The 68,050-nt window shown below is 43.4% G+C and overlaps 1 protein-coding gene, 1 long non-coding RNA gene and 1 pseudogene across 2 annotated transcripts; 1 reads left to right on the top strand and 2 right to left on the bottom strand.

Moving 5' to 3' along the window:
• The first annotated feature begins 17,256 nt into the window (after positions 1-17,256).
• On the top strand, positions 17,257-18,998 carry LOC121323996 (annotated as a pseudogene).
• A 4,550-nt stretch (positions 18,999-23,548) lies between these two features.
• On the bottom strand, positions 23,549-25,229 carry LOC121299267 (interleukin-8-like). The gene is made up of 4 exons (XM_041226973.1): positions 25,056-25,229; positions 24,709-24,835; positions 24,501-24,587; positions 23,549-24,225 (listed from the first exon to the last, which is right to left on the bottom strand). Exons 1-4 carry the CDS (start codon positions 25,117-25,119, stop codon positions 24,207-24,209), a joined length of 297 nt encoding a protein of 98 aa, XP_041082907.1. The 5' UTR covers positions 25,120-25,229; the 3' UTR covers positions 23,549-24,206.
• An 8,816-nt stretch (positions 25,230-34,045) lies between these two features.
• Positions 34,046-34,776, bottom strand: LOC121299214. Its single transcript, XR_005947377.1, has 3 exons — positions 34,654-34,776; positions 34,263-34,389; positions 34,046-34,132 (listed from the first exon to the last, which is right to left on the bottom strand). It is a non-coding gene; the product is annotated as an uncharacterized LOC121299214 (long non-coding RNA).
• Positions 34,777-68,050: the final 33,274 nt, after the last annotated feature.

The raw sequence follows: 68,050 nt of genomic DNA, 5'->3' as shown, positions 1-68,050 counted from the left end.
AATGTGATGATATGTGATCATTTAATAATGAAAAAAGATTTATCTTTGTCATTTTACAATAGATAGATAGATAGGTAGATAGATAGATAGATAGTGCCACCTTTTTGTAGTGTGGCTAGGCTGCTTCCACACAGTCACATGATTTCCAGGGTTTCCAGGTTGTAGGCAGACTGGATCTTTAAATGGAAACAAAAACACTACAAAATTCAAACAAAATCTAGCCCTCTCCGAGTTCTACCTTAACTTGGGTTATTTCGCCCGTTTACTCCCAGACTAAACACGGAGAGGGTTAATTCCTGCTCCCCCTTTTTTTGGCTATTTTTTGTTTTACCTTTGTAAGTCCCTCTACTCACTGGTGTTCCTTTAGCAGTGTCTGCATGCACACCCCTCAGGGTGCACAATATATTAAGGAGTACTAGCTTACTATTGCAAAATTCCTGTAAAGGTTAAGTATTTCAAATAATTAATAAGCCCTACAGAAACACTGCCCACGTCACTGAAACAACCACATCCTGGAGTCCTCCAGAATTAGGAAGGCTCTGAGTCTGCTGCCAAGGTTTTGCTCTGCACTCAAGTGAGAAGCAGACCTGTACCATTTTGAATCCGTTAAAAAAAAAAATAATAGATGTTGCTCAAGAGATAGCACTTTTATTCTTCCCAGTGACATAGAACTTATCCATTTCTATGACGGAAATGACGACAGATACAATATAGGGGTATGTGGAGGTGCCTGTCTTTTTCTCTATTGTATGTTACACTTACATTTGTACAGTGCTTATTCAATTGGGAAGAAACTTGGTTTGAATATTATTTAGCAGAAGTTATTGAGTCAATGTATAGCTCCTTGTTCCTTGAAACAGATATGTCTTATCCAGTGTTGAAGGTTTACAGCATGTAATTTGTATCACTAAAGTTGCTTCTGGTCACAATAAGTTGGACAAGTTTTTTTTGGTTGGTTTTTCTGCAAAATGTTCTTAATTCAGGAACAGGCTGGAGTTTTCCAAGCAGTGATATTTCTTTGTTTAAGCTTCATCGTTTTCTTTTCCTCATTATGCACATTGATGAGTTTTTTAGCTAAAGAGCACAGCACCTAAGTTTCTTGGAACAGTAAGCAATTAATATTCCTTGAAATGTGTTAATAGGTTTAATGCCTGTTTCCAAGTATTCACTTCTGGCTGCAAACATACTGAAGACATAAATCAAGTAAAAAGTAAAGTAATTTACATACGCTTTCTATAAACCAACTAAAGAAATGGTAATAAGGGAGCAATAGTGGTCAATATTTGAAATAAAATACAGAATAATTTCAAATCAGACACTGCATTTATTCAGTAATATTGTATAAGAATCTCAAAGAATGCTAATTACCTAAAAATATTGTAACAATCTCAACTCTTAATGCAAAAGCCAATATTGATTACCCTATTGACCTTAAATAATTACCCGCCAAACATTTCTCATCTAATAAGGGAAGGAGTGTTGAGTAACAGATCCAAAAAATGTTGTTTAAGTCAGCAAGTAATTATAATATTTCAGTACTTTCCCAAGAAGAGTTTGTCCAAACATAGATACATGACAAAACCCCTTTACAAAAAACACATGTCCATGAAACATAAATACAATATAAATTCACATTTCTAATAAATCCCATCTATTGCATCAGTTAATTCAGCCATAAATACAACATAAATGTGCATGAATAATACAACCCCCTATATTGGATTAGTTCATTCAGATAGTAAATACAGTGTCCATACATTAATATTTAGATTGAGTTCTGTATGCACCGTGCTGCAGCCTGATTAAAAGTACATGTTCAAACTTTAGTACAGAGAGAAATGCCACATTGAACAGAGCTCAGAATTCAATCACAAACAGATAATGTCAGGGCACACACCTAACACCACCCCAAATACAAAAGGACAGGAAAAATTAACCTTCTATAGCAAGGTGCACGTTCAACCCCGCTAAAAATCCAATTGATCCTTGTATCGAGGTGCTCGTTTAACCCCGCTAAAAAAAAACAATTGATCCTTGTATCGAGGTTCTTGTTTAACCCCGCTATCTTTCACATCATATAACTGGAAACTTGAGACATACTCTTCACTTAAACCTGACTTCTTTTACAAATAAACACGTGACAACTGTGAAGCAGACAGCAACCAGCTAAGACACCCAAAACACACAGAAAAGAACATATTTAAAAAGAGTGGATCCCTTCCCTTAAACAAGACACAACTTAACACCAATTTAGATAATAGCTTAACACCATTAGTGTTTCAACAAAACTCTGTTTCCTTATTTATTTAACAGGATTAACATTAGGGACAACTTAATCTGTTCAACTAGCAACTTCAGAGAACCAATGCAGAGATACTCATCACATGCATATTGAACAAATAAACATCACTTATTACAGTGCATGGTAAGAAAGTTTACAAACGAGAGGAGGCCGTTCAGCCTATCTTGCTCATTTGGTTGTTAGTAGCTTATTGATCCCAGAATCTCATCAAGCAGCTTTTAAAGGATGCCGGGGTGTCAGCTTCAACAATATTACTGGGGAGTTGGTTCCAGGCTCGCACAATTTTCTCTGTGTAAAAGAGTGCCTCCTATTTTCTGTTCTGAATGCCCCTTTGTCTAATCTCCATTTGTGACCCCTGGTCCTTGTTTCTTTTTTCAGGTCGAAAAAGTCCCTTGGGTCGACATTGTCAATACCTTTTAGAAGGGAACCAGGCTTACGGTAGGTAAACTAACGTTCCCTTTCAATTCGAAGATGGCCACCAAAAACATCATTATGGGAAAACGAGTACCAGAGCCATTGCGAGGGAGAGAAGAACAGCAGCACACAAGGGACGCCTTAGCCCTGCCTGACCAATGGTCAGCGATTCGAGCGTGCGACCTCAAGGACCCTTGTGCCCATTGAAGGCAATGAGGAATCTATCACATTTAGGCGATAGAACCTGGAAAAAGTATGTGGGGCAGCCCAGCTAGCCACATCACAAATCTCAGCCATTGAGGCACCTCGAAAGAGGGCCCAAGACGTAGCCACACCTCTCGTGAAATGTGTGGCTACCTGCAAAGGCGGGGGTAAGCCAGCACCATCATATGCAGTGGAGACTGTGTCGACAATCCAATGCAACAGTCGCTGCTTTGAACGGGGCTGTTCCAGGGTCCGTGTTCCATGGCAGACGAAGAGATGGTCAGACTGACACAGCACTCTCGTCCTATCCACATAACATCTCAATGCCCAAACTGGGCAGAGGAAGTGAAATTTCTTATCCTCCTCCGAAGTAAACGGTGGAGGATGAAAGGACTCCAGTTCCACAAATTGATTCATGTGGAAGGCTATAACCACCCTGGGGAGGAACACAGGATTTGCACGCAGAGACACTCTGCTACCATCGTCCCAAATACGCATGCAAGAGCTATGCACAGACAGCGCTTGCAGCTCACTAACCCACTTTGCGGAGGTGATATCCAAGAGAAAGGCTGTCTTCATGGACAGATACTTCAACTTCAGTGGAATATATAGGCTCAAACAGGGTCTGCATGAATGCCTCCAGTACAACCTCAAGGCTCCATTCAGGGAGAGTAGCCCTCCTAGGAGGGCGCAACCGCTGTGCGCCTCGGAGAAACAGGATAGCCAGAAAATGCGTGCCCGGAGACACTGAGTCAATGGGGGCATGGCAAGCAAAAATACCCGCTAGGTATACCTTCAGTGTGGAAAGTGATCTACCAGCCTCAAACAGATCGTGCAGAAACTGCAAGATGACAGGCATGGGACAAAAGATTGGATCATGACCGTGAGTACAGCAGCAATCTTGGAAATATTTCCACTTATAGGCGTACAGCGACCTAGTGGAATGTGGATAGTGCAGTGTACCCACAACCGGGTCTGACAGCCCTAAGGCTGACCAGCGGTTCCTTTTAGGGGCCAGATCCATAACTGGAGCCTAACCGGCTCTGGGTGCCAAAGCTTGCCTCTCGTCTGACTGAGGAGATCCCAGCGAAGCGGGATCTCCCAGGGTGGGCTGTTCAATAGTTGGCACAGGGTTGAGAAACAGATTCTCCTGGGCCACCTGGGGGCCACTAGGAGAACTGATGCCTTCTCTGACTGGACTTTTTTGAGAAAGGCTGGGAGTAATGGCAGAGGTGGGAACGTGTAAAGGAGCGCTCTGGGCCATACGTGGGCTAGGACGTTGACACCGAGTGGACCGCTTAAGTGGTGGAGGGAATAGCAAGTAGGGAGTGCACCATGTGCACTACGTGCACGAGTGCCGTGCAGCACCGGTATAACGTGCACCAAGTGCACCGAGTACCGCGTGCACCGAGCACAAAGCGTACCACTTGTACCAAGAGCTGGGCTATTATTGCTTGCACCGAGCACCGCGTGCACACCTGCACCGAGTAAAGTGCAGCGCCGGGCACCGTGCGCACCACGTGCACCGAGTACCATGCAGCGTCGGCGCACTGCCTGTATCGGGTACTGTGAGTCAGTAAGCACCATGCACACATTGGTAACGAAGTAGCACGAGCCAAGCACGCACGCGGTATTAGAAAACACCCGGGGCAGCTATGCAACGGTGCCTATCCTGACCGCATGGTCACACACCTGAGCAGCACGTAGTGTACAACGGGGACAGGGCCGAAGCCACTGCGGGCGACTGACTTTGGCAAACAGAGTACAATAATACAAAAATGCTATAACAATAATAATACAGCAGAACAGATGGGGGAGAGCACACTGTCTGTCGGATTGTAAGGCCCACACATGTGGTGATAGACCAATGCAGCCTGAGTATATCTCAACTCAACAACGGGGAAGGATACATAATATATTTCTTAATTTTTTCTTAAAAAAGCCAGTTTGTGTAATTATTAAAAAAAAAAAAAAACATTTTATAAGCGAAATAACCCACTCCAGGGTGTGCAGCAAGACAATTCTTACTGCACTTCCTGGGTGGTTGAAGGGACTCGGCTTGCGGCCTCGTGCCTCACAACACACCCAGGGTGTGAGGTAACAATTGTCTTACCGCACACCCTGTCATGTTTTATTTCTTACAGAACGCCTTTATCTATCTAGCTAATTATTGAGAACCAAAGATTGCCTGGCCAGGCAGCTGCCACGCAATTAAGTGCGGCAGACAGCACCCTTGTACTGCAGTGTGTAGCAAATGCTACAATATGTAACTTGATTGTATAGGAAAAAATCAAGTGTGCCCGCTCTGCAAGTGGACAATGATCATGAAGACTGTGATTCAATCCTAAATCAAAGTCACTTGCACTAGAAAGTGTTTTTGATGATAGTTGAAAGCTAAGGCAACCAACAGCATTTCTTATGGGCTTGTGAGTAGGTGTTTAATGTTTTTTTTAGAAATGTGAAGAGTGTATTTTCTTTACATGCAAACATTGCGCCAATTACAGTTATTAGAGACGTCAGCACATAGTTGTTGTCAGAACAGTAAACAAACAGAGGACTGTCTTGCCTGTTGTAATTGCCTTTGTCTGTTAGAATACTCTGGTTATTAGGAACTTCTGGTTTCACAAATCTTAATTAGAATGAATCTTGGACCACCTGTGTTAACTCAGGTAAGGCATTCCAAGATTAGTGCTAATCGGGTTATGTGAATGAAGTAAAAAGATGCAACCATACAGGAAAGCATCCTTAAATTAAATTGGGCTGGTGTCTGTATTGAGTATAGCTTTCTGTTCTTTTACTTTCAATAGTGTATAATTATTGTCTTCTTCCCTGCATGGTTGGAAATAGGGCATGCATAAGTGCGTGGTTGTGCTCAGGACATTCCTATATATGATTTTATGAACAGTGATTACCAGCAGTTACACAAAGATATTTAGAATCCAGTGATATTAAAAATATTCAATGTATTGTTCATCCATCCATTGTTTTATAAACAGTCAATCAAAAGATGTATAAATTATTAAAAAGAAACTTATGTAAACAGTTTATAATCTCACGTCTCATACACATCATCCTCCCATGGCACTGTTAACTCTACCAGGTGAACAAGGTCTGCTGATCCAGACACAAGACAATATATGGTCGAAGGCTAGTGGTGGCAATCTAAGGTGGAAAAATAAGCCGTTGACCAACATCTGCCAGCATTTTCCAGTCTCTAGTAGCCTCCAGTTGTCCTGAGCGAGGCTTGTTTTTAACACCTTTTCTTGGTGGTTGCTCTCCTGGAGGGAGGAATGTTTTCTTTTGTGTGTAATGCTTTGGTGGAACTGGTGGCAACTTATTGGTCATGTTGCACTTGTCTTCCAGTGCTAAGGCCAAACATGGCAGCACCTGGTCATGGCGCCAAGTTAACTGTAATTGGCTAAGACCCACCTTACATCCTGTCAAAATGTGCCTTAATCTTGCAGGTGATGAACACAAAGGACATGAGGGATCCTCATCCACCTAGAGGTTTAGGTTCTGTGGTGATGGGAGAACATCATATGTTGATCTGATGAGGAAACTGATCCTGCTCTGTTCTATTGTCCATAGGTCTTGCCAGCCGATCTTGCGTTGTTCCACACTCTCCCATCTCATCCATTCTCCCTGCTTGGCCTGGGAAATGACCTTTACACACCTGATCCTCTCTTCCTGCTTTCAAAATGTGCCTTAATGTTGCAGGTGGCAAGAACAGGAAATCAAATAAATGACATGAGTGAATCATAAGTAATGACTAGTGAAATATTGAACTCTTTTTTCGTTGTATGGCTTGTAAAATTCTTAGTTTTAACCACATTATCACAGACGGCACAATTACGACACGGAAAAAAATCCAGTGGATTTGTCCAGTATACCTGGATCTCTCGAATATTTAAATGAGTCCACCCTGACCAGGTTGTCCCATAAATTTCTTCTTCTGTAGTAGGTAAATAATGGTAATTTATTAAAAATCCTATTATCAATAGTGTCAGCAGACAAAACATGCCAATGTTTTTTGATGATATCATTCACCACAGAACTATGGGTGGTATAGGTTTTGAGACAAATACTATAATAGTCTTAATTTTTATTTTTCTTATCAGGATTGGAGACTTCATTATTTATCTTACATCTAACCTGAGGGAGCACTCTATCTAACCAGGCTCTTGGGTAATTCCTAGGCACAAATTGATTGCACATTTTTTTGTGCCTCTAGTTCAAAATCTTCCATTTTTGAGCAGGTTTGTTTTAATTTCAAAAACTGACAATACAGAAATCCCCTTTTAATGGGTGTAAAATGGAAACTAGCCATGCAAAAGTCTGTTTTTATCAGTCGGTTTTGTATACAAAGTGATGTATAGATTACCCTCATTATGGCAAACCATGTTGTCTAAAAAATGTTTGATTGATATCATACTCTAAATTGAATTTAATAGAAGGAATCAAACCATTCAGGTAATTTGTATTTGCTAATAAGTGATTTCATTTCAACTTCCAGTGATTGTAGATGATCCGTCCGCGACATATCTTGTATTTTTGTGTTTAGCTTTAAAAGTTTCTTCCTGGGTACTGATTAGTTCTTTATTGACAAACTCAATTGCCAGAACAGTCAAATCGAGGGACACATTATTCAAAATTGCATACTGTAATGCTAAAAAGAAACAGGATTACAATCACATCAATAGGCCAGCGCTAGAGCTATGGCTAGCAGTAGATAAATCGTTTATAGTTGTTTGTTGCTGTTTTTAATGTGGATTTAAGTTTATTACACTTGGATACATGTTAGGACTCAAAGCTTGTATAGATGTCAAACTTTTTGGAATGCATAAAACCAAAATATATATTTGTAATATATAAACTTGCATTGTTTTAGAAATTTTATAAGTATGTATATCATTCCAGCAAGGCATTGAACCAACAAAATGTGCCTCAAGAAATTAATGGCGAGGAAAGGGTGATGTTTCTTGCTGATGGATGAGTTCACTCAACAGCTCACAGTATGTATATGTTTGATGTATCTAAATGGACCACTGAAAATTTCACCCTCAGACAAATGCTTAATGAATTAGCATCTTTTGCAATAAGCTTTTTTGACTTCATCGTCATATTAGGATGTGATGGGGAAATGGAAAATATATCTGTGGTGATTCATTTGGTGATTCCTGTGTGAACTGATGTCCAGTCATCAAGAAAACAATTTTTAAAATCTTTTGCAACACTACAGTAACACAAGTATACTTAGTATGCAGTCACTGAATAGATCATTAAAAACAAAACAAAAAAAAGCAGTAAGAGCTATTATTATAATAATAATAAAAAATAATAATAATAATAATAATAATAATAATAATAATAATAATAATAATAATAATAATAATAATAATAAAACAAAAAGTGGAAGGGAATTACTTTATAAATGCATCAAATAACTGCTTTAAAAATTATTCCATTGGTCATGTTAAGCTTTGTGTGTAAGAGGAAGTAAACCACACATACCAGGAAATAAAGTTAACATGCAAAACAGTGCACAGTGTAAATAATGGTATAAGCAGAACAGAAGACAAGCTTACCATAAATGTTTTCTTTTCACATTAATAATGCACTTATTTGACAGTCACGTGTACTGAACAGGCTTTTTTTTTTTTTGCATACTCCTGTATAATTGAAATACGTTGCTTTCGCATTTGCCTCCGTGCTGTCTGTTTAAGTTTCAGCAGTTGTGCTACTATATGGCTCTACATTATTTGCATCGATAGCATTTGACTACCTAAAGTTTGATCGCTGTTTACCTGTAATCAGCAGCTAATGAGTTTATTACCTTAGCGTCTCCTTAGCGTTTCTTAAACCAAAAAGGGGGTTGCTAGTCTTGTACATCTGAGTTTTAGAAACACACTGAAGTTATTTTTGTTTCCAAATAAGAATTTCTGTTTAAACATGATTTCTGTGAAAGCTTTTCACTGGGATTATTTTTTTTTTTAAATCAGGCCTACTACAGACTGTGGCAGGCTGGCGAGTGGATAAAACCCAGAGACAGTCTGCAGTTCAAAAAAATAACAATTTTATTATAAATAAACAAAAATAAAGTGCACAAGGGCAAAATAACAGATACTCAAACACAAATAAAGCAAAAACAAAACTCACAAAAATAAAGTTTCCAGGCTGGGCAATGCCTTCACTGGATTTAGAAAATTCAAAAAAACCACAAAACAAACACCAACCTGCTTCCTCAGCTCCCTTCTCCCAAATGAGAAGCAGAGGCCTCCTTTTATATCAGGTGGCTGGGCGCTGATTGATCGTTAATCAACCTAATCAACTAATCAACCCCAGCCACCTGAACATAATAAACCCAGGCAGGCAGGGGAAGTTAACCCCATCCCTGCCAATTTAAAAGGGCAGAGCTTTGCTCTGCCACACACCTCCCCCCATGTACAACGTACACCGGCCGCAATCGGCCAACTCCCCCCTTCCCCCCACCCCCCCCACCCCCCCCCCCAAGAGTCCAATTATGTCCCTTGGGTGGGCTGTTATGGTGGGTGGTGGTGGGCGGGGTTGATGTCGGAGCCCCCAAGCCTTCTTTGGTTGAGGGGGCCCCGAATCTCCAAGGTAGCACGGCGACGGCGGCCCGGCTCCCTCTGGTGGCGGAGGCGGCGGCCCGGCTCCCTCTGGTGGCGGAGGCGGCGGCGGCGGCCCGGCTCCGGTGGCTCGGCCCGGCTCCCGGCTCTGGGAGCGGCGGCGGCGGCTCCCCCTCTCTGGCTCTGAGAGCGACGGCAGATCCTCCTCCCTCTCTGGCTCTGGGAGCGACGGCGGCTCCTCACCCCTCTCTGGCTCTGGGAGCGACGGCGGCTCCTCACTCCTCTCTGGCTCTGGGAGCGACGGAGGCTCCTCCTCCCTCTCTGGCTCTGGGAGCGACGGCAGATCCTCCTCCCTCTCTGGCTCTGGGAGCGACGGCAGATCCTCCTCCCTCTCTGGCTCTGGGAGCGACGGCAGATCCTCCTCCCTCTCTGGCTCTGGGAGCGACGGCAGATCCTCCTCCCTCTCTGGCTCTGGGAGCGACGGCAGATCCTCCTCCCTCTCTGGCTCTGGGAGCGACGGCAGATCCTCCTCCCTCTCTGGCTCTGGGAGCGACGGCAGATCCTCCTCCCTCTCTGGCTCTGGGAGCGACGGCAGATCCTCCTCCCTCTCTGGCTCTGGGAGCGACGGCAGATCCTCCTCCCTCTCTGGCTCTGGGAGCGACGGCAGATCCTCCTCCCTCTCTGGCTCTGGGAGCGACGGCAGATCCTCACCCCTCTCTGGCTCTGGGGACGACGGCAGCTCCTCACCCCTCTCTGGCTCTGGGGACGACGGCAGCTCCTCACCCCTCTCTGGCTCTGGGGACGACGGCACACCCCTCTTTATTGGAGTGACCGGTGGATCTCCCATGTCTACCGCCAGGTAATTAACCACCATGAGGGCAACCTCTGGGAAGGAGGCCGGGTGGTGCTGTTCCTCCCACTGTTCCCACCTCTCCCCATCTCGACGCCACAGTGTGTTGATAACTATGGGGAGATCGTGGACGAGGTCTGCCTCAGGGTGCATCAACCAGTCCCAGATCTCCTGGGACGGTGGTGAAGGTGGTGGTGCTGGAGGTAGTGGGGTGGCCCCTGATGCCCGGGGTGAACACGGCACCTCTTCCTGGGCCTGGTTGTAGGGGCATCCTGCCCAGTTGTGGCCGTCCTCCTCACACCGGCCACACCAGTTTGCCGGTGGCACGTCTGGGCAGGACCGCCAACGATGGTCCTCCTTCCCACACCAGGAACACCAGGGGAAGAGGCTGGCCGGGTCCTCCAGCGGTGGCTGCAGCAGCTTACATTTCTTCAGCTGCTGCTTGTCCTGCCTTTTCCACTGTCTGCTCTTCTTTCCCATTTTTTTTTCAAAAAAATAAATAAATAAATAAATAAATAAATAAATAAATAAATACTACTCTGAGCCTCTAGGTGGCGCTATCCCACTTCTGACACCAAATGTGGCAGGCTGGCGAGTGGATAGAGGCCCAGAGACAGTCTGCAGTTCAAAAAAATAACAATTTTATTATAAATAAACAAAAATAAAGTGCACAAGGGCAAAATAACAGATACTCAAACACAAATAAAGCAAAAACAAAACTCACAAAAATAAAGTTTCCAGGCTGGGCAATGCCTTCACTGGATTTAGAAAATTCAAAAAACCACAAAACAAACACCAACCTGCTTCCTCAGCTCCCTTCTCCAAATGAGAAGCAGAGGCCTCCTTTTATATCAGGTGGCTGGGCGCTGATTGATCGTTAATCAACCTAATCAACTAATCAACCCCAGCCACCTGAACATAATAAACCCAGGCAGGCAGGGGAAGTTAACCCCATCCCTGCCAATTTAAAAGGGCAGAGCTTTGCTCTGCCACACAGACACACACGTAATATTATTATTGGAGAGTGCACACGTGTATAGCAAATAACTTGCTCAGTACAGTAATCTGGGACCCACGTTTATAGCCTACAGTGTCCATTTTCTTAAATTATTATTATAATATATATATTGGTAATATTATTACCTCATTCATGATAGGAAGCAAAATGCTACAGTATAGGGACGAGACCCTTAACCCACATAGCATATTTTGTGTGTGTGTCTTCTTTCTTCAAAATGTTGTTTTTTAATTATAATGATGTTCATAATTTTGGTCATGAGCAAGAATTGGTGTATTTATACAGGATGCAAATAAGGTCGTTTAATTTATGGAGACAAAGTACAGAACTCGTTAATTCCTGTTGAATTATTATTATTATTTATTTCATACCACAAGCCCTTACCCAGTGAGACTTACTTTTACTCTTATAGTTGTCACAAAAAAAAAAAAGTTTCAAGAATCACAGAATGCCAGCATTGTGCTCAACTTTAAGTTGGAATTGTAACTGTAGGAAATTATACCCAGGATTTAATTTTGAACAGTCTCCGATGCATCGTTAATTAATGAAAAATTTTATTTAACCCCAAATAAATTCTACCATCCCATGCAACAACAGTTCAACCTTTTTTTCATTGCCATCTTGTCAAATAATGCAGTAAGTTTAACAACTTTACTTTTTAGACCAAATCCCCCTAGCAAAAGCGTGCCTCATGTGTATAAAGCACCGCAGTTAGATGCCCTCGTTAGACTGGGGCATACCTTTGATCCTGCAGTGGCTGAGATGTGCAGTGCTCTCACCATGTACAGGAATTTACAAAGGAGCGCAAACTACCAGAAACTGGTGCCCAATGGCCCAGCAGCCATCTAGACCGGCACAGCCGGCTGCATCTACAGCCAGAGGGGGTTTTCATAACTGGCCCGCAGCTGCGCACTGTGGCAACTTTAATCCCTATAAGACCTAGGCATAGGAGGTACCTGCGGTTTCAAGAAACAGCGTACAAGTTCTGTGTACTGCCATTTGACCTCTCTGTAGATCCCATGCCTTTTCAAAGTGCATGGAAGCTATTCTGGCCTCACTGAGACTCAGATGCATCTGAGTACTCAGTTACCTGGATGACTGGCTCATTTGTGCTCAGTTTCCAGAGCAGGCAGAGGCCAAACCAGAACTCTTCACTGGCCACCTTCATCGGCTGGCCCTGTTAGTGAATCGTGCAAAGAGCCAGCTCACACCTTCACAGCCAGCCTCTTATCTGAACGTGCAGTCCACTCTGTTGAATGACAAAGTGCAGAGAATAGCCACCTGTGATGCTTTTTCAGCTCAACCGAGCGCTTACAGTAGTGATGTTCCAGAGACTTCTGGGCTTGATAGTAGCAGCTTGCCAGACCCTTCCTTTGGATCTCCTGCGCATGCGCCCTCCAAGCCTGGTTCAACAGCAAGGTTTATCAGCCTGCTTTGAGCTGTGGCCACCTAGTGACAGTGTCTCGCCACAGTCTAAGGGAGCGCTCTTGCTGGACACAGCCTGCCCACCTATGCTTAGGTGCAGCACTGAGTAGCATCACCAGAAGGGAGATCATCACCACAGCACTTTGTGGAATGGCAGGGGGAAAGGGGGGTATGGAACCCCCTTGGCAGGGTCGCCACATACATATTTTGGAGCTGCAGGCAGTTCATCTGGCCTTGCAGAATTTTTTGCAGGAGGTTTAAGGGAGACACGTCCTTGTCAGGGCAGACAATACTACCGTGGTGGTTACGATCACGTCCTCTCACTGCGGGCAGTACACGTGCCCGGGGTGACAAACTGAGCAGCGGACCTGCTGTCAAGTGGAGTTCTCAGAGCTTCAGAATGGAGGCAGCACCCCAAGGTGGTGAGCCTCATTTAGGAGTGGTTGGGGAGGGCAGACATATATCTTTTTGCCTCCCAGGTATCAACCCACTGTCCCCTCCATAACAGGAGCCAGGGACCCGCTGACACATGAGTGGCTGAGGCAACTGTTATATGCCTTCCCATCACTCACCATGCTGTGTCTGGAACAAATCAGGCAGGACAGGGCCAGGGAGCTACAAGTAGCCCCTTACTGGCACAGGAGACTGGTTTTCAGCTCTGATGCAGCTCCTGAGTGGCCAGCAGTGCAGCTTGCCAAAACACAGTGACCACAGTGAGCCGCGTCCATGCATTCCCAGTACAGGTACAAGTTGGGCGTCTTTCAGACGTGGTGCCTGCCATTGGGTTTTGACCTCATGACCATGGCAGTTATACTGCAATTTTTGCCAAACCTGTTTGACGAGGGGAAGTCCCCCTCTACATTAAAGGTCTATCTTTAATGAAGAGGTTGTCATAAAACTTATCATAAAACTTGGTATTAACATGTGACAGAGAGAGAATGAATCAATGCTGTAAGTCTCCCTCCCGTCCTCTGATGGCGCTGTGTAAGGATGGTCCAGCTCGCACAAAATGGTTGACTAGACCGTTTTACTTTGTGCTGTTTTATTTTGTGCAACCTTAATTTACAACCTGGTCTTAGCCATTGCTTCTTTGAGTTCCCGCGGAATAATAAAGTACCTGTGACATAATTTTGCATGCTACCACTTGCCTTCCCATGACATAACACTATTTAGCAAAACAGTTAATTAATCAGTGAACATACAGGTACATAAGCAATGTGTTCCAATGTATTGCAAAGCATATCATATCATCTCTTTTCACAATATAACCACTTGATTTTAAATAACGCTCTTTCTTTCCAAACAGAAGAGCTTCAAGCAGAGAACAAGATATTTTTTGAGGCAACTCAAAGTACAGTAGTAGCTACCGGCATATATAATGATTTACCAAACCAATGTAGCAGTAAAAGACTACATTCCAATCTGTACATAATAAAACTTGAAGCCAGTAAAATACTTTTGACTGTGGCTGTGACTGCAGTTCCAGTCCACTTCCATAAAATTGTAACAAAAGCTTTTTGTATGGTACTTACAATATTTTCTACAGAGCAACATAATCTCATAAACATGATAAATACAAATTATAATATTTCTAGCATGGCTGAACTTACTTTCTGAAACTGCAGCACAAATGGCAATACATAACAGAAAAGCAATCATTTTATTCATTGTGGTAATAGTTCAGTTTTGCTGCCTAATGCTTCTGTCTGCTACAGTTTAGGCTTGTGCTGCTATTCTCAGAAAAGTTGCCTCTTACATGCGACTACTGGCTGAATGATGTTAAACAGTTAGTCAGCAGAAAACACTCAAAAATGAATGTCCCTGAGAAAGAAGGGCACTGTAAAATAGTTAATGTTTTAAAACAGAATCTATTTGAATTTCCATGAATGTTAGCTTTTCCCAAGGAAGTTTCAACTGCAGGGGGGGGGGATAAAATTTCATCCCACCTGAAACATGTTTGATAATCACTTTGTAAGACAAATACAGCTGGCATGCTCCTTGTTGCAGCAATAAGACGTTATACTTGAAAATTATTTTAATAGGCCTCTGCGCGAGCTGCCGTGTAAGCCCCTGGGAGCTTATCTATACGCAGCGCGCAGAGACTCTCTTCCTCTTTTGTCTTCAGCATTGGTAGCGGTGGGTACTTGAGCTCGTGACTGATTGTACTCACAAAGCTTAGGCTTGAGAAACTGGTTTTTGCCCCTTCTCCGAGTTTATTTCAGTTACGTTATTATTGGTATTGGTTATATAATTGTGTATATATATTTTATATATTACTTATATATCCTTTCATGCTTTGCTTCGGCACTGCATTTTTGTTTAACCTCGTGGTCTTCGTCTTATTGTTTATAATATTATTATAAATATTATTATTTATTGTGTGTTTTTGGGTTGTATATATTATATTTCAGATATATATATATTTCTTAGGACGCGCGTCGTTGGCTTTGGCCATGCACGTATTGCAGCCTCGGTCTTGCCTGGCTAGACCGTGTGTGTGTGGAGTCTGCTCTGCAGCCCGCTATAATCTTACACTGCTGTGTGTTCCCCACCGCATGGTAGCTGTACGGTTTGCCCTACAGTCCCTCTATAGTACACCAAGCACTTGCTGCAGCGTCCCAAAAAAAAAAATCCCTTTTTTCACCATAAGAAGACGACCACCAAGCACATTTCCCTTAGCACCAAGGTAAGTATATAACACCAGATAAGACACGCACTACCAGCAGTACCAGCACTAGTGTCTCCACTCTACGGGTCAGCTGATGCTTAGGCGTCTTGTGCTAGCGTCTCGATGCTCGGTACTCGCTCTGCGTGGTGTCAGCGCTTCAGCGCTTGGTGTAGTTCTTCCGTGCTTGGTGCAGCGCTTTTGCGCTTGGGACTTGGTGCTCGACCCAGGTGCGTCATTGCTCGACGCTTGACGCTTCGACGCTCGACGCACGGACCTCGAAGCTCGGCGTTCCAATGCTCCATACTCGGCGCTTCGACACTCGGTGCTTGGCGCTTCAATGCTCGGTGCTCGGCGCTTCAACACTCGACGATTGGCGCTTCGACGCCATCTGCTCGACGCTTGCCGCTTCGACGCCACCTGCTCAACACTCGCCGCCTCGACACTACGCGCTCAGAGCTTCGATGCTCGACGCTCGGCGTGTCGACGCTCGACGCTTGGCTCTTCAACGCTAGGCACCTTGACGCTATACGCTTGAAGCATCGACGCTCTGCCACTCGACGCTCGACGTTTTCGACGCTCGACGCTTGCCGTTCGGTCGATGTTTAGTGCCATGCTCGGCCAAGATGTCAGGCTTTCATTGGTGCACATCCTGCCAGGCAAAGCTGCCTGCCAGTGACCTTCATGAGGAGTGCGTGGAATGTCTCGGGACAGGGGCACGCCGCATCCGCGCTGGTGGATAGGGCTTTTTGCCATCTTTGTGCTGGGTTTCAGGCACGCGATCTCTTTTTGGGTCGCCTTCGGCCCACTCTCATCAGTCCAGGATGCTCCCGGCTTTCCTGGACTTTGTTAAAGAGGTGCAGTCTACCCGGGGGGCTCCGGCCTCTGCTCTTGCGACGTCTCGCAAGGCTTCAGCCTTTACTATGCAGGGGGCCAGTGAGGCTGGCCTAGCGTCCTTTCCACCGGTGGACGCTGCGTTTGCCGCATTGGTTAAAACGCAGACACTGTCTGGGCTTACAAAGGACCCAGCGTGTCCTAATAAGCAGTGCAGGACCACAGAGATACACCTCAAAAAAGGGTACTCTGCGGCCACGGAGGCAGTCAGACTGTCTAATGTAACCAGTCTACTGACAGTTTACCAGGCGGCACTAATTCGGGACCTACCTGAGTGCCCTTCTGTGGCCCTCAGAAGCGAGCGAGGCACGGTCAGCCAGCTGCTGGTGAAGTTAGCCCAGCTCAATGCACGGGTTCAGGGCAGGAGCATTGCTTCTGTGGTGGTGGCCAGAAGACAGCTCTGGCTCTCGCAGGCGAGAGTGCAGGAGCCTGACAAGGCCCTCTTGCTGGACGCTCCAATTACACCTGGACACACGTTTGGTCCGGCAATGGAGGAGATGCTGCAAAGCTCCGTCAAGGCATGGGAGGCGTCGCAGCAAATGGCCAAGATGAGGCCAAGTAAGCAGTTCCAGCCGAAGCGGCCTCAGGAACAGCCTTGGCGTAAGACACCGCCACAGCAGCAGGCGCAACCACGGGGTAGTAAGACCCCCCCCCCCCCCCCCCCCGTAGGTCGACCAGTACGTGGCCAGCTTGGGTTTACAAAACCGCGGCGCGTAGAATGGCTCCCTAGAGGAGGTGGCAGGTCACGTCCTCATGGCATTGGCCAGGCCCCTTGTGAGCGAGCACAGCCAAAGCAGCCCAGAGACACCCAGGCAGCTATTAGCCCACCCTTATACTGTTCCACAGCTCCAGTTCTGGCAACAGTGCGCCAACGACATCTGGGTGCACAAGACCATTTCCACCGGGTACACCCTTCAGTTCCAGTTAAAGCCTCCCCCCTTCAGGGGGGTGGTCGTAACTGCAGTGAAGGACTCGGTTCAGACCTTGGCTCTGAATGCGGAGATACAGGCACTGCTCAGGAAGCGTGCCATTCAACAAGTAGACCCTGCTCTGATCGACCAGGGGTTCTATTCCAAATACTTTCTAGTGCCCAAAAAGGATGGCGGGTTCCGCCCTATTTTAGATCTACGGCGGTTATTGTTCAGGATGCTTATGCACAGGCACATCATTCAGTCAGTCCGACATGGCGACTGGTTTGCCACCGTGGACCTGACAGATGCGTAGTTTCACATTCCCATCTGCCCGGGTCACAGGAAGTATCTCCATTTCGCATTCCAGAGCAGGGTGTACGAGTTTTGTGTTCTCCCATTTGGTCTGTCACTAGCTCCTCGAACCTTTTCCAAATATATGGATGCCATTTTAGCTCCTTTGCGGGCTCAAGGTGTCTGACTGCTGAACTATCTGGATGACTGGCTCATCTGCGCGCAGTCGAAGGAGCAGCTGGCACAGCACACAGTGATGGTTATAGACCATCTTCAGCGGCTGGGTCTGAAGGTCAATTCAGAGAAGAACCACCCCGTGCCAAGCCAACAGACCGAATTCGTGAGTCTGCATCTGGACTCAGTGTCCATGGAAGCGACCTTGTCAACACAAAGAGTTGCCTCACTGGAACAGTGTCTCTCCTTGTTCAGGTTGAGAGAAACAATCAGCATGGAGCTGTGCCAGCACATGCTGGGGCTGATAGCTGCCGTCTCACAAGCCCTTCCCTTGGGCTTATTACACCAGAGACCTCTACAGGCCTGGTTCAATGCCTTAGCTTTACATCCGCAGAGAGACAAACACCACAGGTTGACGGTATCCCGAACCTGCTGGGAAGCACTATGCTGGTAGAAAGTTCCATCAAACATCCGCCAGGGCGTTCGCCTGGGTCCCATCTTCCGGAGGGAAGTGGTTACGACCGACGGTTCCAACCAAGGTTGGGGAGCAGTCTGGAATGGCTCAGGGACCCGCGGAGTGTGGTCAGGACCCTGGAGGTCAGCCCACATCAGTGTTCTGGAACTCAGAGCAGTGGACCTCGCCCTCCGGCACTTCTTGCCAGTGCTTCTAGACAAGCACGTGTTGGTGCGGTCGGACAACACCATGGTTATGGCGTATATCAACCGCCAGGGCAGCCTACGGTCCCCCCGCCTTCACCAGATGGTGAGAGGTTTGACCTCTCTGCGCACGGTTCACCTGCCGGGCAGAGCCAATTACGCAGCGGACCTCCTATCAGAGGAGGCCCTCTTGCAGGGAAATGGCGTCTCCACCCTCAGGTGGTAGAGCGCATCTGGGAATGGTTCGGCATAGCGCAAGTGGATCTCTTCGCTTCGCTAGAGACCACACACTGCCCCCTATGGTTCTCGGTGAGGGACCCCGACAGTGCCCTAGGAGTCGACGCACTGGCTCACGAATGGCTGCCAGTCCTCCTATATGCGTTTCCACCGATTCCAATGCTCCCCACCCTCTTAGAGAAGGTCAGGGTAGAGCGAGCGACAGTGATTCTAATCGCTCCTCAGTGGCCTCGGAGAATATGGTTCCCGAGCTTGGTGCAGTTACTGCACAGTCAACCGCGGGAGCTTCCCCTGCGAGCAGTCCTATTGTCCCAGGCTGAAGGACGGCTTTGGCACCCGATCCCCAAGCTCATGCAGCTATGGGTTTGGCCCCTGAACGGCAACGCCTGTCAGCCTTAGGGCTTTCGACAGCGGTAATTTCGACCATTCAGAGCGCTAGAGCGACACCAGGTCGCAGTGTACATACAAATGGCAGTTGTTCCAAGATTGGTGTCTGGCGGGGGGCTATGACCCAATCTCTTGTCCTATGGCAGTGATATTACAGTTTCTTCAAAAACTGTTGGATGAAGGGAAGTCTCCCTCTACACTTAAAGTGCATTTAGCTGCCATATCAGCTTGCCATGTACGAATTGACGGATTATCACCAGGTTGCCATTTTCTGGCATCTCAGTTCCTTAAAGGCGCAAGACGCTTGCGACCTGCAAGAACGACCAGCTTACCGTCATGGAGCCTTAACGTGGTGCTGGAAGCCCTTACCAAGGCACCGTTCGAGCCTCTCCACACAGTGGATATGAAGCTCATGTCTATAAAAACCGTGTTTTTGCTGTCAGTAGTGTCAGCCAAACATTTCAGCGAGTTACATGCACTGTCAGTGCATCCTTCATGTATTTGCTTCGCAAGAGACGGTTCTAAGGTCTCCATGCACCCAAATCCAGCCTTTTTACCAAAGGTTATACCACTGTTCCACATGAACCAGCCAGTCGAGTTGATGGCATTCCATCCTCCTCCCTTTTCCTCTCCAGAGGAACAACGGTTACACATGCTCTGCCCTGTGCGGGCATTGAGATGTTATATAGACCGTACAACGACCGTGAGGCAAACAGAATAACTGTTCATATACCATGGTTCTAAGACCTTGGGTCAGCCGTTGTCAAAACAACGCCTTTCCCGCTGGATAGTGCATGCTATTAAATTAGCCTATGAGTCTGCAGGCCTTCCACCACCAGGGCAGTTGAAGGCGCATTCCACTAGGGGTATAACAACGTCCTGGGCCCTCTTTAGAGGGGTGCCAGTGTCTGACATTTGAGCGGCAGCCAGTTGGGCTACACCGCATACCTTTATGAGGTTTTACAGATTAAATGTGCTGGATTCCTCTGCTCCATTATTTGGAGCATCCGTACTACACTCTATGGCACCTCAGGATGCCAATATAATGTTTAATACCCCACCTTAGGACAGGAGTCATTGCGAGCATAGACGCTGAGGCACAGCTCGCGTATGCCTAGATGTATTACCTACGCAATTGCGTTATGACGTAAGTCTGTCCTACTGCTGAGAATCCTCCCTCGCGACGGCTTGGGTACACAGATCCCATACGATGATGGTTATTTTCGAATGGAAAGGGAACGATAGGTTGAGGATGCAACCCCAATTCCCTGAAAGAGAAAATAACCATCAGCGCACGAGGTCGCTCTGGAAGCCTTCTCGGCCCGAAGAGCAAAAGAGGAAGAGAGTCTCTGCGCACTGCGTATAGTCAGCTCCCAGGGGGGCGGGCTTACATGGCAGCTTGTGCAGAGGCCTATCGTCAGCTTTGCTATAAAGCTCAGCCAATCCCTACTGCCTGACGGCAATGTCGTATACGTTGATGGTTATTTTCTCTTTCAGGGAACCGGGGTTGCATCCGCAACCTATCGTTGTAGTCAAAAGTTTACATACCCCAATGGAAATTTATAATTTCTAGAAATTTGTCGAAAACAAATAATTTTAGGAAAAATCTTTTGTAGCAATTTTTAATATTTTTTTGGAGTTTTGCACAAAAAAAAATTACTGAGATAAATAATTGTAGGCATCTATTTCTTGTAATTTTTTTCCTCATCCACAAATGCAAAACATTTGCCCCAAAAGATTTTTCCTATAATTATTTGTTTTCAAGAAATTTCTAGAAATTATAATTCTATTTCTATTGGGGTATGTAAACTTTTGAATACAACTGTATATAAATATAGCCTGTATCTTAAATTCGAGTACAGTATAGTGATGCCTGTATATAAAAAATGGCCAAAATGCCTACTCGAGTACACAAACAGCAACATGACTTACTGCTGAGAAAAGATGAACAAAGGCGTCACTGCCGGGATACACGAGCAGCAACATGATTTATTGCCGAGAAAAGACAAACCAAAATGTTACTGCCCAATCTGTAACCATCTATGACATACAGGCAGCCATTTTCAAAGAAGCGTCATTAGCTTCCTGAGGAATTCACTCATTCAAAGAGTGCCAACTTGGACAGATCAGAAATGGTGATCATACCCCCGTATTTTTCAACATGCCAAGCAATACCACATTTAACAATCTGGGAGAAAAACAGGTGTGATTAATCCCAACTGGAAATTAGAAGCAGCACTGTGACAGGGAGACAATGTCGCTGGTTCTTGGAGTGCATGTGTGCCTTTAGGGAAGCAGCTGGGATGCATAACAGGAGATGCGTTGCTAAGCAGCTAATTGAGGAGGTGGGCTGCCCGGCGCTGAGCTGATTGGGTGGCTGGGGGGGGGGGGCATGCCAAACATAAGGTGTCTGCGCTTCAGCTCGGTGCCGCTTCATGGCCATTGCTACACAGACAGGCACTGAGCAAAAGCTTGTTTACATCGAGATGAGTGTCTGCTCCATGGAGCAAACAACTACGGAACCCTTAAACTGCAAGATGTTGCACAAGAAGCAATTGCCCAGCTGAGGCCAGGTGAAGAGGCTGGGACTGCGGGTGCCCAGTAGTAGGATAGTTTATGGGAGGTTGATTCTAAACATGTATAGAGAGGGGTTTTGCAGTATGGTCATAAAAGTCAGAGCCACACCCACACGCACAACCGGGATTAGACCATATCAACTCATGACAGGGAGGAACATGAGATTACCTATCAACCCAGTAGGGGCATACTTGATCGGGCAAGGTCTAAAGTACACTTAGACACAGTTCTTAAAGGAGGTAACAACACAGCTTGAAGCTCTGAAATTAGAAGCAGAGCTGGCTCAGCTGGCTCAGAGCAAAGTAATGACATGATCTGGCAAAAGCAACATGACCAAGAGAAAAACTTTGAACCTGGACATCTGGCAATGATTGAGAACTGAACCAAAGCATGTCCATTTGCTCCACAATGGACCTGACCATACACTGTAATGGAAGTATTGGGGTCCTGCATAGCGGTGAAGGGCAAAATGAGGGGACCGGCCTGGTTCCATGTAGCTCAGACAAAGGCATATAGACTGCCACAGTCAAAAGCAAAACAACATGAAATGCCCTTTAAGAACAAGAAATCACAGGATGTTAATTGGACTGGATCCAAGGATCCTAGTATGACTGGTAATAACAAGACATTATCCAACATGGTCAGTATGTACAACTGCAGTTCTGGAAGGCGTTGGGGATGCAAGCATGGCACAATTAATGGTTAAGGTTTTGGCCATAATAAACTGTGGCAATTACCTAAACAGGGACAGTATCCAAAGCCCAGATATGTTTGAATGGGTGGGAACATAACCATGCAGTTCCCTGGGAACAGACTTGGGGAGCTGATTCTTTGCTGTTTTTATAGTGGGACACGCAGAGAACCAGGCAAAGTTACTCCTACTGACAAACTGAATAACTGCACTTACTCAATCATGAACTATAATGATGCCTCAGATGGGATATGGGAAAGTGAATTTGTGTATAACGATGAGACAGGAATGCATATATATAGTACCTAGCATTCCCCACTCAGGCAAGTTTTTATAGTGGCAACAATACCATGTGCTTATCCAAACCACTCTTGAAAAGACCAGCATTTGATTCACAGGGTTATAATTTTCTAAACTGGTGGGGTTACTGTGGGCAAATAGGAACCCCAGAGGTACTAATTTGTGTAATGAATATTGTACAGGGGATCATTTTCTACTTTCCTACCTCGTGCCTCCAATGTCCTTTACTTTTCCATTGCTGCACTTACTCTTTCAAAATTGATAGATGGGCCTGCAGGGGGCAGCACATGCTTTGTGTTTTCAACACAAAGCATTCTCTTCAATGATCTAATCATAGGACCACAGTGCCTTTTAAATTCAAAGTGTTGAAAGTGTAACCTTATGTTAGATTTTTAGCATTTTGTTATAGGGGGGATTATAGTATAATTGAATGACAATTGAATCATTTATAACTATCACTTACTAAGGATGTACTTAAATAACAATTCTGTAAAATGTTTTATTAAAATAGACAGACAAAACATACATTATTATTATTATTATTATTATTATTATTATTATTATTATTATTATTATTAATTTCTTAGCAGATGCCCTTACCAGGGTGACTTACAGTTGTATACAAAAAATCCATAATCAAGAATTTCAGTACAATTAAGAGCAAGATACAAAATACAATGACTTCAGTCCTAATAAGAGCAAATAAAAAACAGTATGATTTGATATCGTGGCAGTTCAAGATCAGGTAACAGTGTTGATAGTTACATCAGGGTTAGATGCAAGTGCAGGTGAAAAGATACTACAGATTGGGTTAAGTGCAGGGTTAAATACAGTAAAATAGGGAGCAGGTAAGTGCAAGGTAAAGTGCATTAAAGGCAGAGTGATATATTGTCCAGCAGAGCTGAGTTTTACAGGTGTTGTCTGAAGAGGTGTGTCTTAAAGAGGCGCTGGAAGATGGTCAGGGACTGGGCAGTCCCAACATCTGTAGGCAGGTCGTTCCACCACTGCGGGGTGAGGGTGGAGAAGGAGCGGGCTCTGGATTTAATTTAATCCACCAGTCCCAGTACTGTTAAGAAAGGTAACTTACATGGGAGAGTTTTCTTTATATATGTTAAAAAGTGACTCCTAAGTAAGTTAACTTTTCTTAAATATTTTAACAGCATTTATTAATATCACAGCCAGTCAATAATGCCAAATGTGTGTGCTTTTTTGTTTTGTTTTAAACAACTATGACTAATCATGTACCTGCACCAAGGGCTTCAAATTTTACACATCCGACAAATCTCAGCCTCAGAGTAACATGACGGTATGTCATACATTTCAAACAAGGCATGTCTTGGGAGCATTCAGAACTCAAATAGTGTTGAATAATCACCCTTATATAACAATTGGGCTTACCCCATTATTACCAAAACAAAATGCTTTACTTAATGGCAGGATTCATTTATGTGGCACCAGCATTGTACCACAAAGTACAGCACTAAGGCAACATCCTATTTCAACTCAGCTGTCCTATCATTAGATTCAGTTGACTTCCTGCTGCAGTAAGCTAGCTCTGCAGCACACATTTGTTAAACTGTGACATTTCACAGGGAACTGTCATGTCCTCCAGAGGATCTTTCTCATTGTTTCCCTTTAGCACTGAAAAAAAAAAAAATTCAAACACACAGAATCAATAAACAAACCCAATGATCTAATTTTTTTTCCCCCCTAACAATTCTGACATTGTCATTAGGCTACCCATAATGTTGTTTGTTTTATTTTTTTTAGATAACTCATCTGGCAATTTTATGGTATATTGTTACATATATATGTTTTAGCAGAATTTCACATTCCACTTAAAATACACGTGGTATATTTAAAGATATAGAATTGTTTTTCTTTAATACAAATATAAAACAACCGGAAACACATACCTGTGCATAAATGTTGTAATAACTCTCTGCACCCATTTGATTTCGGGATTTACACAGATCTCCTTCCCTCCATTCTTCAGAGTGATACTAAAAAAAAAAAAAAAATAGAAAACTATTATAAACATACCTAGTATTTATTTATTTTTTACTTTTTTAAACAAACAAATGCATATTATAATTAAAACAGCACTTTACGACAAATACCTACATTACTTCCATGTTAGTGCAGTGTGGTCCTTCTGGTGTTATGTTTAGGTTAGCGATTTGTTTTGGAGGGATGAAGTCTGATATCGTCTTGACGCACTTACAACGCAAATCCACTCCCAAAGGAGCACCTGAAAAAGAAAAGAAATTGGTGTATAATATTTCATGCACAAAACTAGTTTGGACATCGTTACCCGCAAACAAACACGCTTTTGTATAATGTTCTACGTCTTTGCTTTAAAAATGTGTAGCGTTTTGGTTTTTAGCGTGTGCAGTACAGTAGTCCAACTGCAAAACAGCCATGAATAGGTGCTGTACTGGCTATAATAATTCGCAATACATGTCAGTTACCGTTGATAAGATATGCACAGCTTGTCAGCAGAAGCAGCAGGGTCAGTGACAGTGTGCAGCTCATTTTGCTCGGAGAATTTGCTCGTTTTCCTTTGGAGTGAATTATTTTGAAGGTTAGTGGTTAACTAATTCTGCTCATTGAAGCGGGGCTTTTTAAGTTGTATGTGTTGCTTCACACCGGAAACGTGGAATTTCCAGAACGTGTGCTGGCAAAGGCATGAACTTCCTCATTAATTAAGGTGACGTAACAAGAGGAAATAGTTTGGGGCTTGCTGCAAGCGTAATTGTATGCGATTTAATTTTATTTTCTAAAAACTTTTAAATAATTGTACGCTTCTTTGTTAAGTTGATCGCTCATTCCTTACACCTGCATATAGATGACAGAAAAAAAAAACAAGTTTGATAAACAAACCAATGTTTTTATTTAGTAGATTATATGGGGGGCGGAGGGGCATTACAGTTATGGCCAAACGCTTTGCATCACACCATGCAGAATTAATAATGTTACGTTAACATATAGACTTACTTATCGATTTGTAGTTTACCAAAATTTTTAAAACGTGACATTTTGAAATCTAACTTTTTGAAATACTATACTATTGTTGTAGTTTCAGGTAGACCTTTGCGATATCATGTTGTAGTTTCTTTGATTGCATGATGTTAAATAAAAATGAAATTGTTCATGTAGATTATTATTATTATTATTATTATTATTATTTTATTATTATTATTATTATGTCTGCATCCTAACATTGTAGATGATGCAAAACATTTGGCCTTATATGTAAATGATATTCAAGTACATAGCCTATAGTGTGGTACTGACAACTACTGCACCGTACCATTCATTGTTTCTACACTATTGTAAGGGAAGTCAGTTGCGTATTGCATACCGCTCCTGTGTGCCCAGGTACAGTAAAAAACACGAGGCTGAAGTTGGCTTCTTATTCAACAGTTTCTTATTCGCTTGTCTCTTATTAGCCACTTATTATTCAGACTTTGATCTGCTCCAGGATTTGTATTTAAGGGGGTAAATCACGTTGGGCTACTAATTTCGATGTGGATATTTATAGAGGAGCAGCTCCTCAGCAATATTCATTTATTTTTTGCTCAGCCCAACATTGATTTCAGGGTCAAAACAGCTGGCACACATGCCAATGTATTGTAATGGAATAAGTAACAGTGTTTTTAAGGGGTTAAAATCACGTTGGGCTGAAAAATTTCTCTGGATAGTTATAGAGTTGCAGATCCTAAACGCTATTAATTTCTTTTTTGCTCAGCCCAACACTGATTTCAGGGTCAAAACAACAGCTGGCACACATGGCACACATGCCAATGTAAGTATTATAATTGAATAAGTAACAGTGTATTTAAAGGGTTAAAAACACATTGGGCTGAGCATTTCTCTGTGGCTGTTTACAGAAGGGCAGCTCCTAAACAGTATTCATTTGTTTGGTGACACTCTGTGAGAATCAATCAATCAGTGGCCCAGAGCGATTTACCCCCAAAGTACAGCAGTTACTTGTTCAATTTGTGGTACATTTCTATGCGAATAAGAAGCTGGAATGCGCTATTTGTGCCATGTTTGCCCGCTCTTTTTCTATCAAAGTCGGTTTTGGGCTGGGATAAATACATATGGGGGAGGTAGAGGGGTTCCACCTGTGTGAGAATCAACTTTGAAATAAGTGGCCCAATGCGATTTAACCCCTGAAATACCCCCCGTTACTTATTCAGTTTGCATTAATTGGATAACATGCTGTCTGTGCCATGTTTGACATCTGCTTTGACCGTGAAATCATCGTTGGGCTGAGCAAAAAAGAAACAAATATTGTTTAGGAGCTGCCCCTATTTACATATCCACAGAGAAATTTTCAGCCCAATGTGATTTAATACATTGTTACTTATTCAATTACAATACATTGGCATTTGTGCCATGTGTGCCAGCACTTTTGACCCTTAAATCATTGTTGGGCTGAGCAAAAAACAAATGAACATTGTTTAGTTAGGAGCTGCCCCTCTATAAATATCCATGGAGAAGTTAGCAGCCCAGCGTAATTTAACCTCTTACATACAAATCCAAGCATTCAGTTTGGAGCAGATCAAAGTCTGAATAAGAAATGGCTAATAAGAAACAAGCAAATAAGACACAGGTGAACAAGAAGCTAGCTTCAGCCTTGTGTAAATAACATCTTCCAAACAATAACACTTTTATTGTTATAGTTGGACAGCAAATCAGCAGGTTCTTCACAGCAACCACAAAGCACTTCTCTACAGTGCTACCAAATCTGAAAAATGAAAGTATTGTTCTCTTTCAGTTTCGAAGATGACAAATACTTTGGGGATACTTTGTAGTTCCCAAGAAGTTTATTGCTTGAAGTAGGCTTGCCACTTATATATGCTTGCTGCATGTTATTTTCTATAATTTTCCTCTGCTTTTTGGAGCTGTAAACAAAAAAAAATAAGAAAGATAAGGGAGAACACGACCCTCCAGTGAGGGTCTCACTTTCTCCCTTCTCCAGGTCTGCAGACTGTGCCACCTCGCTGCAGGCTACGAGCTGCACCGGCCGTGTGCTGCACACGGTCCAGACGCCATCTTGGGTGCTCCACTCCATTGCAAGCTTTGCGCTGCACTGGTTGTGTGACTGCACTGCAACTGTCTGCAGGCTAACTAAAGCAGGCCCCAGAGCAGACCCCGGCATTGCCGTTGGTCGTTCCAGAGGTTTCAGAGCAGGATGCAGTGATGAGTGAGGGGGAACAGTACGTGCTGTCTCTAGCAACTTCCTAGGATGAGGAGTCCTTCCTACGGGAAGAGACTCACACCCCGGACCTGACCCAGGTAACGGGCCCCAGATTTGAGCTTGCTTCAGAGCCTGAGGTGCCAATAGGGCTGGCACAGCGCCCTCGAACTCGGTTCGGACACTTATAGAGCGAGCTGCAAACTTTCTCCAGATTCTCTGGAAGGCAGTTTTTCGAAAAGTGCAGGTCTGTTTTCAGACCAGCGCAAGGTTCCACTCCCCTGCCATTTCCGGTGTTCGAAGACATTCTGGAGGAAGTCAAAGCCTCCTGGCAGCACCTGGCCTCATCGTTCAGTGTCTCCAGAAGTGCGGCCACACTTGCCTTCATAGAAGGAATAGAGGCAATAGGGCTGGCACAGGTTCCTCTTGTGGACTCCACCATAGTGGCCCTAGTGTGACCCCCCCCATGCCCAGTTGGAGGTTTGTCTAAGGATCCTGTATGCCCTAATAGCCAATGCGGGATCACGGAAGCCCACCTGAAAAAGGCATACGCAGCCGAAAGGCAGGTGACACACCTGGCAAACACAGGAGGCCTTTTGACGGCCTACCTGGATGGCATGCTGTGCTCCGTCACCCTTCCCGAGCTGCTAGCTTCAGAGCTACACGCAGTCTTGGCACTTTATTGCAGATCTCAGGGTTCCAAGGGCAAGCCCTGGGCAGGAGCCTGGCAGGTTTAGTGGTGGCACGCAGACAGCTATGGCTGTCTCAGGTGAGAAGTCCGCCTTACTGGACAAGCCTATCTCCCCTGGCCATACTTTTGGACCAGCGGTAGAGGAGATCTTGCAATGCTCTCACAGATAGCAAGCGGCGTCCTGGCAGGTGGCTGCAATGCTTCCCTCCCACGCCTCGGTATGAGGAAGGGCAAGGCGATGGCGTCCGGCAGTTACCATGGTAACCCGGACTAGCCCGGTCCCTACGGCACCAAGGGGAGAACTGAGGCACCGCCTCCAGGTCTCTGCGGCAAGGAGCCAGCAACAAGGACGGGGGAACGTTGGACATGGGGCGCCAGAGCCGAGGGAGACAGTTACACCGGAACCCACTAGACAGCTTCTGCCCCAGCCTCCGCAGCCCCAGCAGGGGCCATGAAGGCTTGTGGCCTCATACCCAACCGTCTACACAACAACATCTGCAATACTGGCACAACTGCACCTCAGACTCCTGGGTGCTCGCCACCGTACACACCGGCTATGCACTACAATTCCACTCGGGACCTCCTCCCTTTTGAGGGATCATGGCCACATCCAGTACTTCAAAAACAAGCCATCCATCTTGTAGGACACACCTGTGAAAGAGAGAGGTTCTACCCAAAGGTACATCTTGGTGCCAAAAAAGAACAGCGGCCTTCGCTCCATCCTAGACCTGAATACACCTCAACGGGTTCCAAATGGTCACACATCGCCACATTCTCCAGTCTGTCTGGCCGGGCAACTGGTTTACAACAGTGGACCCAAAGGATGCATATTTTCACGTTCCTATCCATCCAGCACTCAGGAAATATTTCAGCTTCGCCTTTTATTTGAGCGTCTTCAAGTTTTCTGTACTGCCATTCGGCCTCTCCTTAGCCCCCTGCACATTCTCAGAGTGCATGGATCTGGGACATGATGGATGCTGCTGCAAAGGATCAGGGGGTGAACCACCTGGATGACTGGTTGATTTGTTCTCCATCCCAGGAGGGGGCAATAGCCCACACAGCGATTGTGACAGAGCATCTGTTGAGGCTGGGTCTAACCCTCAGCGATGCAGTGAAGGTGCAGAGTACGGTCTACTTGGGTCTCCGGCTGGATTCCCTCATGATGTGAGCCTACCTGTCGGACGAAGAGTAGCTGCCATTGGCAATTGTCTGGCCCTGTTTCAACTAGGGTCCACAGTGCAATTGGTGTTGTACCAAAAATTACTGGGTCTGATGGCCTCGGTTCGACAGCCATCCAATTGAGGTTGCGCCACATGCGCCCGCTCCAAGAGTGGCTCAATGCCTTTTGGCTACACCCCAAGTGCAACAGACACCATCGGCTGACAGTGTCTCACCTGTGTTGGAAAGTGCTACGCTAGTGGAGGCAAGCCCCTCACCTGAGCGAAGGCTTAAGAATGGGAGTGGTTTTCAATCATCAGGTGGTGACGACAGATGCATCCAACTCCAGTTTGGGGTCGGTCTGGGCAGGCAGAGGAGGCCGTGGATCCTGGTCGGGTCGCTGGCCATCCCGGCACATGAACGCTCTAGAGCTGAAAGCAGTTCACCTTGCGCTGCAACATTTCCTCCCTGTGCTTCACAACCAACATGTTGTTGTCTGCACGGACAATGTGTCAGTAGTTGCTTACGTGAACCACGAGGGAGGACTTCGTTAGACAGCCTAACCTTTTGGCTGCTGATCGAGGCATAAAGGCAATCCTGTCCCTCTGGGAAGTACACCTCCTGGGAGTGGTGAACTGGCCAGCGGACCTCCTCTCCACCCTTAGCTGGTGCGGCGCATTTGGGAACGCTTTGGGGAAGCTCAGGTCGATCTCTTTGCCAAGGCAGAGACGAACCATTGTCCCCTGTGGTTCTCCCTCCGCAGCTGTGGAGGTCCACTAGGCTTAAACGCTTTTATACGCTTTCCCGCCTATAGCGCTGCTCCCTACCTTCCTCGAGAAGGTCAGGTGAGGCAACAGTTCTCCTGGTGGCGCCCAGATGGCCCAGGAGGATCTAGGTTTTTGAACCTCTGCCAGCTGCTGCTAGGCTAGTCCTGGGAGATCCCGCTGCGCATGGATCTCCTCAGCCATGCGAAAGGCACCCTCTGGCACCCTGAACCAGGTAGACTCCAGCTGTGGGTCTGGCCCCTGAACAGGACTGTCTGTCCGCCTTAGGGCTCTCAGATGCAGTAGTCGGTATGTTGCAGAATGCTAGGGCTTCTTCCTAAAGAGTTGTATGCTTACAAGTCGAAAGATTTTCAAAATTGGTGCATGGCCAGATGCCATGATCCCATTTTTTGCCCTATAGCGATTATTTTTCAGTTTCTGCAAGATCTGCTAGAGGCGGGTAAATCCCCCTCTACACTGAAAGTGTACCTAGCAACCATATCTGCATGCCATGTTCCCATTGAGTCCAAACCCTGCTTTCCTCCTCAAGGTGATTACAGCTTTTCACTTGAATCAGTCAGTGGAACTAGAGGCTTTTCTTCCCCCTCGTTTTGCAGAGGAGTCGGATAGGAGATTAAATTGCCCGGTTCACATTGAGATGCTATGTGGATATAACGAGAGCGCTACATAAGTCTGACCAGCTCTTCGTTTGTCATGGTGAATGGACCCGAGGTCAAGCTCTCTCAAGCAGCGACTGTCCCATTGGCTTGTGGACACGGTTTTGACTGTGTATACAATGCAGGCCTACCCCCACCTGGGAGGGTGGCTGCACACTCAACTAGAGGTGTGTCTACGTCATGGGCCCTCTTTAGAGGTGCCTCGTTGACCAATGTTTGTACTGCAGCTAGCTGGACTACCTCACTTACATTTACCAGGTTCTACCGACTTTATGTTGTAGATCCCTCTATGCCTTCAGTTGGCACCAGGGTCCTTGAGGTTGCACGCTCACACCACCAACAGTAGATGGTGGTAGAAAACTGTCCCTCATGTGCTGTCCACTCATTCTCCCTCAAGACGGCTTTGGTTTACTTTTGCAAAAGTATTGGTTTGGCGGTCATCTTCGAATTGAAAGGGAACAATAGGTTACAGATGTAACCCCAGTTCTCTGAAAGAAAAGATGACAGCCAACTTTGCAAGGTCGCATTACTCGCATGTACGGGTTCAATGCAAAGAGACTGACAATAAATTGCATGGGAACTACAGAAAAACTCGAAAGAAAGCTCTTAACGCAAGTCAGTCACACAACTGAAAAAGGTTAGTGTTATACTCACCTCACCTACCTGTTTGTGAAAGGCAAAAGAGACTGACGTCTCCGTGCAGTGATTATTTATTTCCTCGGGAGATGGGACCGAAGACGGCTTGGAGGTTATCTTCTCTTCCAGGGAACTGGGCTACCTCCATAACCTATTGTTTTGGAGCCTCAAAATTATTGTATTTCACAAAAAATTATCGTACATTCCAAAATTTAAGAACACGTGAATGTAAGTTTTTAGTCCTTAATATGTTATTATAACCCAGTTATTTTAACCTGTCCCCCCCTCCCCCCGTTTGTGATGTAAGGCAGCACAGACACCTCAACACTCCTTTTGTCCCTTGTTGTTGTTGGGGTGAGGAGAATCGACTTGCTTTTAAAGTTTTTTAGTTTCTTAAATTTCTTTAAGTTGGCAATAGCCGTCTCTTCCGAACTGCAGACAATGCAGAATGAATTCAGAATGATAATATTATAGGTACTTTTTTTAGCGGTTGCCTCTGACTATAGCTGGACTGGGCTGTTTATGCTTCAACATGTTGCTTTGAATTTTTCTTATTCTTACTGTGATTGGCTGCAAAGACAACAGGGCTAGCCAGAGATTGGATAATGTTTGTTCGGTTGTTTCTTCTTGTGTACAGTTTCCTAGTAACTGAAGACATTGTATTCTGGAAGATGTAGTTGTTAGTGGAAGTATTAGGGGAGGTGGGAGGGGAGGCAGACAAGCAGTGCGGCAAAATTGCTATGCATATATTTAAACATAACATTTTAATTTAGTGCGTATTTCTGATTTTATAATGTGTAAAACAGCAGGCAAGCAGCATATCTGGACCACTGATAATTGTAATTAAAATTCCACAAATTTCTGATAATCCTTTTAAATGGAAGCATTTCAAACTGAGTCAAGAAACAAAGCATGTGACAGCATCACTTTAATTAGTGCCAGACAGACATAAAACATAGTTGTGGCCCTACTCAGTGAGGGGTGAGAAATCTACATGAGCTTTAAGCAGTGACTCTAAAACAGCAGGATACTATTGGCAAATGCATTTATTACGTCCACATCCTCCTACAGATACACACACACACACACACACACACACACACAAAGGTTCAACACATTTGTATCTTCTGTTATACCTTAATTAGGTGTAAATCCCTGTTTTCAGTTTTCTAGAACCATGAACTAGTGAAAGCTTTTTAAATTTTTCAATTTGATAATATATTCTTCTAAAAAATCTGGTACCTCCGATTGGGATTACAGCTGGGTGATAACAGGGTTTCACCAGTTAAAGTTACCCTTTAGAAGCCCAGTTTGGCAATGGAGAATCTTTGAGCAGTGAGCTGTGCATGTATTAGGATTGGTTAATTTGTGGTTGTGATTTATATAGGAACTGCAGCAAGATATCCAGGTGAGTGGTGGAGTATTTGTTGGGAGGAGGGAAATTGGACTGAAGAAACACTTACAAAGCAACATCAGATACTAGTGAACAGAAGTATTCGGTTATAAGTGGTTTTGAGTGTCTTCAGCCTTACAGAGTGAAATTTGTGTTCAGATTTTAATACCTGATTTATTATATAATTTAAAAAAAAATGATATAAATATATATATATATAGTGTTTATTATTATTATTCATTTATTAACAGTACGCCCTTATCCAGGGTGACTTATAGTTATTACAAAATATCACATTACAGATAACAGCCGTTATGAAATACAGTAAAGTCAGTGGTAAATAAGAGCAAATTTAGAGAATAAGAGCAGTTCAACTTACAGTATTAAAGTATAATAGTAAAATTCAATTACAAGCAAGTAGTAAGTACAATATGTGTATCAGAACGATTTCAAATGAGAGCAATTACAAAAATGTGAATTATCTCATATTTATTCTTAATGATTCAGTTGACTTCCTGCAGCAGTAAGCCAGTGCATGCAGCTCTGCAGCACACACATTTGTTAAACTGTGACATTTCACAAGGAACTGTCATGTCCTCCAGAGGATCTTTCTCACTGTTTCTCTTTAGCACTGAAAAAAAAAAAAATAAAACACACAGAATCAATAAACAAACCCAATGATCTAAATTTTTTTTCCCCTAACAATTCTGACATTGCCATTAGGCTACCCATAATGTTGTTTGCTGTATTTTTTATTTTATTTTTATAATACAACATTTTATTTTTTTTAGATAACTCACCTGGCAATATTATGGTATATTGTTACATATATATGTTTTAGTAGAATTTCACATTCCACTTGAAATACACGTGGTATATTTAAAGATATGGAATTTTTTTCTAGCATACAAATATAAAACAACCGGAAACACATACCTGTGCATAAATGTTGTAATAACTCTCTGCACCCATTTGATTTCGGGATTTACACAGATCTCCTTCCCTCCATTTTTCAGAGTGATACTAAAAGAAAAAAAACAAAAAAAACAATAGAAAACAATTATAAACATACCTAGTATTTATTTATTTTTTACTTTTTTAAACAAACAAATGCATATTATAATTAAAACAGCACTTTACGACAAATACCTACATTACTTCCATGTTAGTGCAGTGTGGTCCTTCTGGTGTTATGTTTAGGTTAGCGATTTATTTTGGAGGGATAAAGTCTGAAATTGTCTTGACGCACTTACAACTCAACTCCTGTACCAAAGGAGCAGCTGGAAAAAAATAAAATAAGTTGGGGTGTCATATTTCATGCAGAAAACGTTATCAGCAAACAAACGCGCTTTATACTGTTTAGATACTATTAGTCTACGCTTTTCTTTTATAAATCTTTAGTGTTGTGGTTAACAATTATGTAGCAGTATATATTGCAGTGTATTTTTTTTTTGTGTATGCAGTACAGTAATCAAACTGCAAAACAGCCACGAATAGGTACTATACAGGCTATAATAAATCGCAATACATGTCACTTAACTTACCATTGCTAAGATATACACAACCTGTCAGCAGAAGCAGCAGGGTCAGTGAAAGTGTGCTGCTCATTTTGCCTGGGGAATTTGCGCCTGATTAACTGATTAATTCAATGATTAACTGATTCTCCTCGTTTAGAGGGGATTTTTAAGCTGTATGTGTTGCATCACTCCGGAAACCTGGAATTTCCAGAAAGTGTGCTGGCAAGGGAATGGACTTCTTTAATCAAGGTACAAGGCACGGTGACGTAACCATGTAACCAGGGGGGAAAAAAAAAAAAGTTTGAGGGCTTGCTGCAAGCGTAATTATATGCTACTTAATTGTATTGTTTAAAAACTTTAAAATAATTGAAATGTGATATAAGACCAATACAATAACATAATTACTTTCTATACTGAACTTGTATACAGGTGTAGTGATATTTTCAGGTAAGTGGTACGCTCGCGCATGCCTAAACAATGCCTAAACAGCTTCCACTAAGAAAGCAGGGAAGTGCCTATTCAATTCTGGTACGTTATGCTGTTTTCGGTCTTTTACATCTTTTCAAATTGAATGTATTATATTATCCAGTCTTTTACATTGTTAAAGTAATTTGTCACATTTTTCCAACATTAAGAAAATAGTATGCAAATATATATCATATGCAATACATTGGGTCTTGTACATTCATTATTTTTTTTAAAAACTTTTTTTATAGATAAATTGATTGTCTGTTTCCAGTTTAAGTTGAACTTAAGTTGAAAAAATATAATTATTGGTAAATGTACCTGTGTTTGACCATAGGAAAACACCCATCAAATCGCAATTGATTGCACCTGTACCAAAATCTGACAGTTTAGCTTTCTGACATTACACGGGTCAAGTTTTGGGATGCGTACCATATTCTGATGAAGTACCACTTTCTAACACTACACTGGTGCATAAAAAGAGTGATAAATCAGTGTTGGTTATGAGGAGGTTTGGTTAACTTTTCAGTAGGCTACTGTAAACTGTATATTCATGTTACAGTCACACTGGGGAAACAGACAACCAAAGGTAGTTTCTTACATCTTATCAGCTTTTTAATAATGTAATTGGTAGCCCTTTATATTATGGTGAGATTTATTTCTCATGTTATCCTTTACTATACCTCTGCTGCAGGTCACACATGGTCTGAGTGCTGTTAGATCATTGGAGTGTGAAGTACACAGAGTAGGTACCATGTCTTTGAAATACCAGCATAGGCCTATATTATTCAGTATTGGGTGATGATATTGCTAGTGCTAATAACTACTAAGAATACATTTTGATTTACACTATCTTTCACTAGAAATGGTACAAATTGATTAATTTCTTTGTAAAGACTTGAATAAATAAACACATATAATATTGATCCCATTGCGTAAAATACAGTTCATTGTCACTAAAAACACTAACTTCTTACAGAATATTAAAATCTATCCATTATCTGAGGGTTTAACTTTTAGGATTTTTTTTTTTTTTTCAAAAAAAATGACTGATCTGAAATAACAGGGGGGAGAGAGAGAGAGAGAGAGAGAGAGAGAGAGAGAGAGAGAGAGAGAGAGAGAGAGAGAGAGAGAGAGAGAGAGATTTTGACCAGGCATGTGTGCCCTGAGTAACCAGACCAGTTCTAACAAATTCAAAGTTAATGTAGTTTACCATAAATCAGTGCAAACAAAATGAGGTTTCAAAACACAAAAGACAGCTGCAATCAGGATTTACCACATAACAGTTCCAGGGTAAGGAAAACAAGCACGCCCATGGAGCACTAACTAAACATTGTCAGGTCCCTGACTAACGCGCAACACTCTTTAGACAACAAAACTTTTAAACCAAACATAGGTTTCACCAACGATCGAGCTCTTCACTCTACAGCCACACTGCTGAACAAACTGGCTGCACTCTTTAAATACCCTGCACCTGGTTCTAATTTACAATTACATCCAGGTGCAGAGGATAATTAACAATTAACAAATAATACAATCAAATTAATCAAAAACAATTAAATTAAAATGTGCATTTTCACATGTTTTAAGGCAGGGAGGAATCTGAACTCCCCCTGCCACCTTACACACCCTCCCCCTTGTCTTTACAAGACACCGGCCATTTAATGGCTACCTCCCTCCACCCTTAAAAGATCATTCACCCTCAAGTCACATCTCCTTGGTCTTCGCCCTCCTCCATGGGTCTGTTCCTCCGGCGCTTCCAGGGAGGGACCAAGAACCGTCAACGAGGGACCCCACCGGGCTGACTGGGGCAACTGCAGCGACGGCCGGGGAACAGATGGCTGCAGCAGCGGGCAGAGGTCCTCCACTGGGGACCGGCGCAGTGAAGTCCAATCACCCAGGGGGAGTGAGGCAGTGACCAGGGGGAGCACAAGTGACATCTGGTAGCAGCTCAGCGACGTCTTGGTGCTTGGGGAGAGCGGAGTAGGGGACCAGTGGAGGAACTGTGGCCGGTGTTTCAGACTCCTGGGCTCCAGGTCTAGTCCAGGGAGGTCCAGGGAGACCGGCAGGGTGTCCAGGAGCAAGGGAAAGGGACCGTACCTGGCAGCGGCGGCTCCTCCCCTCTCGGCTCTGGGACCGGCGGCTCCTCTATGCTTTCTCTATGCTTTCATATTGAAGTCTCTATGATAATACAAAAGTTAAAAAGTCTTATGACTTACCAAAAGAGTTTCCGTAGGGACATTCATAGTCGCACTCTCAACATTTTTCTTCTTTAAAAGGATTCGATACTTGACTCCTGCTCATTTATTTGTTTGTTTAAAAAATCTCTATTTGTTTAAAAACATGGTCGTAAGACAGACAAACAACATGTTCTCTTCAGCAGGGACTGGTAAGCTTGTCAGGATAGAGGGGAGAATGGATGGTGCAAAGTACAGGCGAATCCTTGAGGACAAACTGTTTGAGTCAGCCAGGACATTGAAACTTGGGAGGAAATTCACATTTCATCAAGACAATGACATGAAGCACAAAGCCAAAGCCACACTGGAGTGGTTGAGCAGTCCATTGACGATCCCCAACAACCCTATCAGAACTGGAGCAATTATCCTGTGAAGAATGGGCAAAAATGTCACCATCCTGCACCAATGGGGAGCAGATGTCACAATTAACTTTTTTTCACAAGCAACATGTTCCTGCTGCCTGAAGTGCTGACAGTTAAGTGTTGTGACACATTAGTATGTGTCACTAAAACAAAAGCTTTGTATATCATCTGGGAAGTCTAGATAAAAAAGCTCCAGGCAAAACATTAACAATGGACTTTTACTGGTCCGTGAAGATTTTTTACCAAAGGAAATTGGGTTGCCTTATGATGCTAAGACGTGCTGCTCATTACAGTTCCAAGCCCTAATTCACACAAACAGTAAACAACTTGCTATAGTAATTCACATAAACAGAAAAATACCTTTTGAGGTACAAAGTTGTAAAATTCCAGTTTGTGAAAGGATGTTTATATTTCCTATATATATATATATATATATATATATTATATATATATATATATATTATATAGATTATAATATATATATGTGTTTGGTAATTAATTTACTTTTTACCATTAGTTTGAGGAAAAAACTTTGCAACGTTAAGATATATAATCATCAATAAAAGATTCATAAGGGTTTGGTTAAAACTATTAGGTAGAATAGTATTTGGTCTCAGTGCTTGGATGACTGCATACTCTACTTTAGAGAAGATACAGATCATGTTGGGTGCACACAGTATATATTACTGCAAGGATTATCGTTGTCTTTAAGGTTGTTGCTAATCAACTTTCAAGAACCTTGATCTTCTAATCAAATAAAGGAGCCAGATTTATTCATTGGTGTGAGACTATTGTAAGAGGCAGTCTTCCCAGCGACAGCGAGTGGGAGAAGTAAAGGCGTGGAAAAGTACAGAGCAATTTAGAAGCAGTAAGGAGAAATTGCATCTTGAATTGCTTTAATCAGAAAACAGAGGACATTGGGAAAACACAGCAGCAGCTCAAAGTCAAACAGCCGCGTGTGTTTTTCTGATAACAAACAAGCTGAAACTCGGAGCAGCTGATTCAAATTCAGCGCCGTTCTGAGACACGGGCGAGGGGAGGAGCCAACAGCACAGCAGAACAACGCAGTTAAACGAGGCAGTCTTCCCAGCGACAGCGAGTGGAAGCAACAGTGAGTGGGAGAAGTAGTACAGGCGTGGAAAAGTACAGAGCAGTTTAGAAGCAGTTTGAAAGCAGGTTGACAGCTGCAGAAGAAACTAAACTTAAAAAAAAAAACCCTCAACATGGTCTTCAAGCCAGTAATCTGTGACACCTGTAGTTATGTGCTTGATGTGGGAAATCCGAGAAAACCCAGCGGAGCTAAACCAAGTGTGCGTAAAGTGCCGCGCGATCCAGGATTTGCATAAACTAGTAAGTATGCTAGAAATGGAGCTGGAAGAAGTGAGACAGCAACAGGATCTTGAGGAACTGGCACACCCACAATTCATGGAAGTCAGCATCATCCCTAACAGACTGAAAGCCACCAGGGAGATAGAAGGTCAGAACAGCTGGGTTCAGGTAGGCAGAAGCAGGGAAAAAAAGAAAGTTCGTCAAACACAACAACCAGAAATCAAAACAACCAACAAATTTGAGTCACTTCAGAATTTTGATGAGCAGAACCAACAACAAGAGAATGAAAGGAACAACATCCAGGATCCCATTGACAGTGGTGACCAGACAGCAAAAAGAAGGGAGGTCATGATTGTTGGGGACTCCATATTGAGAAACACAGCAAGTTCAATTTGCAGTTTGGACCCCCTTACTACAACAGTGTGCTGCCTTCCGGGAGCCTCGGTCAAGCACATCACTGAGAACGTGGACAGGCTCCTAGAACGAACAGGAGACGACCCGGTAGTAGTCGTCCACATCGGTACAAACAACATTGGAAGAGAGAGACCAAAATCCCTGCAAAACAAATTCAGAGAGCTAGGAAGGAAATTAAAAGAGAAAACCAAAACTGTGGTATTTTCTGGTATACTACCGGCACCTTGCAAAGGACCATATGGACAGCTGGAAATAATTAATCAAAACGCATGGCTGAAGACGTGGTGCACACGAGAAGGCTTCACCTATCTTGATCATTGGACCACATTCTACAATGAGGACTATATGTATAGACGGGATGGACTGCATTTAAATAACAAGGGAACCAGTCTACTCGGAGAAAAGATCCTCGATCAGGTTCAGAAGCATTTAAACTAGAAAGGAAGGGGGGAGAAATCAACAAAAAAAACAGAAGGGAGACCGCATCAAAACAAGAACAACAACTCAGATAAGACAACCATTAAATGTATTTATCTAAATGCTAGAAGTATCAGAAACAAAATTCTAGAACTTGAAGCTACTGCACTAACAGGTAACTATGATGTGATAGGTGTTACAAAAACGTCGTTGTGATGGGGACAAATGTAATATTTGTGGGTATACACTGTATAGGAAAGACAGGCAGGACAGAAGAGGAGGACGGGTAGCGCTATACATAAGAAACAGTCTTGAAGCCCAGGTGTTAAACCTGGACAAAGAAAATAAAACCGAATCAATATGGGTCAGAATAACGGACAAAAATTCAAAGGGCATAATAATAGGAGCATGCTATAGACCGCCAGATTCAGACGGTGAGCACAATAATCTGTTATACAATGACATTAAAAATGCGTGTAGCAAAGGAGAAGCCATACTAATGGGGGATTTCAACTTCCCCCAAATAAAATGGGAAAACCCGGTGGGTAGCGCGAAGGATGAAATAGAAATAGTGGAAATGACAAATGACTGCTTCCTAACACAATTTGTCAAGGCACCGACTAGAGGGGAGGCATGCCTTGATTTAGTCTTTTCAAATAATGAAGATAGAATAACTAAAACAGAGGTCAGAGAACCACTGGCAAACTCAGACCACAGCATGGTCTCATTTTAAGTGTTTTTTAAAACCCCAAAAGTAATGACTAAAGCTAAGGTTTACAATTTTAGAAAAGCAAACTATGAAGGTATGAAACAGAGACTAACAGAAGTAGATTGGAGTAAAATAGAGAAAACACCCACAGAAGAAGGATGGTTGTTCTTCAAAAATGTAGTACTAGAGGCGCAAAACAATTACATCCCTAAAGTAGACAAATCTAAATGTAAAACTAAATTGCCAAAATGGTTTAATAGATCAATTAAAAAAAATATTCAGCGAAAAAAGGCACTTTACAGAGCATTAAAAAAGGACCAAAAAGAAAGTATGCAGAAAGAGTACACAGAACTGCAAACACAAGTCAAAAAGGAAGTTAGAAAGGCCAAGAGAGAAATAGAAATGAACATTGCTAAGGGAGTTAAAACCAATTCCAAAATGTTTTTCCAATATTACAACAGCAAGCGAACATTCAAAGAGGAGATTAAATGTTTAAGAGATACAAATGGCAAAATCGTAGATGAAGAAAAAAAAATAGCAAATATATTAAATGATTACTTTTCACAAGTTTTTACAAAGGAAGATACTGACAACATGCCCCACATGTCATCCAGTTCATATCCAGTTTTAAATAACTTTAGCATAACTGAGGCAGAAGTGTTAAAGGGACTAGGAGCTCTTAAAATAAGCCTGACTTCTATTATATGCAAACTTATGGAAACTATAAGAAGATCCAAAATGGAAAATTACCTATATGGTAACAAGGTCCTGGGAGACAGTCAACATGGTTTTAGGAAAGGGAGATTGTGTCTAACTAACTTGCTTGATAATGGATAATTGCAAAGCATATGACATGGTTTATTTAGATTTCCAGAAAGCTTTTGACAAAGTCCTGCACAAAAGATTAATTCTCAAACTGAACGCAGTTGGGATTCAAGGAAACACATGTACATGGATTAGGGAGTGGTTAACATGTAGAAAACAGAAAGTACTGATTAGAGGAAAAACCTCAGAATGGAGTGTGGTAACCAGTGGTGTACAACAGGGATCAGTATTAGGTCCTCTGCTATTCCTAATCTACATTAATGATTTAGATTCTGGTATAGTAAGCAAACTTGTTAAATTTGCAGACGACATAAAAGTAGGAGGAGTGGCAAACACTGTTGCAGCAGCAAAGGTCATTCAAAATGATCTAGACAAGATTCAGAACTGGGCAGACACATGGCAAATGACATTTAATAGAGAAAAGTGTAAGGTACTGCACACAGGAAATAAAAATGTACATTATAAATATCATATGGGAGATATTGAAATTGGAGAAGGAATCTATGAAAAAGACCTAGGAGTTTTTGTTGACTCAGAAATGTCTTCATCTAGACAATGTGGGGAAGCTATAAAAAAGGCTAACAAGATGCTCGGATACATTGTGAAAAGTGTTGAATTTAAATCAAGGGAAGTAATGTTAAAACTGTACAATGCACTAGTAAGACCTCATCTTGAATATTGTGTTCAGTTCTGGTCACCTCGCTATAAAAAAGATATTGCTGCTCTAGAAAGAGTGCAAAGAAGAGCGACCAGAATTATTCCGGGCTTAAAAGGCATGTCATATGCAGACAGGCTAAAAGAATTGAATCTGTTCAGTCTTGAACAAAGAAGACTACGTGGCGACCTAATTCAAGCATTCAAAATTCTAAAAGGTATTGACAGTGTCGACCCAAGGGACTTTTTCAGCCTGAAAAAAGAAACAAGGACCAGGGGTCCCAAATGGAGATTAGACAAAGGGGCATTCAGAATAGAAAATAGGAGGCACTTTTTTACACAGAGAATTGTGAGGGTCTGGAATCAACTCCCCAGTAATGTTGTTGAAGCTGACACCCTGGGATCCTTCAAGAAGCTGCTTGATTTTGGGATCAATAAGCTACTAACAACCAAACGAGCAAGATGGGCCAAATGGCCTCCTCTCATTTGTAAACTTTCTTATGTTCTTATGTTCTTATATAAGATTCTTCTTTTTTATTCTAAAAGCACTGGATTAACATTGGGATGTATGGGACAGTTACAGTGGAGTTTAGGACTGTGCAATATCATGACGTATAAAGAGAGCGCAAGGCTCTAATACAGGGTTGATATACTAGTTCAGTAAATATAAAGGAATCTTTTGCCAAAATAGTACACCCGTGGATCCCCTGCCCCTCCTCCCAGAGAGATTATAACAGTCTTGGTTAAATCAATTACTATAATTACACCGTGTAACACATTTTTTATTATTTTTTTGTTCCTGAATAATGATATTTCAAAATATCACTATTTCCAATGGGAAAACGGGCAAATGTGTGTCTTTTCGTTCACATAAAGTCGAGTAGTTTTTCGAGATTTACGATTATACTGTATTTACAGTATAATCGTAAATCTCGAAAAACTACTCACTTCTAAATCTTTTGTAGTCATTTTTGTATTAGTTTAGTATAAATACATGTTAATTTGGATTCATATGTTGTTTTTTTCTGACTTTATGTGAATGAAAAGACACACATTTTCCCGTTTTCCCATTGGAAATAGTGATATTTTGAAATATCACTGTCCTGGTCACAAAAGCAAAGTTTGTGGGGAATAATAGCCATTTTCTATACTTTTGAGGCATAAGCAATTAGGAAATAACACTTACTACCCAGGAACAAAAATTGTGTTACATTGTGTTATTTGGAAAAAACAATTGTATACTCGCTGGAGGGGAGGATTGTTAACACACTCCTGCTTCTACTTTTTATTAAACCTCTGTTTAGCATTGGTTAACAATTTGGCACAAAAATAAATGTAGTTACATTTTTGTACAGCTGTGGTCACAAAAAGTAGAAAAGTGATGAAGGCAGGTGATGAAACAACTCATAAACAAAGCTATTATAGTTCAATCTGTAAATGTTTTACTGTGTCCTCCTCCCACACCATTCTTTTTTAATACATTTGTAAATAAGTTTGTTTTGTTACTTGTAGGCTGTTGTTTGTCCTATAGAAGTTGCCCGTAATTATTTTTATTTTTTCAAAGTTTGTGATGACTAGAATCTTGTGGTGAACGGTTCCAGTAATAAACAACTGGGAAAGAAGTAAGTGGGAAGCATTGTTTATATTGGTTATCAGTCTGGACAAACTGATAAACATTCAAATATTTGTTTAACCAAGGGGTGAAAATGCACAAGAGCATTTTTTAAATGTCTTAACCCTTTGAAGTTCTTGGCATGAATATGCCCTTGTTTGGGAAACATAAGTAATCCTTCTTTGAAGTGCACATTGCCTGCCTTCCGAGGGTTGCAAAACAAAAGATTTTTTGTACCACAATCACAGTTCCTGATTACTGTTAGAATAGAGTGTTGAGAGTTGCTGGAGAGCTGGGGTAGATGTAAAGCTGTGCATCGCTTCTAAAATGATGAATTTAGTCCTACATATTAATTTTTTTTTAGCCAATATTTATTTCCATGAAACTGTGTAATGTGTGAATGATACATTAGTTTCTAGCACTGTATTTGATAAATGCATTCTTTACAGTATCCTGCTTATTACCTGCTACAGTACAGTATGGAAAAATATGATATTATTTTTCCATCTTCATGAAGTTGCAAAAAAAGGCTTGTCTTTTAAGGCATTTATTATTGATAGCACAAGTTATTGTTGTTGTTATTATTATTATTATTATTATTAATAATAATAATAATAATAATAATAATAATAATAATAATAATAATAATAATAATAATTTAATAAAGAATGGCTTTTAATAATAATATATAAACCAGTTTTGTGTCTTTCTTTGCTTTATAGTATAAGTTAACTACGTTTATGTACGTGAGATGCATTTGCACCTCTTTCTGCCTTCCGGGGTTCCACTGGTGTTGATGAAATCACAATGATTCTAATCAGGCAGCAGATGATGTTTTGGGAGATCCTGTCCCATTCTTCAGTCAGTGCAACACCAAGCTCTGATGTCACATGAATGGTTACAATGCTGATAAACAAAACAAGGTCCCAAAAATGTTCAATACCCAGTCCATAACCTCTTTAGTCTCCAGCTGAAGATAATTAATGACAATCCTGGCATGAATTATCATGCATCAGAACAAACTCAGAGCCATTGGCACTACCAAATGGTCTTACTAAAGCATTTAAGACCATGTCATGCACCACAGAGCTGTAACTCTGCCCCTTGGAAGCACACTATGATCCACACAACCTCCAACACAGATGTATCCACACACCATAAGTGAGTCCCATTCAAAACAGTCATATTCAACAATGCTGAATTAAGAAAATGAGCCAAATTGCACACTCTGTTTTCAAACATGTCGATCATTATTAGACAGATGAAATCTTGATTCATCAGTGAACAAAATAGGTGCCCAGTGACGGAGCTGCCAAATTTGTCGATCAGCGGCCATTCACCATGATGGGGTGAATTGAGGAGCTATAGCTGTTTTTCTTGATCTCAAACAAGACTCATGCAATTTGTTTCTCACAGTTTAGTTGCTTATGGGGATGACAGTTGCTGTCCTGAAAAGGATATTGAGTCCATGTGCAATGGACTGGCGATTCATCAGTGCCATGTACTGTACTTATCAGCTATTGCACACTTTGTCCAGGATGTCTAATGTATAAAACATGTGGTTTGATAACATGTCCATGATCCTGAAACAATAAAAAGAACACATGAATTGTTCCCACTTCACATCTTTATGTATCCCCAGATTCTAGCATTTGAGCAGGTCTGGCAGTCGAGACTTGTCAGAAATCTTCATGTGCCACCTCCTGGCATTGTTAGAAGCCGTGATTCCCAAACCAACAGTAGCAAAAAACTTTGTTGCCTGAGCAGCCACTTGACTACCTGCATTTAAAGGGGAGGAGTGGGTGAAAAATGCATCTCAGCAGTTGTCACATAAAAGGTATACCTGGCAAATGCCTTAAGAACTTTTTTTGACTGCATGTTTATGAGTTTTTCCTCATATTTAATGTGTGAGTAGTGTAAATTCTAATATACAATATATGAAAAGCTATTGAAGCACAGCCATATTAGCCATGCAACTGTATTCTAGTAATATTCCTTATCTTGGATTAAACAAATATGTCATGATTTTAAAGAACCAAAGTCAAGACTCCATGGTCCCTTTAATATATTATTTCACGAGGCGTGAGCTGGGGGTAGAGATAGGGCAGAAGAAGCAGAAGGGAGCGGTTAGTAGGACAGAGTGCTGGCTAGAAAGGACCGGACCTAGGATAGAAGAGCAGGCGAGGCCCACTCTAGTAGCAGACCAGCGAAGCTGGATATGGAAGCTAGGATAGAAAGTGGTCACTGACTGAGGGCGGCGATGCCGACATGAGCCCAGGGGCGAAGGACCCAGCAACCGAAGACAGGATACAGAAAGTGGTCACTGACTGAGGGCGGTGATGCCGACACGAGCCCAGGGCTGAAGGCCTAGCAACTGAAGACAGAAAACAGAAGTGGTGACTGACTGAGGGCGACGATGCCGACACGAGCTCAGGGCAGAAGGACCTAGGAACCGAAAACATATATGAGGGTTATGACTCGGGGAGCCGCCCCTCAGAGGAAGATGGTCCCGGAAGACTGGGACACGAAAAGAGATAGAGAGGGAGAGGTACCCAGCATCTGAGACTTCTGTAAAGGGGTGCTCGTTAGACCCCCAATTGACCGAGACTTCACGCTGCCTGGGACCTGAGATAAGAACAAGGCATAAAGGTTAGTATGGGACTCGAGCATGAGTAGCCACATCCCGAACTGAGACAGAGTATAGAACAGCCTTGAGTGAGGCAAGATAAGACAAAGAGCTGCGAAAGAACAGAGTGTGGCCGGGGGTCCGCTCTGACTCACACGGTGAGAACTCCCCTGAAGGTCAAGGGAGGCTGAAGCCTGCCCTGAGGTCGGGGAAGTGATGGTCACTTGCCTCCCAAAAGGATGGACCCCCGGCAATTCACCAAATCTCCCACACCGTGAGACAAACAAAAGAGCACATGCCAGCGCATAACATAAACAAAAGACTAGAAGGACAAACGGGACAAACAGAAGAATGGTTAGTAAATTAGTAGGATATGACTATGTGTATACCTGCTGCTCAGTGGAGAGGAAAAAACCCCTTGAAGCTAATTAGGGGAAAACCTCTAGTGGCTCCGGCAGACAGGTAGCCCCCACTTCAGGCATACTAGCAATTTTGGAATGGGTTGCAACTATGTCAGAGGGTGATAAATGAACATAAGAATCCACTGCAGAACAGGACTAAAAGAGCCAACTGCACCAGGTGTTCAGAAATATAAAGCTTTATTTGTTTGCGCAAACGAGAACAGCTCAACACATCAGTGTTAGGAAGCCCGAGCAGTGTTCTGCCATACAGAGTTAGCATACAGTAATTATACCTTTTCAGAGAGACAGGGTAGTTTCCCTTTCAACCAATAAGCTGGAGCCAACTCAGTTGGGGGAACAACAACAGGGGGGACAGGTATTTACGAGGTAACACAATAAAGATCAACCGATAAGCTGGAGCCAGCAGGTCGGGGTAATTAACAGATAAGCTGGAGCCAGCTCAGTTGTCACACCATCCACAGTTTGGTTTTCAGTGACATGTACCTGCAGTTTAATATATTTCATAAACTCTAATTGTTTTAAAGTGTATAACTCGGTGAATAATGGTAGTACAGAGTAGCAACAAACAGGTACGTGAATGGTTCTATGCAATTATTCCCCTACATTGGGCAGGGTTTCCTGCATGAGAGATATCTTGACATTGCTGAAAAGGGGCAGATAGCAGACTTGGTCCTTGAAAGCTGAATGAATTGACCGCGCTGGAGTTGGTCTGTCTTTGAAGTGCGCAGCCGAATAAGGAAATAGGAGTTGGAAATAGAAGAGAGGTCACATAAACGAATACTCACCGAGGGGAAGCAAGAAGCTGAGGGAACTGTGAATTCAGAGCTTCTGAGAAAGCCAAAGAAGGCTGTGAGGCAGATGGTCTCCATGAGTATATCCTCGTAGGGGGAGAAGCAGCCTTTCTGAAGAGTAGAGATGATTCTAGCATATTTAGAAGGAGCAGCAACTATATGAGGGAAGGATGAATGAATGTAGGAATCCACTGCAGAGGGGGACCAGTTCCCCCACATTCGTGATCAGGCTGGGGGGGAAGGGGAGAGTCGAGGGGGGAGGCCTGCTCTGGAGGAGAGGGTGGAGAGGAGGGAGGCCTGCGAGGAGGTGAGGGTGGAGAGGAGGGGGCCATGCAAGGAAACGAGGAGGGAGGCCTGCTCTGGAGGAGAGGGTGGAGTTGAGGAGGGACGCCTACTCACGAGGCAAGGGTGGAGAGGAAGGAGGCCTGCTTGGAGGCAAGGGTGGAGGAATGGAGGGAGGTCTGCTCGAGACAAGGCGAGTGATGATAGGAGTGAGAGGAATCAATGAACAGATGGTCTGAGGAGGGGAGGGGGGGGGGGGGGGGGTCCTGCTGTGGAGAAACCTTGAAAGGGGAGATAGGGAACTTGATACTTGACTCTTGAACAAAGTGGAGGGCTGCAGACATGTAATGCTGAGCAGATTGAAGGGGGTTACTGAGAGTAGGTTTCAGTTAAATAGCATCTGGAGAAGCTGAGGATTCTGGATGGGGGTTGTGGAATCAAATGGGACCAACTGACTGAACTTGGATACCGAAAGTAGAGGCAGAAGAAGAGCTGGAACTGAGGGCTGAGGTGGCAGCTGGACTGAACAAACATAAATCGGCTACTGGGGAAGCACGGCTCCTTTGCGCCCCATGTTCTAGAAATGAGGGCAAAGATGAGATGCCGCCTTTCTATGTGTTAGTTAATACAGGATCGATCAGCGGTTTGCTACTATCATGTCTGCTTGAAATGGAAAAGGTAAACTCACATTCAGAGATTTGGGTTTCGCAACGCCAGTTATTCTCTTAATAGTGGAAATCCTTAACTCATAATCAAGACAGATTTCCAGTCTCGTACCACGTCTCAAACCAAGTATTAATCCTGTAACATTTGGGAGGAATAGGATTGCTGAAGAAGTGCCCCGTATTTGGATTAGATGGAGATTAGCATTAGCCTTGATTGTGGGAATACTGCCACGATCTGCGTATTGGAGGAATGCTGGAGCATTGTTGGCTCTGAAGAAGTGCAGCAGCAGACTTCAACAGTAAACTAGAGCGACTTTGCAGCTGCAGTAGTGAACAGATCTGAAGAGGGAGTGGGGATCTGCTGTAGTGAGGAGCAATTAACAGTAGAGGGCGGGATCTGCTGAACAGAGCAGAGGTCTGAGGGAGAAAACAATGGAGTGCTGTCAGTTGTGTGCAGAGGCCCAGCTGTGAAACCAGAGATTTGCTGAAGCAGAGATCTGGAATAGAGACGGAGGACTACCATCGGTAGAGTGAAGTGGTCTGCTGCAGAGAGTAGGGATCTGCTGAATGCAGTAGATATTGGTCTTTCGGTGTTAAGGCCAATTTAGATGGAGCCAGAGATGGGGCTGCTTTTGGGCAGAGATGAAGATTGCAGAGATCTGAGACCGCTGCAGAACCAGAGAGGATGAAGAATATGTTGCTCCGAGGCATCTGCAAAACCTATTGATTGGTCGGGAGCAGTTTAATGTCTACTGGGGGTAGGAGAACATTGACTGGAACATTGATAAATCGTAGGACATGGTTCCATGACTGACTAGCGGCTCGTGTTGATGAAATGATGACTTTGATGAAGCTGGTCGGACTGGAGGAGCAGCGCCAGATGAGGAAACATGAATAAGTCACAGGAATGGATGCTTGATGCAGGAAAGCAGGACGTTACTATGATGGTAGATACTGAGCATCTCAAACAGCTGAGTAAGGTTGCTTTATGACCAGGTCCTTGAAGAGGGGAACTGTTGAAATTGGAAAATGTCAGTTGCTACAAAAGGTTGAGGAGGAGGGGGTCTCCTGTAAATCCCTGGAATGACAACAAACTGTGGGATGTGTAGAAGAGCTGGAGCGTGTGAGCTTCACAGTGATAGCAAACCAGTTTAGAGACTGTATAAAATTTGTGGTGTTATACTGCCATCTAGCGGTTATGATTAGAATTAATCATTGGTTTGAGTGAAGCTGGGTAGAATATTTGGTTATTGTGATTAAAATCCTTGTCGGTGTAGAACAACAATTGCGTACTCTTTTAGATTTTGATATCTTTGTTACACGTTTTAGGACAGTCAGTCATGTATATGAATACGTTAACGCAGTATTTAGATGTCACAATTCAAAGAGTTGAATGAGCCCTCGCAGGTTGTAAAAGCGCAGCAGCAAGCAAGCCAGAAAATTGCAGTACTGAGACACGGAGCTCACAGTGCAGATTAAGCTGCCTGGTCACCATGGGTACTTACCACTCCCCGCAGTCACGCAATGAGGGCGTTGCCGTGGTAGCCACGGACAGAGAAGTGCTGGTGGAAAAGTTGCAAAACAGCAGTGTTGTTGGATCTTGTTGTGACGAGTCGAAAGCACAAGTCGCCACACGGCGAAATGGAGCACGAAACTGAATAGACAGGTCCCTAAAATGTTGAACGTAGCCAATAGAAGTCCAGGGCAGGATCCCATGAAGGAACGATAATTGGCTGGCTGTGGGAGCGGAGGAGGGGCGCTTGATTGCGAGCGAAGAGTAAAGGAATGTTCAGCTGACAGATCTTCATGGTGGATTAAATAGAGGAGCAATGGCAAGGCAAACGCTGACGACGGGAATGTCGATGTCTTGTTGAAGGAGCTTTAGAGATTTTAGTGGAGGGCCAGTTTGTCTAATGAAGACGCAGATGAAATGAGAAATGAAGCTGCGGTTTGACCAGTGCTGTTGCTGGGCTGGAGGCTGGAAAGAGCAGGAAAGACTAATCCTGGAGCTCCTGCAGCCAAATGGAGAAGCTGAATGATGAGAAGCAGCACCGGAGCAGGTAGGAAAATATTTGATAATATCTTGGGAGCGCTGCGCAGAGAATTGACCTCCAGTGAAAGGCAACAAAGTGTAGATTAGTGGAGAAGCACGAAAAGACGGCGTCTGAGTGTTTGCTACAAAAACGAAACGCTAGACAGCAAAGGTGCAAGTGATCAGGGCTTAAATAGTAAATAGGTACTAATTGACAGGAAATTGGAAACCCCCTTTGCTGCACTTCTGAACTACGCAAGCTAACATATCATGCTTTATATGAATAGAATATTATTCTGATGCTTTAAAAAAAAAATAAAGTTGACTCCTAAATAACACTGATGGTTAAAGTTATGTATTTATTATTATTATTATTATTATTATTATTATTATTATTATTATTATTATTATTATTATTATTTTGAAGCAGGAATTGATTACTGTGATGTCTTTTGTTAAGTAACAAATTCAATTTTGAGTGAATTTTGTAACCAGATATTTTTATGATATCTTTTTGTTTTTGGTTAAGTTGTGCTGCATTTTTAAGCAGTGTATGCTTAAAATACGAATTTAATTAATGTTGTTGTAGATGACATTGCGTAGGCTACATTTTTTAGGTCAAACATATCATATGCAATGTTTGACAGTAAGTGGCTATAAAATATAATGTCACATTATATAAATTTTTCTATAGAATTGTTGTAAAACCAATGTATAAATTACTGTCAAGCACACAATATAATACTACGCTATTTTTTAATTCATTTTCTGAAATGCAACAGAAGGAACCAAACAGGATAGCAGTATCAACCAACGATCATTTGGGTGCGGTTTTACAATGTTTAGTAAGGAATTTGTGAAAGGAGGGGGGAAGGGTGGAATGTTTCAGTACACCATTAGGTTGGGTCAGATGTCCAGGGGCAGTGGGGGGAAGGTAGAAGAAGGGCAATGCCTGCTTGCTTGCTAGGTCATAAATTCCAGGTTAAAGTGAACATAACAACCGCAACGGAGGGGGCAATCATGCCCCACAGCTATCCTCTATTGGTTCAGTATATGAGTTTAGGGGGTAGGGATGGATGAATTGTCTGCTGAGTGCCAAATCCTGATAGGAGCAGGGAATTTTATGTAGAAACTGTATAACCCATGTATGTGCCTTACCCCGGCAGAATACACTAGTTACTGAAGTTCTCCGGAGCGCTCTGTATTTTGATGACCACTGCAATAAACCTTTGATGCAACGATCGGTGTGATCGATTGTCTCTGATCATCTCTGCACTTCATTTTACGACCCTACAAATAGGCGTTGTCGGCAGGATTCCAAGATGTTCGTTGCGCTTCTGTTGGTGTGCGGACTCGTGATTAGATGTCTGGGGTAAGCGATACCGTTTGAGTGTGTAGCGGGTGAACTGGAATCCAAAAACCTGTGGGTTGTGAAGTTGCATAGGTGTAATGAGTAAAAAGGCATTGAGTGTGTTCATCTGGTTGTAACTAGGCAGGTGAGTGTGTGTCTGAGGGCGCCGTCACTGCATAGTTAGGCTGTCAGGTAAAAACAATTACACAATTAATTTTTTACGGAGCTTCTAACAGGAGAGGTGATGATAACTAGATTAATGTGGTAACTAAGACATTAATAAATCATGTATAACGCAATGATAGTATAAGTCAGGGACTAAACCTGAAACAAAATAAGGGATCTAGACGAGAACATAAAAAATATTTTTGCGACAGATACTAGTGTGTGTGTTGTAAAGGACAGTTGTATTTTGTTGGTGTTATATTGTGTTTGTGGCCGACCATGCTAGCAAGCTGTATGGTTGTGAAAATTATACCATACACGTAAGACTATAGTCATATTTTAAGTAGCAATAGTTGAGCATAATGTGGAGTCTCTGAACTAAGTGTTACATATGTATCTAATATATGTTTGTCTGTTGGCTATTACATGTTGACCTATTTGTGAGTTAGGACAACCTGTTAATAGGAAAAACCTGTTACATAAACCGTCACGAAGTGGGGCGGATGAGGGTATTGGCATAAAACCCTAGTTAAAGTCCATGAGCGCACCAACAATGTGTAAATTTAAGGTGCAAAGGAAAACAAACCATTAATAAAATCCACCAAGTAGAGTAATTTTTCATAGTGGAAAATTATATTGGTGAGAAGTCAGTTTAGAATGATAATTTTATTAATAAATTGCTTGGGTTAGATTGGTTTTATTTAAGCAAAAGATAAACGAACATTTTAGAAAAGGCAAGTGTTTAACACTATGTGACCTTTACATAAGTATGAGTGGGAACACGTAAACTGTGTTCACAGAATAGCCGAGTGCAACTCAGACTGTGAAAAGGGACAGAATATGTCACAGTTTGAGAATGGAAAGCTTTAGTTCAGGAGTTGATATAAGAGAGTGGATTAAAATAAAATATGGATCGCAACGGCGATGCAATAGGACTGGAAGCTAAAAGTTTAGCTCAAAGCTGCAGTGCAAGATAAGATTCTGGGCGTGTTGCCAGAGAACAGGCAATATGCAGATAAGGTGCCTGGGCAGTTGTCCAGCAGCAGAGAAGTGTTAATAGTAGATGTTGAAGGCACAGCTCACAGCTGCGAAATCACACTAAGTTTTAGAATGAATACGATTTTAAGCAATGCTTTAATTGTGGCCGTATTGATACTTAAAGATGATTTGGTGGAAAGTGGCAGTGGCTACAGGAAAGTCTGAAACGGCAGAGGAACCGCAAGGAGATTATAGTGAATACGTAAGAATGTTGCAACGGCTGGAGGCACAGATAGGGGAGTGACGTGCGGTGGTCTCGGTCGGAGCAAAGGGGGGGAGGTAAGAGGCCACCCATGTAAAATGTTAGTTGATACTGGGGCTGGAATCTGCCAATCCCGGTAACAAAGGAGTTTGTAGTAATTGAAGGAGTCAATGGAGGTACGTAAATAGCATTTAGAACTAAACTCATGGAATTTGTAATAGTCGAAATGTATCATGTTAAAACGCATGAGCAAAACATTTTAGAGTTAGAGGTAATGTATGTCTCATCTTTCCCTCTCACACTCCAGGACTTGCAGTACCCGGAAGTGTGGGCTCTGCACAGCAATGGCTGCAGTAAGGCAGTGGGCATGCTTATCACAGTTGAAGGAGACGCCCATCTTCCACAACGGCAGTACCCTGTCAAGCCTGAAGCAGTGACAGCAGTAAAGGGCATTATTACTGATTTACTAATGCAAGGGATTGTAGTTGAGTGTAACTTCCCCACCAACAGCCTAATTTGGCCAGTTCCTAAGGGAGAGGGCAACTGGAGGCTTACAATCGACTACCAATGCTTGAACCAAGCCCTGCCCAAGATGAATAGAGATAGTATCTAACCCCCACGCTATATTGACTGAAGTACCAGCTGAGGCCAGCTGGTTCTCAGTCCTTGATATAAGCAACAGATTCTGGAGCCTATCGATAAGGCCTCCAGATCAATGGAAGTTTGCTTTCACGGTGCAAGGGGTTCAATACACCTGGACCCGCATGCCACAGGGGTATCATATTAGTACCCCAGTAGTGTTTCGCCAGTGTCTTGCCAAGGCTCTGAGACCCTTGAAAGACAACCCGCATGGCACTATTTTGCAATATGTGGATGACTTGTTGTTGTGTAGTACCTCTCTTACAGAAGCGAAGGAACTGCTGAGGGCCACCTTGCTGCTCCTAAAAGTCCAAGGGTTCAAGGTCAACCCAAAGAAGGCTCAGCTCTTACAACAAGAGGTAACGTACCTGGGACATATTCTCAGCTATAACAGCAAGACTATGAGCCCAGATAGGAAATTGGCCCTCACCTTGATACCCAAGCCTCAAACTGTGTCAAACTGAGTTAAGACAGTTTTTGGGTACCATTAATTACGTCAGGAAATACATAGACGCTGCTATAGCAGCAGGACCTATGTACTCACTACTGAAAGACACACCCGAGAAATATGAAGCTATTGAGTGGACTGAGGAAGCAGAGCAGGGGTTCAACGACCTGAAACAAAAGATCAGTGAGGCCCCTGCACTAGGCATACCCAGTCCAGCTAGGGATTTTCATCTCCAAATCACAGTGAAAACACACTATACACTGTGTATGTACCCTAAAACAAAACCAAGGGCAATGGGTGCACAAAACCCAGACAAAGCTCTACCAAAAACAATTGACACATGAGCCACCCCCACAAAAGGTGGCGTGTCTAACCGCAGAAGCGGATGTCCTCCTGCGGGGTACTTACCCACTAGGGCTTTGCCGATGGCAGCTGGCCTTATTTATACAGCGCGTATGGCTACCTGGTGCCTTCAGGAAGTCAAAGCCTTGTTTTGACAGATATACAAACAAAAGTACCACCTGAGTGCCATGCCAGGTTTGCCCCTCTTTCCGGCTTAGCAGTTAAGCATGGCATATGCATAGGGGCTGGCATAGTGGATGCCAACTATACTGGAAATGTAAGTATCCTGGTCCAAAATACTGGGGCTGAGCCCTTTGAAATAAGAGCTGGCGATTGGGTAGCTCAGCTTGTATGTGAACGCATTTGCTACCCACAGGTCAAGGAGGTCTCAGGCTTCCCCTCGATGGACAGAGGAGCGGGAGGATATCGATTCTCTGGAACGAAGGCATGACCATGGAATGTTTTGTGTCGAATGTATAACTAGAAAGTGTTTTGTCTTGACTCATTAGATCAATCCCTGGGGACAACGCATGCAACCAGGAGGAAAAACTGGTCGTGCCTCCATACTTAGGGGCAGAACGACCTTATCCCCTTGATCAATACTGTAATGATGTCTTTACACCCCGGAATGACACCTCCCTTGTCCCCAGACCTTCACCCCTTCACCACATAGGCTCATAGAGGTGGGGGAACTATTAGGGTTCATTGAGGAGGTGGTCTGGCACCGAGTCACAGTGCATTGTGATTACTCATTAGAATTGTCACAGATCCATTGTTCTGATTTCTTATCTCTGACTAAGATATCCACAGACCAAATGAAAGATGCACTCACCCGATACGTAAAACAGAGTATTTACCAGTCCACTAACATCCCTAAACGGCGCAAGCGAGAAATTCTATCTGAAGCAGCAGGTTGGTCTGGGGCAGCTCATGAATAATGTGAATGCTGAGTTTCAGAAACAGCAGAATGATGGGACAAACTGGTATAATGCTCAAAGCTTTATCAATACAGCTACAGGGGTACATTATAATGCTGTTGCTATTAAATTAGTGGTGAAAGCTTTTAAGGACTTAATTACGGCCATAATGACAGATGTAAATGTTACACAACATGAAGAGAGATGTTATAGAATGGGGACCCTTGTGGTGGCACACGTTAATCGTGATATAACGGATCTATTAAGTAATAGGCTCTCTATCTCACACAGATCATCTTTACAGGATAAAAAAGGAGGCCTCGGAATTGAATGGGCAGCTGACATATGGGACGCTGTACTCACCCGCCCAAATCGAGACTCCAGACATACATTACCAAATTATAATCCTTTCAGGGACACCGAAGCAACGCTAGGCGTTGCGTCGGGTGCAAACGTTGGGGATGCCAGAGGGAAACCACGTCTATACCCTTAATAATATAGGATGGGTAGGTAATGGTAGCATGTTTAATATTGAGTGTTGTATTCAAGTTAAAGGAACTGTTGTATGTACTTGTAACGCTTGCATGAACGCAACTAATCTATTATTGAGGGCGGTAGTATGCCCATTATGGGGGTTTGAGCAGATTGTGCAACTAAACCAAACCCATTGGTGTGTGACATCCGATCGGCGTCACCTATCAATGGGTACCCGGCTCTGTGCTACTAATATTAGTTATTGCTCATATGTAAATTATACTATGACTTTAGGCAGCCATGTTATACGTCCCTTACCCCCTCAGCTGATTAGGCATCAGGACCAGCAAGCTCAAGCATTTTTGCACACAATAGACCATAAACCCTTATATCAAACAATTAAGAAAATAATGAGGCTCTAACTGAAATTCAACATGAAGCAGTGTTAGCTGAGGTGCATGCTAAAATGGCTACTGATTTGGCTAAAATAAATCTGTCCCAGACACCTGGTAAAGATTGAGAGTTTGGTAAAGGTGGACCTGACTGGTTTGGGTGGTGGAACATCTCGGGCAGGATTGCATCCTTAGGCTCATTTGTGTGCCTGATTATTGTACTCATCCTATTCTGGAGAATGCGGAGGAACATGCGCACCAACAAGAGCGGAGACATCTACAAAATCAACCCCTGAGACCTCCATCTACCAAAATGCTTTGAGCATTTAAGATATTAGGTCCCTGACAAGTGCTAGTAACATCTGGCGGGGACCCGAAGATCAAGTCCTATGGTCTATCTGACCTATGGTCATGGACCATAAGGGGGGACCGAAGGAACCGAACAGGATAGCAGTATCAACCAACGATCATTTGGGTGCGGTTTTACAATGTTTAGTAAGGAATTTGTGAAAGGAGGGGGGAAGGGTGGAATGTTTCAGTACACCATTAGGTTGGGTCAGATGTCCAGGGGCAGTGGGGGGATGGTAGAAGAAGGGCAATGCCTGCTTGCTTGCTAGGTCATAAATTCCAAGTTAAAGTGAACATAACAACCGCAACGGAGGGGGCAATCATGCCCCACAGCTATCCTCTATTGGTTGAGTATATGAGTTTAGGGGATAGGGATGGATGAATTGTCTGCTGAGTGCCAAATCCTGATAGGAGCAGGGAATTTTATGTAGAAACTATATAACCCATGTATGTGCTTTACCCCGGCAGAATACACTAGAAGTGACTATTATTCCCCGGAGCGCTCTGTATTTTGATGACCACTGCAATAAACCTTTGATGCAACGATTGGTGTGATCGATTGTCTCTGATCATCTCTGCACTTCATTTTGCAACCCTGCACAACAAGTCAACAATACCAGTTCATTTTTGTCATAAATACAACAAACAAACGATATCTGTTCGTTTTAAAACATTTATAATTACAAAATTAATGTGACTTATCTCGGCATCGGTGGATATGGATAGATAACCATCGGTATCGACCAATAAAATCTTTACCGGTGCACCCCTAATATATATATATAGTTCACTTTTTTCACATTAAAAATACAAAACTGAAAGATTGTAATTGGATAAGTCTCTTGAGACAATACTTGGTGGAAGCACCTTTGGCAGTAATTACAGCTGTGAGCCTGTTGGGATAGGTCTCTACCAACATTGCACACCTAGATTTGGCAATATTTGACCATTCTTCTTTACAAAACTGTTCAAGCTCTGTCAAGTTCCTTGGGGAGCGTTGATGGACAGCAATCTTCAAGTCATGCCACACATTTTTGATTGGATTTAGGTTGGGGCTCTGACTGGGCCACTCAAGGACATTTCCTTTTTATTTTCTTAGCCACTCCTGTGTAGCTTTGGCTGTGTGCTTTAGGCTGTTGTCACGCTAAAAGGTGAGCTTCCGTCCCTGTTTTAGCTTTCTTTTTCTTTGATGCTGCTACCACCATGCTTCACAGTAGGGATGGTGTTCTTTGGGTTGTGCTGTGGGTTGTTGATGCTGTGTTGGGTTTTGCGCCAAACATAACACTTTGCATTCAGGCCAAAAAGTTCAATTTTAGTTTTGTCAGACCACAAAACTTTTTGCCACATGGCTACAGAATCTCCTATGTGCTTGTTTGCATATTTCAAACGGGATTCAAGGTGGGCATTCTTGAGTAATAGCTTCCTTCTTGCCACCCTACCATACAGGCCAGATTTGTGGAGTGCTTGGAATATTGTTGTCACATGCACACTTTGACCAGTCTTGGCCATAAAAGCTTGTAGCTCTTGCAAAGTTGCCATTGGCCACTTGGTAGCCTCTCTGATCAGTCTCCTTCTTGTTCGGTCATCCAGTTTGGAGGGACTGCCTGATCTAGGCTGGGTCTTGGTGGTGCCATACACCTTCCACTTCTTAATTATTGTCTTGACTGTGCTCCAAGGGATATTCAGGGCCTTTAAAAATGTTTTATACCTGTGATAGAGAGAGAAAGAGTCGATGTTGTAAATCTCCCTCCCAACGAGAAAGGGAGCCGGGTAAGGACGGTGGTATGCTGCCTCCTAGATGGACTGCCTTGATGACAGGGGAAAACCGTAAGGTGACCATATTAGGAGGGGCGCGTAGTTGCAAGTACCCGGAACAACTCCATTGCAAGCAGCTGTGGGATGGCCCTCTATTGGAGAAACCATGGCGATAGGTTGTTTGCAGGGAGGAGTGTATGGGTACAAAGGGGAAGCAGCTACGTCAGTACGATGCCTTGTGCTGAAAACGTAAAACTGATGGCCAGAGCTGCAGTTTGTTATATTTGTTACATGTTTGTTTTGTCTTTTGCAGAGGAGGAGAGAGAACGAGGGGCTGCAGCCACAGAGCCAGTCCACACCTCACCGAGCACTTCCCTCACTGCACAACAGCACGCACCACACACCTGACTTTTTGGAGAGCACTGTTTTGTGCACTGGGGACTTATAATTGTTTGTTTTGTTCTGAGCTTGAAACACTCGCTGTGATAGGATTATGCTGAGCTTAATATAAAAGTTGCCATTAGGCCTCCGTAGCTCTGACGTGTGTGCCCCACCCCTCGGGTGCTGAATGACTATGCAGAGCGTAGGAAGCCCAGCCTCTTTTGCTTTCAGCTGCTGATCAGGATTGAGCGTAAACTATTTGTTGTTCTACAACACTGATTATTAAAAAAATAAAAAATAAAATTCAGTGTTTGTACCCTCCGTTGCCTTAATTGCACATGGGAAGCTAAAAACTTAGTTACATTCATTGAGTGCGGACCGCAATTCAGCGGGCTCGGTTGAATTTTGCACCCACCTTTAGCTCTCATTTTCGACGTGCTGGCTGGCACTGCCCCTTCTCGGCTGAGTCACTTATTTGAGCGTTCTCGCTCTTTTCAGCTTGCTGACTCTTTGAGTCTGTCTTGCTTACATTATTATTTATTACTTTGAGAGCTTAGTGTTATTACCTGTATATTTTATTACTTGTACTAACATTTGTTTTTCTTTCTTTCAGAGGGAAACACAAGGTTTGTGTGTGTTTGCCGTGGGCCAGACGGAACACTACAGCAATGATCTTTTTAGACCATAGCCTGCTAGACACTCAGCAGCAGTCTTTATTAGATCATAGCCTGCTCCAGACACTAGCTGCGCACAGAGTTTTTTCCCTGTGTGTTGGCTTAGATCTCCCGATCTAAATTTTAATCAGGTTTTCTGACGGATTATTCCCCAAGCGTGTCTCACCACACCCTCGCAGCACACCCGTGCCCCATGCACTCCCATGCCCCTTGCACTCCCATACACCGAGCACACCCGTGCCCCGTGCACTCCTGTGCACACCCATGCACCGTGCCCATGCACACCCATGCCCGTGTACATCTGTGCACCATTCCCACTGTGCATATAAGGCACATCCGTGCCGTGCACCCCGTGCACACCTGTGCTCCACGCAAACCTGTGCCCGTGCACATCTGTGCCCATGCACCCCGTGCATATAAGGCCCATCCGTGCCATGCACCCCATGCACACCCGTGCCCATGCACCCCGTGCATACAGTACACATCCGTCCACCCCATGCACACTCATGCCCGTGCACCGCGCACACCCGTGCACCATGCCTGTGCACACCCATGCCCGTGCACTACCGTGCACACCAGTGCACCATGCCCCATGCACCCCATGCATATAAGGCACATCCGTACCCCCAGAGGACCCGCATTTCCGTGTTTCATGCCTGGGTCCAGAACACGCTGCTTTGGCTCTGTCCAACACAGCATTCTGCGCTATCTGCGGGAAATCCAGAGGTGGGTCCTAGATGCTAGAGCCAACAGGGCAGTGGGGCTTGGATTTCCTTTAGCAGGGGATCACATTGTGAGTCTGTTCCCGCTTCAGGTGGTACAGCATCATCTCCAGCCTGCCTGCAACTATCCAAGTCACCCTCCCCGGCTCTCGGGCGACGCTCTCAATCACCTACCAGGAGCGTGGGGCAGCTTTGGCGCTCCCATCCTAAGGAGCTTTCACCTCCCGCACGGAAGCGTGCGCACCCCAGCTCCCCTAGGGACAAACAGCCTAGCGGGATCTTGGCCCTCACGGACCAGATTGGTTGTTTTATGGAGGTGGTAATGGGACAACAGTCACTCATGATGAGTATGTTGTCAGCCCCCGGCACCACAGCTGCGCCGGTTCCCCGGCAGCCTGTTCTGACTGTTCAGCCTGAGCCTGAGCCTGTGCCTGAGCTTGAGCCTGAGGCCATCTCAGACTATGAAGAGGACATCCTCTCTCTGCAGGCGTCTGGTGACGACAAGGTTGTGCAGGACCCATGAGTCCCGAGGCCTAAGGCTCAGAATCCCTGAAGGGCCGCAGCAACCTTGAACCCCTGTCTCCCAGTTAGTATACTGGCAAACCAGCACCAATGACAGTTGGTTGCTCAAGACTATGCGGGCTGGTTATAGCTTTCAGTTCCAGTTAAAACCACCCCCCAAAAACTTCAACTGTAACTGCAGTGAAGGAACTGCTCTAACATGTGGCTCTCAACACAGAAATCCTAACGCTTCTCTTGAAGCATGCCATTCGCGAAGTAGATCCCTCCTCTTGCAGGCCGGGCGATTGGTTTAACACCGTGGATCTGAAAGATCCGTTCTTTCACATACCCATCAGGCCCGGGCACTGGAAATATCTTTGCTTCGCATTTCAGGGCAGGTTCTACGAGTACTGCGCACTCCCCTTCAGCCTGTCCCTTGCTCCTCGCACCTTTTCAAAGTGCATGGATGCCATTCTGGCCCCCCTGCGGGTTCAGGGTGTTCGACTGATGAATTATCTAGATGACAGGCTCGTCCGCGCTCAGTCACAGGAGCAAGCCCTGGCACATACGGCGTTGGTCACAGACCACCTCCAGCGGGCCGGTCTCAGGATGAACCTGCAAAAGTGTCGCCTCACTCCAAGCCAGCAATCGGATTTTCTGGGCCTCCACCTAGACTCGGTGTCTATGAAGGCCACATTAACAACTCAAAGAGTTACCGCAATAGAGTCTTGCCTCTCCCTATTTAGGTTGAGAAAGACAGTAAGCATGGTGCTGTGTCAGCGCATGCTGGGGTTGATGGCTGCTACCTCGCAGGCCCTTCCTTTGGGCCTTCTCCACCAAAGGCCTTTCCAGGCCTGATTCAACTCGTTTGTGCTTCACCCGCAACGAGACAGACATCGCAGGCTGGTGATATCCCAGTCCTGCTGTAAAACCCGGCGCTGGTGGAGGCTCCCCTCCAACCTTCATCAGGGGTTAACCATGGGTCCCATCTTCCTGAGGGAAGTAATCACCACAGACGCTTCCAACCACGGCTGGGGCACAGTCTGGAACGGTGTGGGGAATCGGGGAGTGTGGACGGGGCCTTGGGCCTCAGTCCACTTCAATGTCCTGGATCTCACCCTGCAGCACTTTCTTCTGGTGGTCAGGAACAAACACGTGCTGGTGCGGTCAGACAACACCATGGTCTGGCATATATCAACTGCCAGGGCGGCCTGAGATCTCTGAGCCTTCACCGCATGGCGGTTCGGCTGTTACTGTGGTCGCAGCCCTGGCTGGCTTCTCTTCGAGCTGTCCACTTACTGGGCCGACTCAACCATGCCGCGGATCTTCTCTTCAGAGGAGGTCCCCTGGCTTCGGAATAGCGTCTCCACCCCAGGGTGGTGGAACGCATCTGGGAGTGGTTCGGCAGAGCAGATGTAGATCTCTTCGCCTCGCGGGAGTCTACGCACTGCCCTCTTTGGGTCTTGATGAGAGACCTCGACAGTCCCTTAGGAGTCGATGCCCTGACCCACGAGTGGCCCGCTTGTCTCCTATATGACTTCCCACCGAAACCACTGCTCCCTGCCTTCCAAGAGAAGGTCAGGGTAGAGAAAGCTACAGTGCTTCTGGTAGCTCCTCAGTGGCCCCGAAGGACCTGGTTTTCGACCCTGGTGCAACTCCTGCATGGCCAGCCGAGGTAGATCCCCCTGCGGGCTGATCTCCTCTCTCAGGCCCAGGGCCATCTGTGGCACCTGAACCCCCAGCTGATGCAGCTATGGGTCTGGCCCCTGAACGGGAATGCCTGTCAGCTCTAGGGCTGTCATCGGCAGTTATTGCCACTACTCAGAGCGCGAGAGCTCCCTCTACCTGGTCGCAATACGCCTATAAGTGGCAGTTATTTCCCAGTTACCTGCCCCATGGCAGTTATCTTACAGTTTCTCCAGAGACTATTGGATGAAGGTAGGTTCACTTCCACATTGAAGGTGTACCTGGCAGCCATTCTGCTTGTCACACCCGCATAGATGGGTTATCGCCTGGAAACCATTCCCTGGCTTCCCAATTTCTTAAGGGTGCGAGGAGGCTGCGTCCTCCCAGAACATCTAGCCTCCACTAGTGGCTCCTTGATGTGGTGCTGGAAGCCCTTACAAAAGCCCCATTTAAGCTACTCCACACTGTGGATCTGAAGCTCATGTCCTTAAAGACTACATTTATGCTGGCTATTGCTTCAGCAAAATGGGTGAGTGAGCTGCATGCACTTTCAGTGCACCCTTCTTACACTCGCTTCGCTGGAGACGGGTCTAGAGTCTCCATGTGACCAAACTCGGCATTTTTGCCAAAAATAATATCCCCGTTCCACGTGAACCAATCTGTGGAGTTGATGGCATTCCATCTTCCTCCCTTCTCTTCTCTGGAGGACCAACGGTTGCACATGCTCTGCCCGGTGCGGGCATTGAGGTGCTATATTGACTGTACAAGGGGTGTCAGACACTCTGAACAGTTGTTTGTGTGTTATGGTTCTAGGACACTGGGTCAGGCATTGTCTAAACAGCGCCTGTCCCATTGGATAGTGGACGCCATTGCTCTGGCTTATGAATCTGCTGGCCTTTCCCCTCTGGGGCAATTGAATGGGCATTCTACCAGGGGTATGTTGACGTCCTGGGCCCTCTTTCGAGGTGTCCCAGTGTCTGAAATATGTGCTGCTTATAGCTGGGCTCGTCACACACTTTCCTGAGGTTATAGAGACTGAATGTGCTGGATTCCTTTGCTCCACTCTTTGGAGCTTCGGTCTTGGACTCTATTACACCAGTGGAAGAGACCACTTAGTGTTAGTCTGGATTAGACTGCTGTACTCTTTGAGTACGCTCTCCAGCGTTACCCATGTGGTAACAGTATCCCAGTACGATATAGTACTGTTAAAGACCCTCTGTTCATAGAACAATGTTAGCACGTATGTCTTTCGAACCACATTTTTTTTGCAAAACTGCAAAAATGCTAATGTATTCATACCCTTTGATGCTATGATAGTATTGTCTGCAAGGTGTTAGAATTTTCAATATATTTTGAGTATTGCATGGTAAAGGTCTCAATGGTCGTAGACTCTTGGGAAAACATCACATGGACAATGGCTTAAAGTTTGCAAAACAGCATTTGAATGATGGATATGAGTTCTGGTGAAAGGTTTTGTGGAACGATGAAACAAAAATCGAGCTATCTGGTCACGCTGATAGTCGACACGTTTGGAGAAAGTCTGGTGTCAAGCATGGAGGTGGTAATATCCTTCTATGGGACTGTTTTTCCTCTATTGACACAGGGAATGTAGTATCAATACATGGTAAAATGGATTCCATAGCATACCAAAAGGGATTGGCCAATCACCTGAAACCCTCTGCTACAAAGCTTGGTTTAAAGCACAACTGAATGTTCCAATACAACAGCGATCCAAAGCACACATCAAAATCTACTTCAGAATGACTAGAAGAATAAAATCAAGGTTCTCGAATGGCCTAGTCAAAGTCCCAATCTAAATCTGATTTGATAATCTTTGGTATGAGTTGAAGAAGGCTGTGCACAATAGAAGTCCTCGGAATTTGAATTAACTGGAACAATTTTGCATTGAAGAATGGTAAAAAACAACAAAAAAATCATGCCAAAAGCTCATTGACAAATATCCTAATCGTTTAAAAGAGATTATTTTTGCTAAAGGTTCCTAAACTAGCTATTAATTTCATTTTCCTTTTCAGGGTGTGAATACTTTTGAGTTAGCATTTTTGGAGTTTTGTAAAAAAAAAAAAAAATGCTGAAATAAATCTATTTCTTGTAACTTTTTTACTCATCCACAAAAACTTTTACTATAAAAGACTTATCCTAAAATGTTGTTTTCGAGAAATTTCAAAAAATTATAAATTTTCATTGGCGTATGTAACTTTTGACTACACCACATTACATTCTAAATGGCTTTTTTTATATATATGTGTGTGTGTGTGTGTGTGTGTGTGTGTGTGTGTGTGTGTGTGTCACAGGCTAGTTTTGCGGTGATGTCAGGACAGAAGCAGGAACAAAAACATAGAGGTAAGGTACTGCAGGCAAAAAGACGCGCTGTGCGTCGTTTATTAAGACTAAAACAAAAAAAATAAAAATAAAATACTGCTCACAGAGCGGAACAAAAGATGTAAACAAAAACAAAATTACAAACACAAAAACAATAAATGTCATCCAGGTCAGGCTGGACAAAACGCCTTCACTGTTCCTGGACTGTTTACTTTCCTGTTTACTTTCCTTTTTCCTCTCCTCTCCTCTCCTCTCCCGTTCTCCATTTCTGAACACCCACCTCGAACATGGAGAGGTGCAGGCTTTTTTAACATGTGATTTTAACAAAATAATTAGAAACACTTAAACAATAATTCAATAAACTGCAACTGCCACATTCTCAAGAGATGTCTGGCAGATACGAACTGCTACCATCACATCTGCCAGACCACATCCAAACCAAACAATAGCAAAGAAAACATTGCATTTTTAAATAACACAACATTCATTCAAATCAACAACCACACATATATAAAAATATAGAATAAATCATAATAAACAAAGACAAAATAAAGTGCACAGGGGCGGAGGGGGAAACCCCGTTCTAAATAAAAATGCAAAATGATACAAAAAACTACCAGAAAAGATCATTTTACTTGACTTCAGAAAAATAAGTTATTACCCTTAATATGTCTGCATTACTGTCACATAATAGTACTGTTTTAACTTAGCATATAGATAACTGAAACAAATGGTTCACATGTCTATAAATAAACAACCATCAACTTGTTGTTCGTGAATGTTCTCTTGAAAGCTGCAGCTTCTTTTGTCTTTTCATTGTCGTTGGAGATTTTTGGATCTAAAAAAAGTATAATTCATCACAGACTTGTTGTGTTATGGTGGTAGTGACATAACATATGCAGTTGTTTAAAGTGATTGTAACTAATCAAATGATTCTAAAGAATCACACCCGTTCTTACTTCCATTTGCTACATGAGTCTCAAATGTGAAAAAAAGTGTTAAAGTATAGCATCTGGTCCCATACAAGGTTAAAGAAATTTGCCTTGCTCTCAGGAAACTTCAGGATCATTTCACCTGAGCAGCATGTTTTGGGTCAAAGCTGTTATTGTCTAAAACCATGTTTATTAACAGGGAAAGCAGAATTTAATGGTGTTTTACTACTGGTATTTTTTTTTTCGGGACAATATAATTATAATATAATAATATGACAATATAATAACCATAAATGGAACCAATATGGAGCTGAATTAACACATCTGTGAAGTTTCCATGCATTTTAGAAACTTCAAATGATCTCGGTGCACATATCACACACATTCTCATGCTATAGGAAGTGTGAACATGGTATAACAGGTAAATTGTCTTCATGCTAAAAAGCTTCGCAAATTGACCAAAAACGAAGGTTTTTTTGCATGGAAACAGGGGTGAAATTCTGCCGGTACTCACCAGTACTACGTATCGGGACTTATTTTGATTCCGGTACTGGGTTCCCAGGACTTGTTTAATGTGGTTTTCATCAAATGCGGATGCATTCCATCCACTCACACAGTCCACTAACGCAGCATTTCTCAAATGCGCTTTCATTCAGCACAGTTTGTGCTGCTTGCATTCTGTTTCCTCATACTGCTTCTGTTTCTTTTTCTGTCAGCTGCTATTGGCCACCATTAACGTCAGTGTAATCACTGCATGTTGATTGGGCAAGCTTTCATTTTGATCAGATTTCATTTTGGGTCATCATGAGTCACAAATCTCTGCCCCTTTCACATTGTATTGTATTATACTTTTTGTATAATTTTTTCATAGCACAGTTGTTTTTTTAAACCATTTTTTATAACAGCATCCTTTTTAAGGATATCTTGAAACAAAACTCCCTCTCTACAGCAGTTACTGCATAGTGTAATATTGCTTAATGCTTGTCATTTGTGGTTTATCTTAAGTGTTATATTAAAGTGCATGACTGAGTGATACAAGCAGAGGGTACAAAGCTTTCAGTATTTTCGGCTTCTTTGTTTATAGTGAATTGGTTATAATTGATGAGTTATTTTTTTAAGTTAATTTTGTATTTATAAATGTATCGTGTACCAATATTTATACATTTTAAAAGTATTTATTCATTAGCAATCAAATTGTCTCAATTTTTAAAACATTTACACATGGCTGTGCATATGAGCACCTGTACTTTTTTGTTGAGAATTTCACCACTGGATGGAAACATGTCTGAAGCTGAGACTACTACAAATTTAAAAAAATGCAGCCCTTTGCAATAAATAAATAACAAAGCCCTTTGCAAAGCACAGAGAGATATTTGTTCATCCTTTACACTTTTGTTATCATCATGTTTGGCAATCGGATTGCTGATTGCTTTAAGCCTAGACTTTTCCTAGATATGCACATATATAAATAAAATGATTAATGTGTGTGTGGAAACTCCACTAAGAATACGCAACATACATTTAAAAGGCATTTTTCTACTTGCAAGCAGACGCGTGATTGACAGCAGTGACACAGATGGTATGAGTGGTCCAACGTCACTGGGCAGCTCAGATAGCGCAGGCACTCACAGGGCTAGTATCTTCTATACAATTCATGGTGGATCTGAATTTGCAAATGTGCTAAACCATTTAAATACATGGATTTGTAATATAGAAAGGAAGTTAAAACATGTGGAAGACATGCTTTGCAATGCACAGATTTAGTTTAAATTGGATTACATTTATAACATTTAAAAAAATAAAAATTCATATTAATTATGTATATTCACATTATCTGCTTTTTCAGTGGCAATGCATTAATGCAATGTTGTATAATAACATTCTTTACACATTATTAATGTGTAAAACATTGTTATTATGACTTTTTTTACCCCTAAGAAATACTACTAAAAATATTGCATTTAGGCTATAATTATAATTTTGTAACAGACAAATGAATTCCCTTTAAAACTTGCTATAATACGTTACGTTTCTGTATATTATAAACAAAACCCATGAGATTTATTTTGATTTTTCCATGGAAACCATGCCTTCTTTGAACTAACCAAAGGACTACTCAGTCATGATTTATATTTTATTAAAAAAAAAAATGTATCTATAAAAAAGTATAGAGGCAATTAAGTATACTTTATAGAACAATCTGTATATCTAGACAAAAAAAATCCCTTCATAAACACCATCTGACATAAGAAGCAACGTTTATAGTGTCATGCAA

The sequence above is a fragment of the Polyodon spathula genome, chromosome 1, assembly GCF_017654505.1.
Source record: "Polyodon spathula isolate WHYD16114869_AA chromosome 1, ASM1765450v1, whole genome shotgun sequence".
NCBI lineage: Eukaryota > Metazoa > Chordata > Actinopteri > Acipenseriformes > Polyodontidae > Polyodon > Polyodon spathula.
The sequence above is the reverse complement of the archived record's forward strand: the minus strand, read 5'-3'. Positions and strand labels throughout refer to the sequence as shown.

Excerpts from the sequence above, each read along its gene's own strand:
- LOC121299267 (XM_041226973.1), bottom strand. The coding sequence starts at position 25,119 with ATGAGCTGCACACTGTCACTGACCCTGCTGCTTCTGCTGACAAGCTGT. Across the intron at positions 24,836-25,055 it reads CTGTGCATATCTTATCAACG|GTGCTCCTTTGGGAGTGGAT; the intron begins GTAACTGACATG and ends TTTCTTTTTCAG. Across the intron at positions 24,588-24,708 it reads TGCACTAACATGGAAGTAAT|TATCACTCTGAAGAATGGAG; the intron begins GTAGGTATTTGT and ends TTTTTTTTTTAG.